General features: G+C 42.3%; 1 protein-coding gene and 1 pseudogene across 1 annotated transcript; one reads left to right on the forward strand and one right to left on the reverse strand.

Moving 5' to 3' along the window:
* Nucleotides 1-8,521: 8,521 nt before the first annotated feature.
* LOC148024960 (uncharacterized protein At4g14100-like) lies at nt 8,522-48,629 on the reverse strand. Its single transcript, XM_087694643.1, has 2 exons — nt 48,013-48,629; nt 8,522-9,040 (listed from the first exon to the last, which is right to left on the reverse strand). Exons 1-2 carry the CDS (start codon nt 48,491-48,493, stop codon nt 8,835-8,837), a joined length of 687 nt encoding a protein of 228 aa, XP_087550769.1. The 5' UTR covers nt 48,494-48,629; the 3' UTR covers nt 8,522-8,834.
* LOC148024961 (tubulin alpha chain pseudogene) lies at nt 37,462-38,308 on the forward strand (annotated as a pseudogene).
* Nucleotides 48,630-72,089: the final 23,460 nt, after the last annotated feature.

Below are 72,089 nucleotides of genomic sequence, written 5' to 3' on the forward strand. Positions count from 1 at the left end.
CCGTAGAACCTCCAAAGCCTAGATCAGCCGGCGGGCCCAAATCAATTTATTACCCAAAACCACTGCAAAATGCTGACAAACCACCCATCTCTAGCACCGATGGTGCCCCTCGGATCTCAGAAACATCTCGTGGCATGTCAACCAACCACAGCTACACCCATCAAACATGAGGCCGAGCTACACCCTCAGGAGCAACCCAAACAACGACCAATAGCTACTGAATTCTTTATTACCGTCAAGCCTCAACCACCTGTTGGCCTTAAACCCTCTTATAAGCGATGCTCAAATCTAACCTTGGCTGCGGACCTAGCTCAAAATATGTGTGACAACTTGGTTACTTGCCTAAGATGCTTGGACGCTACCTTCATGACACTGGCTAAAAACTATGATAGACTAGACCTAGATCTCTTGGCCGAGCCTATAGCAACGGAAGTACGCATGCTCCCTTGCTCCTGGGAAGAGTCAAAACTTGTATTCGTAAAGGCTTCTAAAGCAGCTGAGGAGTTAATTGCAACTGAGATATCCAAAGAATAGGCAACCACACAGTGACTCATCACATCGTATCACAAAGCCGCCATCATCGCCACAAACCAAGAAATCGCATAGTTGCAACAGCCTGTCGCACTGAAAGCGGGACTACAGATGCTGCCACAACCTAGTGGAGTTGGCCCAAGCCTGGAAGAGCAATGCCATTATCTCCTATTGGCATGCCTAACCTCGCAGGAAGTGGACATACTTGGGTTCATCGAAGAAGAGCAGCATGAGCCAAGCCAAGAGAGGGAGGTGGATGTAAACTTTGGAATGGGACCACACGAAGAAGAGCTTGTCCCACTGCCTCCTTCCTCACGGCCTGAAGAGCAACAACATGCAGACACCTCCACAGAAAGAAAGGCAGCGCTGCAGAAAAGAAGAAAACAAATGGTGGAGGAGACAATGAGAAAATGGAATGCCAAGGGAGTGAGGGCACCCCATGCACCTATCCCACCATGCGAGGATGATGCCCCAACGAGCTTCCACGCCGACCTTGTAATCTAGGAGAGGCAAGAAACATCTAGGAGCCCCTTCAACTTTAACTTCCAGTTTCCCACCATCTTGCATAGGGTCTCACCCATCAAGGTGGTGGAGGAGATGATTAACATCGGAAGCATGCTAGACAAAAATGGCTGGAGGAGAGAGAGAGTAGAATCCCACCTTATGGGCCACTGAAGATGCCAAGTTTTGGTAGAATAAGGCTTTTGAAGTGCCATGATCTGTGCCTAGCTACAAATGTCAACCTAAATGGACACCAACCTAGATACTTGGATGGCCTTTTGCAACACTCAACCCTTCAAGCGGAATGACCCAACCTTTATGCCCTACCCTCGAAGGGTGGGAGTGTATTTTGACTCCAGTGTCCACAACCGCTACGGCTTCCCTATAATCTATAATCCTCATTGTACTACATATGAAGATGCCCTTGTCTTCACATCAAAGAACTTGTATGATACCCTAATCCAATTCACTGATCAATTCTCTTCATGCCCTGACCCCGCCTTTATTATTACTTGTAATTACCTTAGATTTCTTAGGATATTCCTTAGGCAAGACCCCACCCTGTAGGAGCGCGGTCTCCCAGTACTCCATTTTGATCCTAATGCTATAGATAGTTGTGTGATTGCTCGACTAATTATGCGAGCCGCTCTATTACCTTCATTTTGCTTAGCTCTTCTAGAGGATATGAATGATAGCCGCTTCACCTGCTCCAATCATCCATTCCTCTCCACCACCACCCTTCAGGTCCGCCTAAACCTCAAGGGGTACCTCCAAAGACGTCGATTCCTTAACAAATCTATTAGGTCCCCTTCCCCACCCCACTCCGATAACGAAGACTAACATCTGTCACAACCGTGTAACTTGGACAATGTCATGATCATGTAATTTGGACCCAAAAAAAAAAAAAGAGGTACAAAGCAAAAAAGGCAATCACAGAACATGGAAATGAAAAGAGATATCACATATAGACACAGCACGATGCACAAGGGTCACAGTCACTGCACCTAGGAGTTCTCAAGTTAGGTGCGTCCGATGCCTTGGTTGGCCAGCTCCGTTTCTAACCCCCTAGCTCTTTTTAATCCCCCCACGACACATGCTTAGGGCACATCAAGGGCAGGACATACCTAGGAAGGTAATTCTTGCCTATGGTTAGACTTGTCACCCTAAGCCCCATGCACCGCACCTCCCTTGTGCACAAACTGGGTCCTCAAGTGTGGGGCACCACCACAGGCTTTCCCAAGGTTAGACCCATCTCCCAGTTCCACAAGCATGGGCACCACACACTCCACGGTAAGACAGAAACACCCTTAAGTAGTGCACCTTCTTTTCTTTCTAGGTACAAAAACATACCCCGACCACCAGCTCCAGAGGCCCCATTATCCATGCAATGCACTCCCCATCTTATGTGAGATGTCACCATGTATGCACAACAAAGCAAGGGGCGAACGCAACAACCCCAGTCGAAAAGTGAATGAAGAAGCTCATTTGGAACAATGCAAGAAAAGGCAATCATGGAGGGCCAACAGAGAGATCCCTGTCCAACCCAATGTTCCATTCCAGAACCATAAATCCCTCCAACACACCTTCCACTAGGGCTCGTATACAAACTCAAAAAGCCTTTCAAAGGCATAAATCCCTCCAACACACGTTCCACCAGGGCTCACATAAAAACTCAAAAAGCCACCTAGCTACCTCAACAACACCATCCGACTCACCACCCAGCAGTGCCATGGGACTGGCACTCAACTAGGAGGGGGGTAATATTTATTGCAAAGCGAAGAAAGCGGAAAACAAGGCATCAAGAGGAAAAGCGCAAAGCGGAAAAAAGGAAAAGGCACCCTACAAGAGTATGGGCTCGGAATAAATCTAAAAGCATGGAAACAACCACCAAGAGTACAAGACGCAACCATGAAAGCTGCAAGAAGGCGCAACCAAAACCTCTATGAAAGAGCGTCGGGCTCCCTCCTGTGCAATTTGTAACTACAAACAGGCAGCAGGACTAAGCTAGGAAGAAAGAAGGACAATGGGAAAAAGGGTCGGCCATGTAAAAAAGGGGATAAGGGGATGACCACCCAAAAGGTATTTAGGGTTTTGTATATAAAGTTCAAAAAGTGAATGAGAGCTCATTCTTTTGGTGTGCAGCAAAGTGGACTCTTATTCTTCTCTTCTCTTGCTTGCTTGTGAGTGCTTGAGGGAGGGAGTGTAAGTGAGTGAGGGAGTAAGTGTGTGAGGGTGAGGGATCTTGGAGGTGAAGCCCTCCACCATCTCCTCTCTTCTTCTTCTTCTTCTTCTTCTTATTCTTCTTCTTCTTCTCACACATGGCTATGAAGGATGGAGCTTGAAGGAAGAGGCTTGAGGATGCTTGAGTGTGCATCATGAATCATGGAACTATCAAAGGGCTTGAGAGAGGAAGTAACTTAATCGAGCATTAAGGTAAGCTCACAATACTCATAGAGAAGGATAGTGTGTCGGCTATGTGAGAGGTAGCCATTAGTGCTTGCTTTAAACACTTGAACAATAAGCGGTCCATAGGTCTCGGCGGTTGAGCGTGAGCTCGCCTCTACACCCTCCCTAATTGACCTATTGACAAAGAAAACTTTAGAAAGTGAACCATCAATGTATACTTTAGCTACAGCATTGCTAAGTAAGGTTTTTGCCATGCCAACAAAACCCTTCCCAAAACCAAGGACTTCCATTTTGGTGATGATAAAATCCTAGCTTATTCAGTCATGCCCTTTATCAAAATCCATATTGGCCAAGATATTACCTTGTCCACTACATAGTGCCAACTCCATGGCCATCACCAAATTCAATATGGGATCCTAAATTTTCCTCTCGCACACAAAACCCATATTGTTGAGGATGATGAGTTCAAGGGAGCAAATATTTAATTCTCAAATACCATATTTTGGCCATTAAATTGTAAGAGAGTCAACATAGTTAATGGGCACCATTGAGACATCTTCAGACTATCAACATATTTAGGGATCGACTATGCAATCCAGATTGTTTCTGAAGGGATATAATTCCCATTCAAGTCTAGCTATTCTTGGAGATTTACCATCCTTCATCTTCATTAAAGAAAAATGCACTTCATGCTTTGAGGAGTGCTCAAGCAATAAGGTAACTTCAAATTGGATTTCCATTTCATAACCTTGGAAGAAGCTTTGTATTTGGCTTCATAATCACTTGCATTACCAAACTCTGAACCCCAACTATAGCAACAAGATCAGCTTCACCCCCTTGGCATCTTCAATGCAACTGATTGTTTCCCTTTTTTTATTAGTTTTTAGTGCAATAAAGTAGAAAGAAAATGGTGCATTTCCATCATCTTCCATTGAACTTAAGTCGTTTGAACTCTAACTAAATGTCTTAATCTTTAAGATGAGCTTTAGTTTCTTGCACGAGTCCACATGGAATCAAATCATTTGTAGAAATGCTAAGTATAGAAAGCAAAGAACCTCAAGCTCATGCACTGAGATCCACAAGCTCTTCCTTTCACGAGCACAAGATCTACCACATTATTTTACCACCTCAATCACAACACTATTGCAAGGTCTGTAGTGTAAGAATCCACCTTTTTGCAATGTCTATAGAGAAGTTTTCAACCTACTTCCACATGTGCTTAATTTTTTCCTTAGATCTGATGAAAATGAAGTATTTAAACATGATGGCAACAGTCCTTCCTTCAATTTTGCACTAGTAAGCAATCCAAAACTACATTGAACAATGATCAAGTGGCACTACCTCTATAATAATTTTCATCATATAGTCAACTATCAACTACCAAGCACTATTATTAGCATATGTCCTATCCAAACGAGCAACTCTACATGTCTCCCTAATGATGGTTATGCCACATGAAGATTGGTTACTAGCACTCACTAAATAGAAGACCTAGATCATATAATTACTAGCGAACCTATACACTACTTTGTTTTCTTCATTTATCATGCCATTATGGCCATGTGATTTGTCCCCTTCTTCTACAATCACACTTCAATCCTCTACTAATAGGGAAGACTTACTATCCAATCTTTCACTAAGCAAAGACCAATGTGCAACACTCTTAAGAGACACATTGGATGCATGTATGGAGACTATCACCGTTTGTTCTCCACTCACTAATGCACGACCTACTAAGATGGAGCCTTCTTCATCAAAACAAGCACCACTAAGATGCAAAAGGACTCTTAATCACCAACATCATGTTATCTCTTCCACCAACGCATCCGCTAAAATGTAGGAATATTCACTCAACATTGCTAGACTCCCTTACAAGCAATTCTCTCTCTCTCTCTCTCTCTCTCTCTCTCTCTCTCTCTCTCTCTCTCTCTCTCTCTCTCTCTCTCTCTCTCTCTCTCTCTCTCTCAAAATATTCCGCATGTAACTCCCCAAACAATCCAACACGGTCCGCAAACAACTCACCACAATCCTCTCTCCTACATTTTCTATATTCTAGATGTCGCCTCTCCTGCTTCTCCTCCCCCCCCCCCCTTTCTTTCCCCTTCTTATCTAAAGAGTTGTTCATCCATACAAATTTCAAGTTTGAGCCATTTCTAATCTCCCTAACCATCTCCCCCTACGATGTAAGAGCAACACCTAAGGGTAAGACTTAGACTTGAGCTCTTGTAGCTAACAGCAAGATGTACCCAAAGAGACTCTCCATAGTCTTGGCATCACCACCCCAAACCAAATTAAGATTCAAATCCGTGGAGAAAATGCTTGTACCAACGAGGTTCCACCAATTTGGAAGTAAAGAATGTGGTTTTGAAATACTAACTTGCTAAAGTGCTTAAACACTTGGCAGAGTTAAAGGAAAAGTTGGCAACAAGAATGGCTACAACCTATAGAAATATTGAAGATGAAATCAAGCAAATAACAACCAAAGTGCAAAAACAACAAAAGGAAATCAAATGAAGATACATCAACAAGATATGAGAGCTGCTATATTTTCAACGGCAATTAATGAAGCTACTTTGCAAGAGAAGATTGCATTCCATGCTCACTTAAGAGACCTCCCTAATAGATGACATGAAGAAACACAAAAGAACTAGTTGATTAACCACCAAGGATGTTTGGAGGCATACAAATGCTAGAGACTAAAATAAGGTCAATTCTAAAAGAAAAAGGATCCAAGTGGATGACACCACGAAAAATCAAGGAAAAAATCAAGCAACTTTGGAGTTTGGAAGCATGGAAGTTAAACTTGAAATTTTACAACTATCAAAATGTTTCAAGCAAATTGCAAATCACAAATGAGCCTACAAAAGCACAACCAGGTGAAATTACCAAGATGATGACAACTAGAAAAGAGAGCAAATAGGCAATCAAGGTCGCAAAATCATCATACAAGAGTTCAAAAAGCCGAGGCACTTTTTGGGTCATGATGTATTTAGCAACTTCTATAGTTTTAGTGGTTTGTCTCTTCTTTTTTTTGTACTGATGGCACCCTAACATGGGTCTCTTTTTGTGCCAATAGCAACCCAAAGTGGATTGTGGCTAAAACCTTGATGTGTGTCACTTTGTCCATCTAAGTAGACATTAATACAACTCTCTTTTTTCGTAAAAGGTAATTGTATTAATTACGAAAAAAAGATACAAGTTTACATGATTACATGATTACAAAATACACAAGGGCCCTAGGCCAACATGTGGAAAATCCCAGTACTAATCCACAAAAAAGGTTACACAAATCATGGCAAGGACCCAGAGGCAATTGCCATATGCCAGGGAAGCAAGTCCTCCCGAGGGAGCAAGTCCGAGTGCCGAATGAGATCTATCTGCCAATGCAAGAGACCTTTAAGCCGGGCAATGTGTCTCGGTACATTAGAGGCCGAAACAAAGATAAAGGCATTCCGCGTGGTCCAAATGTGCCAGCATCCCCAGTATCTGAAAAAGTGGAATAATATCTTCATATGTAACTGTGGCGGTGTGGGGTACTTTAGGCGCACAAAAACCCAATCGAAAGGAGTTAGTGAGGACCCCACCACTGCGCGCCAGACTTGTGACAAGAGTGGCTAGATATTCTTGGCAAGCGGACAAGAAAGAAATCGATGTCGGACCGATTCCACAGTAGTGGTACAAAAGAAACAATTGCCATTCCAGATTCTACGCTTGGAAAGGGCTGAGGCAAGAGGAAGACCACCAATCATTACCCGCCAAAGAAAGACTTTGCATTTGAAAGGTGTCTTATTCAACCAACCCTCCATCACAGTTGCCTTCCACCATGACTGCGATTTCCGCAATCCCCATACAGTATTAGCTTTCAGCCATTGATGATCTTGAATGAGAAGATGATACACTTGATTAGCAGAGGCCTTTTCTAGACTCACGCGGCCTACAAGGTCCCAATACTGCCAAGGACGATCCACAACCACGGCAAGAAAGGATTTCCTACCCTAAAGCACCGACAAAAGCTATTCCCATAAATCACGGTATCCACGTGGGATCCTAAAAAGTCTCCTAGCAGTACGAAACGATGCGAGGACATTGCGAGTGGCAAGGGTAGCATCCGCAACCGAAGTCACACCCAAACGGGCCATGCGGTTAAATCTCGGTCTGAGCTAATGTTTGTCTTCTCATGAAAGTAATCTCGAGACTGCCAACAATTCTAGTTGAAAGGAGTTAGTATGCAAGCAGTCCCCCACTGGATGCCAACGGGCCTTTTGGAGCACCACTTTCCAAGAGCCGACCAAATGTAGTAACAGAGAGGAAGGACTGGAAAATCGAGAGTCTGCATTAAGGACATGCCACCAAGAGGCACGTCCTTAATGCAGACTCTGTCCTTAATGCAGACTCTCTTTTTTTCTTTTTTTTCTTTTTTTTTGTAAAGGGTAATTGTATTAATTACGAAAAAAAAGTACAAGTTTACTTGAATACAAGATATATGATGGCACTAAGCCATCATGTGAAACGGTTCTAGTTCTAAGAGTTACAAGGTCATGGCAAAGATATAGAGGAAATTGCCATATGCAGACTCTCTCTCTCTCTCTCTCTCTCTCTCTCTCTCTCTCTCAACAATATAATATGGTCCTTGTTTGATTTTAATGTGTTTTAAACTCCTTTCGGCATATGAGAACAGCCTGATCTATCACGAGCTGGGAATCGAACACACACACACATGCTCACAGCCATGAGCTTTAACCAGCCAAGTTAATTGCAAGAGTTAATGAGTAAAATGAATGGAAAGATTCACCATCTTTTCAAGTCTTGATTACATTTTTCAAAAGGGACATCAACCCATCTCAACGAGTGGCATATGGAATGTCTCTAACAAAGGGTTTCTATTCAAAGGATGCAGAGGCATCCTCGATAAAGATGTGAGGTCATATTGCAACACTAGGTCAACATGACACCAATTAACATGTTGAATGTAGCCAAGGTCACCCAAGGATCCATTGAGATTTGGACAGATTGGAGGTGGTATGATCTTGACACAAGGCTCCATTCATTGCACATGTAATCTTTCTTATTCCAAGTGCAAACATGATTATAACTTTCACTAAATATTGGCACCCAAATATACCAAGCAGATGCATGCATGAGAATAAACCCCACAAAGACAATGTCAGGATTGCCATTCTCTGAAACGTTGCAAGGTCGATACGTCTCATAGCTGAGACGCTGAGCACACTTATCACGTATAAGTCATGGATTTTTCCTCTTCCAGTAACTTGTCATTATATAAGTACAACAAACATCATCACTGGTTAAGCACATGAGAGCTCACACCAACATAACCCTCCAAAGCATGAAATCATCTTGTTAAGGGATCTCCTGCTTCAACCCTGTAAACATCATCACTGGTTAAGCACATCAGAGCTCACACCAACATAACCCTCCAAAGCATGAAACCATCTTGTTAAGGGATCTCCTGCTTCAACCCTGTCCAGGAGCTTTCCTGCCTGATTTTGGTTCTCCTCACTGAAACAGTACACAGGAGCTTGCCACTCACAGTCCTCAAGAACAGCTCCCACTTCAAATGTCATGACATGAACAGACAAGCCTGCACATTAGCCCAAATATTTCTCAGTGATCACAAACTTAATTAAATTCCAAACACGGCACATCAACCAAAAACCCTAGAGTGCTCCATGTTCTCATCGATACAAAAGGGGATCTGCAGTAAATGTGGTTAGAGAGACCTACCAGTAACCGTGTATAATGATTCATGCCTTCATATTTTATGCAACTGAGATTAAAGTCTAAATTGCGATACAAATGCATAAATATTTACAAAAGAGAAACTGTCGCACACTGGCTTTTCTCTCCTGAATAGTTCAGCTCGTGAGTTCAACTCATTACCCATGAATGAACCCTGTCATAGACAAATCTGACCAGCACATCAAGCATTACTGAAGCAGAAGTCAAGGTGCCTCTGTTGCAGAATTTACAGAAGAGGATCTGTCAGACTGGCTAATTTCTTACAGAACAGGATAGACGAATGGAATTAACTTCACAAAAGACCCCACTACGATATCGGGATTCTGAAGCAATATCATTAGAGCCACATTGAACAAGCAAGTGATTTGTAAGACTTAATTAGTGAAAGGATTAGGTTTGTGACTGTTCGCATGAGTAGATAGTGATGGAACCAGAGTATCAAAAGTGGACAGCAGAGTAAAAAGAATGGACTGGATAAGAGTAAGGTGAAAGACCAAAAGTAGAAACTATGCACTGAGCAGTTGTATAGACCGGAGCCTATGAGAAGGCCCAAAAGAGGGACCTGACCCTCAAGCTGCTGCACATATAAGCCTCCTCCTGAACCATCCCATTCAGAAAGGCACTCTTGTTGTGCATCTGATACATGGGCCATCAATGATTGGACACAAGGGGGGAGGCACTCTTGTTGTCCATCTCATAAATGGGCCACTGATGGAGTGACACTAGTCAAGTCTATCTGATGGTAGTCATGCAAGCCATAGGAATAATATCTCAGTGTAGTTGATGTACTCCCACTGAACATATCATTGGGCAACTAATCATGCCTTGTACTTGTCCAAGGTACCATCAGAGCCGAACTCTATCTTGAAGATCCGCTCCATGTGAACAACCTGCCAATGAAAGGGTCTATCTACCAAGTACCAAGTGTGACCTTGCACAATGGAAGTAAGTGTCCTACTTCATGCTTATACCCAAGTAAGCACAAAAGAGCCTTTGAAACTAGAAAGGGCTTGGAAGCCTTGTAGAAGTAATCCCATCCACAAGTTCATCTATTACAATCTCCATGACCCCATATGCACTTATTTGAGGCCAAATGGCATCATCATTAATGGAGGATCTCCCTATATGTTACTTGTTACTGCCATGCCATTGTTGTTGCAACAGTCTCTTTGCTGCTGGCATCCCCAACCATGATCTATTGATGACACAAGGGATCCTTTCTTCTTTGTCCCTACCAAGTTCTATGGACTCTACAACCCAAAGAAACCTCCCCTTGGACCCTTGACAGCTCCTTCTATCTCATCATCGAACATTTCCCCATCTCCTCAAGTTGCTTCTAGGGGATTAAGCCATCAAAGAGGGAGCCTTCTTCATCAAATGAGGATTTGCCTTCCCTTAGTGAGGAGTGTTAAAGAGTGTGCTGCAGCAAGAGAAGTGTGCAGGTGAGTGAGAGTGACAGAAAGAGAGTACGATATGATTTGGGTGTACCAACAATGTGTTAGTACACAAAGAATAAAATGTATTTATACTCGGGGCACGTAAGGGTGCATTCACATGTACAACATAATAATATATGTGTACAATACACAGAGGTGAATAAAGGGCCTTTACATCCCAACAACCTCCCACGAAGTGAACCTTTAACCAACTCCCACTAGTCGTATGCAATGCTCATGCTGAGCCTTGCTTAAACTTTTAGCGAGAACATTTGCAAGGTTGTCCTGTGTTTTAATCTTGATCAATGTGATTAGATCATTTTCTAGAATCTGTTTGATAAAGTGATATCACACATCTATATGTTTAGTGTGAATGATACATGGCATTCTTAGCCAAATACACAACACTCTGGCTATCACATCCCAACACTAGAGTACTCATAGACATGTTGAGATCCTCTACAAGTCTACTCAACCATATAGCTTCCTTAGAAGCTTCAATAGCTGATATGTATTTAGCTTCAATAGTACTTAGTGCTACAATGTTCTGCAACCTGGAGCACCAAGAAATGGCCCCGCGAGTAACTGTAAAGACATACCCACTAGTGGACCTGCGAGAGTCGAAGCCACCTCCCATGTCTACATCACAATAACCCTGCAGACTAAGTGCACCCTACCCATAGCAAATACACTTTCTTTGTGTACCTGACAGCCTCCCAATGTGGTTTACCAAGATTTGACATAAACCTGCTGACAACTCCCACTGTATGAGCAATGTCTGGACGAGTAGCGACCATAGCATACATAAAAGAGCCACAAGCTGACACATTAGGGACTCCCTTCGTAGCATTGGCTTGCATGTCATCTTTTGGGCTATTGGCTTTACTAAGCTTAAGATATGGAGGTAAGGGCACCCCAAGAGGCTTAGCTTCAGCCATGTTAAATCTGTCAAGTATCTTTTCAATGTACTTCTCTTGAGATAAGAACAGCAATTTCTGTGTTCTATCCCTGCGAATTCTCATGCCCAATATATGCTTTGCATTCCCCAAATCTTTCATGGAGAAAGCTGATTTCAGCTGATCTTTGAGAGCATCCAAGCTAGTCTTTCTTTTCCCAGCTAGCAACATATCATCTACATACAAAACAAGTATAATGGGGTTGCCATCTATATCCTTTTTCATGTCCAAACAATGATCTGCATGGCTGCGTGCAAACCCATGAGAGAGCATCAAAGTGTCAAACTTTTTGTACCATTGTTGTGGTGCTTGCTTCAACACATACAAGCTGCGTTTTAGTTTACACACCACCTACTCTTTTCCAAGAACTACAAACCCCTCGGGATGTTTCATGTAGATCTCCTCATCAATGTCACCATGCACAAAAGCTGTCTTCACATCCATTTGGTACAACTCTAAATCCAATACAGCAGTGAGAGCAAAAAGCACACGTAGAGTGGTCATTTCCACAATAGGTGAGAAGACCTCTTGGAAGTCAATCCCTTCCTTCTGTGCATACCCGTTGACAACCAGTCTTGCCTTGTACTTGGGTTTCCCATCAACTGTCTTTACTTTGTAAACCCATTTGTTTGGAAGAGGCTTTCTTCCTTTGGGCAACGACACAAGATCCCAAGTATTATTAGCATACAAAGATTTAATATCTTCCTGCATAGCTAACTCCCACTTACTGCTGAATTTGCATGACTTGGCCTTTTTATATGTAAGAAGCTTACCCTCATCTGTAAGCATCACATAGTGCAAAGAGGACTCATACCTGTGTGGCTGTCTTCTTAAGCATGTAGACCTACGTACCCAACCTACGTACCCAATGATCTACATTCTCAAGAATCGGGTCATTAGGAGGTATGTTATTTTCAACATTATTGGCTGTTGTATGCCATTTTCAGCATGTTGTTCATGCTATACAGCACCTTCATTTTCATTTCCAGACCTGCATTTTCATAATCAGCAAGTCTATCTTGCTGTCCATGACCTCTTTGTGCTTCTATTTGCTGTCCATCATCATCTGGCTCAAAAATAACCGGCTGACCATCAGTTTCAGCCTGTGGTACAGCATCATGAGGCTCATCATTTGAAGTAATAGGTGGCTGCAAATTCTGAAATTTGACCTTTTTCATGTCTTCATCAGAGGCTAAAGTACTTTTCAGCAGCTTTGCCTTATTAAACACAACATTATGGCTGTGAACAATTTTCTTGGACTGTGGTAACCACACTCTATAGCCAAATTCACCCTCATCACCATAGCCCATGAAAATGCCTTTGGTCGATTTCGGGTCAAGTTTACTCCTCAACTCATCTCTAACATGCACAAAAGCATCACAACCGAATATCCGTAAATGGTCATATGAGGCCGATTTGCCAAACCAAACCTCCTCAGGGATGCCATTATTTAAGGACCTATTTGGAGAGTAGTTGCAAATGTGAACCGTGGTTTTAAGTGCCTCTCCCCAAAATTCATGAGGGACGTTAGCATTGGACAACGTGCACCACACTCTTTCACATAAATTCCTATTGTATCTTTCAGCCACACCATTTGAAGAAGGGTTGTAAGGAGCTGTAAGCTCCCTCTTGATTCCATCCAAGTCACAAAAAGACTTAAACTCAATAGATGTGAACTCACCCCCATTATCAATTCTCAAGCATTTCAGCTTTCTACTTGTCTGAGTGGTCACAAATGCGTGAAAAGTTTTAAAAACAGCAAACACTTCACTTTTCTTTTTCAACAGATAAACCCAAATCTTCCTGAAACAATCATCAATAAAAGAGATAAAATATGCAGCACCACCCAACGATTTCACGCGCATACTACATACATTAGAATGCACTAAGTCCAAGATATTCGACTTACAGGAGACACCAAAGTAAAAGAAATTTTTCATTTGCTTTCCAAACTGACAGTCATTATAAAAATCAAGTTTAGAGCCTTTTCCATCAACCCTCTTCAAAGAGGTAAGGACATCGAGTCCTTTCTGGCTCATATGGCCTAATCTCTTGTGCCACTCCAAATGACAATCAATTTCAGCAACTGCAAGAAACTTGCCATTCAAAGCTTTACAATGCAGACAATACAAAGCGCCCTTCTTGGTTCCTTTTGCAATTAGCATGGAACCCTTTTCAATTTCCACAAACCACCACCAAGCAGTGTAGTGTAACCATGCAAGTCAAGCTGACCAACAGATAGTAAACTCTTCTTGATGCCAGGCACATATCTGACATCTTTTAACACAAGCTCTTGCCCATTATCCAAAGACAAGTGTACATTGCCTATCCCATCTGTCACGAGGACGTGAAAATTTGATGCTTTGCTTATGTTTAATTAACATTTGATTAAAGGATTAATCAAATGTGCAATTAAAAGATGCACATGTGTTGCACATGTGAGGTGCAAGCTACTTTCTCACAGTTGAAGACTGAAGGACCCTGTGAAAAAGATGGGTGTCAAAGGCAAAAGTTGTAACAAGTTACACTTGTTAGATTCTAGGTGAATTTTGGTGTCAGTTTGCTCCTAGGACCATTAATTGGCCATTAAGTGTCAGTGGTGACACTAGGGACTAGGCATTAATTAATGGATTATTGCTTGTCCAAGGGTCAATTAATGCATGGGACCACTTTGGGTTGCAAATGGCCTAGCCAATTAATTTTTGGATAGGCAAGGTCAATTTTCTGGGCATGGATTAAGGGCTGAATTAATTTTCAGAATTAATTAATTCTGAAAACTAATTAAATGGCTGAAAATTGCTGAAAATGGATTAAGAAAGCTGCCACTTGACAAAACTTTCCCACGCGAGTGGGGGAAAGGCTAAATAGGGCTGAAGGGAGAGGGAAATCTCGTTTTTTCATTTTTGGAGCTGTTGGAAAGAGGTGTTGGATTGTTGCTGCTAACTTTCGGGGCCAATTCCCAGCCATTGGAGACCATTTTGGTGATGGAGATTGCATATTCTTGACCTTGGGAAGCTGACAATTGCTGCTGATGCACTTTCTCCTGAAGATCACAGTCTCTGATGCTCCTATTGTTATTGGTGCATCCGTTTGGGGCTGGTACAACAGGGCAGCAACTGATTTTGATCAGTTCTTTGCGACAAATCTCAAAATTTTCTCTCTCTACAACATTCTCTCATCTCCTTCAGCCTATGCTCAGCCATTCTCAGCAATTCTCAGCCATCCGGAGGAGATCTCAGCCATTTTTGGTGGGCTGATCTGTAATTTCTGCAGTAAACCCTAATTCACAGCAGAAATTAGGATTTAGCAGCCACCTTGGGATCCGTGCCAGGGATTGAAGGCTCAAGGGACTGAAATCAGCAGCTGATAATTGAAGATTATCAAGGGATTTCAGGAGCCAGCCCATCCCGAATTGATTTGGGGCAGCATTTGGCCAGCCAAGGGTCAAATTGGAGAAGAAGTCCTGGGTGAAACAAAGGGCAAATTACCCAAAAGGCTTGCTAGACATTTATGACAGCAAGAGCAATTGGTTAGCAGGAGGAGATTGAAGAATCTCAAGCTGTACTCCTTCCAATTGAATGAAAGCTAAAGAAATACCGCAAGGGGCGCCAATTTTGGGGCCAACAGGGTGTCTACTGTCCAAGAATGTTATGGTAAAGTGTGTATTTCATTTTATGTGCATTTATTTATTGCTGTAATTAACTCTTAAATCAGGTTATCACCACCCATTCACTTCCCCCATGGCTTCCATCTCATCCTCTTTGATGCCTAGATGGGCTGCCATGTCAGTAGAGATGAAGTTGGCTCGTGCATCATTATCAAAGAAGATCAATGCATGTTGATCCCTAATTTTGCCCCGTGCTCTGCACAACTAAGTAGCATCATCATTGGGTTGATCACTAACAACATCGGGCACCAATCCCACTGATGTTTTGGGCCTTTTACCCTTAGGATCTCCCTGATTTTCTAATTTTGCAGCTTGCTACCTATTGGGACAGTTCTTTGCAATATGACGTTTTCAGGCTGGTTTTCAGATATGCCCCTTTTCTCAGCCTTAAACAACTAGATGACAATTGTTGCTAATGCACTTTCTCCTGAAGATCACAGTCTCTGATGCTCCTACTGTTGTTGGTGCATCCGTTTGGGGCTGGTACAGCAGGGCAGCAACTGATTTTGATCAATTCTTCAGGACAAATCTCAAAATTTTCTCTCTCTACAGCATTCTCTCATCTCCATCAGCCCAGCTCATCTCCTTTCAGTTCTCCAGTGCTTTTGGTGCAGAAAAAGGATGGTTCATGGCGTATGTGCATTGACTACCGCAGCTCTGAGACTATACTTATGCATGAGTTTTTGGACCAATTTGGCATGAGTTTTTGGACGAGTTTGGCATGAGTTTTTACCTCAATTTTGAGATCAATTTCTGATTAGTGTCAGCTCAGTTTTTTATCAATTTGAGAACCATTTATGATCACTTTGGGATCAGCTTTTGCATCAGTTTCTGATCAGTTTTTTTTACCATCAACTTGTGATCAGTTTGGAGTCACATTTGCAGCCATTTGTGATCAATTCTCATATCAGTCCATGATCAGTTTATGATCAGGTTATGCTCAATTTTTAATAGTTTACAGCCAATTCCATGGACAGCCGCATGTAAGCGAATGTCATTGACAATTCAGCCATAGTTTCGGCTCGGTTTATGCTTTACTATGGTTGTGTAGTCAGCACTATTGAGAAACAAGAGTTTGAGATGCATCCGATGAGTTTCTGGCAACAATTCTGGACTATTGTTGAGCTTTATGCTATGTTTATGCTGGCTGGAAATTTTCAGCAAATGGTGGGTATATGAGATAGTTAGCCAGCAATGGCCAATGTTGCGTTGACTATGATGCCTTGTGAAAATTCCAGTGCGGTATTGTTTGCTTTGACACATTACAGTGCAATCGAGGACGATTGCAAGGATTTCAAGGGGGTGGTCTGTCATGAGGACGTGAAAATTTGATGCTTTGCTTATGTTTAATTGATATTTGATTAAAGGATTAATCAAATGTGCAATTAAAAGATGCACGTGTTGCACATGTGAGGTGCAAGTTACTTTCTCACAGTTGAAGACCGAAGGACCCTGTGAAAAGAATGGGTGTCAAAGGCAAAAGTTGTAACAAGTTACACTTGTTAGATTCTAGGTGAATTTTGGTGTCAGTTTGCTCCTAGGACCATTAATTGGCCATTAAGTGTCAGTGGTGACACTAGGGACTAGGCATTAATTAATGGATTATTGCTTGTCCAAGGGTCAATTAATGCACGGGACCACTTTGGGTTGCAAATGGCCTAGCCAATTAATTATTGGATAGGCAAGGTCAATTTTCTGGGCATGGATTAAGGGCTGAATTAATTTTCAGAATTAATTAATTCTGAAAACTAATTAAATGGCTGAAAATTGCTGAAAATGGATTAAGAAAGCTGCCACTTGACAAAACTTTCCCATGCGAGTGGGGGAAAGGCTAAATAGGGCTGAAGGGAGAGGGAAATCTCGTTTTTTTCATTTTTGGAGCTGTTGGAAAGAGGTGTTGGATTGTTGCTGCCAACTTTTGGGGCCAATTCCCAGCCATTGGAGACCATTTTGGTGATGGAGATTACATATTCTTGACCTTGGGAAGCTGACAATTGCTGCTGATGCACTTTCTCCTGAAGATCACAGTCTCTGATGCTCCTATTGTTATTGGTGCATCCGTTTGGGGCTGGTACAACAGGGCAGCAACTGATTTTGATCAGTTCTTCGCGACAAATCTCAAAATTTTCTCTCTCTACAACATTCTCTCATCTCCTTCAGCCTATGCTCAGCCATTCTCAGCAATTCTCAGCCATCCGGAGGAGATCTCAGCCATTTTTGGTGGGCTGATCTGTAATTTCTGCAGTAAACCCTAATTCACAGCAGAAATTAGGATTTAGCAGCCACCTTGGGATCCGTGCCAGAGATTGAAAGCTCAAGGGACTGAAATCAGCAGCTGATAATTGAAGATTATCAAGGGATTTCAGGAGCCAGCCCATCCCGAATTGATTTGGGGCAGCATTTGGCCAGCCAAGGGTCAAATTGGAGAAGAAGTCCTGGGGGAAACAAGGGGCAAATTACCCAAAAGGCTTGCTAGACATTTATGACAGCAAGAGCAATTGGTTAGCAGGAGGAGATTGAAGAATCTCAAGTTGTACTCCTTCCAATTGAATGAAAGCTAAAGAAATACCGCAAGGGGCGCCAATTTTGGGGCCAACAGGGTGTCTACTATCCAAGAATATTATGGTAAAGTGTGTATTTCATTTTATGTGCATTTATTTATTGCTGTAATTAACTCTTAAATCAGGTTATCACCACCCGAACCAAGAAGGAAGGCTGGTTTTACCATGAATGTTGCAAGCATGGTTATTTCCAAGGTATACTTTTCCATAACTGCCTGCATTGAACATAGCAAAACACTCCAAGCAAAGAGTTACATGGAAAGAGGCACCAGAGTCTACAATCCAAGTTTGAGTGACACCATCATCAATTGACAGAAGTGCATCAATCATATCAACCTTGGTAATCTGCATATCTTACATGTGACATACAAGGGCATCATAATCTACTGCACATAGTACATCAACCTCTGCATCCGAGAGCTACTCTATAACTACACTAGAGGCCACATTGGCATTTTCCTTGCCTTTGGCTGCCTTAGATACATCTGCCTTATCCTCTTTCTTCTTTTTGTCTCTTGCATTCTTCTTTCTCTCTTGTTCCTTCTTGTAGTACCTGCAATCAGGCTTCTTGTGGCCCTTTCAATCACACTGATAGCAAGATATCACTCTTTTCCTTTCCTTTGCTCTTGCTTCTGCTTCTCTCTCCAGCATTTGCATTTTTCTTTTCAGCCCTGTCTCTAACATTGTAAGCTGAGTTGCTGCCTTCTCCACTAGACTTATATCTAATTTCTTCATTCAGGATTGAACCCTTCACACCATCATATGAGAGATTGGGGTTATTACTAAGGGAAACTACCAAGGTCTCCCAGGAATCGGGCAATGTCATGATCAGAAAGATTGCCCTCAACTTATCATCAAAATCCAAATTAGCATTCTTGAGCTGATTTAAAATACCAGTAAATGCACTCAAGTGCTCAACTGCAAGCTTGGACTCATCCAGCCGCATATTCACCAACTTGCGCATTAAATGCACCTGATTAACAAGTGTGGTGATCTCATAGGTAGTTTTCAATTTCTCCCATATTGCATGACCAGTATCTAAGCCCTTAATGTCTATCAAAATGTCATGAGTGACACCCATCTTTATATAAGCCACAGCCTTTTTGTTGACTCTGGCCCAATCTGCATCAGACATTTGTGCAGGTTTATCTTCTTGCAAAGCATCCTCACAATCCTTTAAGAACAATATGCCCTACATACGGTCTTTCCAAAGGTCAAAGCCCTAACCATCAAACCATTTGATTTCCATCAAACTCTTAATGTCAAAACTAGAAGAAGTTGCAGCCATTTTTATCACAAACACGAGTAAATGCACTGAACTGCAAGAGCATAAGCTGAACCAACAAATACACTGTTGTTCTTGCCCAACCAGCAATAAACCTCTGCTGTTTTCACATAAACCAGCCACCACACGGGCAAATACTGCAGAAATTTACCAAAATCTGCACAAAATCCCAAATTTCCAAGTCCAACAGTGCGTAAATGTCAGCCAATCTAACCAAGCTAAGCAAAATCTCATCAATACATGAAAAGCCCCAATTTTTCCAGGTTCAATGTCAAGAAGTTTTACTCAGATAAGCAAAATTCCAACAAACTAGGCAAAATCCCCAACTTAACTAAGGTCAACATGCACAATGTCTGCAATTTCTGACACAAATGTCACTATCAAGTCCTGCAATCAGCATGTCATCCACATGTAAGACCAACACAATAAGGCTTCCATCATTAGCCTTTTTAGTGTATAAGCAATGATTTGCATGACTGCGTTCAAATCCATGGTTGAGTATGAAGGTATCAAACTTTTTGTACAACTGTCAAGGGCCTTGTTTCAGCCCATATAAGCTACATTTCAGCTTACAAACCAAATTTTCTTTCCCTGGAATAGCAATGCCTTATGGTTGTTTCATGTACAACTCTATCCAGGTCACCATGAAAAAAAGAAATCTTCGCATCCATCCAACTCTAAATCCAAGGATGCAGTGAGAGCAAACAAAACTCAGAGCGTAGTCATCTTCACCACTAGTGAGAAGACCTCCTGGAAGTCTATGCCTTCCTTCCGTGTATAGCCCTTAGCAACCAACCGTGCCTTGTACTAGCACTTCCCATCAATATATTTCACTTTGTAAACCCATTTATTAGGGATAGCTTTCCTATCCTTGGGCAAAGATACAAGCTCCCATGTGTTATTTGCATATAGAGACTTCATCTCTTCCTGCATAGCAAGTCCCCTACTTTCTCTTGTTTTCACATGACTGTGGCTCTTTAAATGTCAGAGGCTCACCCTCATCAGCCGACAAAATGCAATCCAAAGATGGCTGAAACCTCTGTGGCTACCTTCTGACATGTGTAAACCTTCTTACCCAATGATCTGTATTGTCAAGCAATGGGCCTACATCTTTAGGTATGTGCACACCATCATCAGGTGGCTAATTTTCAGCATTTCCTTGCTGCTCCAACCTGTTTTCAGCGTGTTCTTCTAGCTGTCCTATTCCGTCCTATGCATCTATTTGTTGTCCATTATCTTCTAGCTGTAGCACAATAGCTTGCTACTCATTTTTAGCATCAAAAGGAACAGAATTTTCAGCTAATGGCTACTGAATGGCTGGCTGTTCATGCTGAAATTTGACCTTTGTGTCAAGGTCACCCTATGCAGCATTTTTCAGTAACTTTGCCTCATTACATACGACATCCCAGTTGCGTACTATCTTCCTACACCCTAAGGAAGCCAAACTCTATAACCCATCTCTCCCTCATCTCCATATCCCATGAAGATGCCCTTGATGGATTTCATGTCTAGTTTAGTCCTCTGATCTACAGGAACATGCACAAAGGCATCACAACCAAATACACACAAATGGTCATATGAAGCAGGTTTGCTAGACCAAACCTCTTTAGGAATGCCATTTTCCGATACATGATTGGGAGAGCGATTGCATACATGAACTGCAGTTTTAAGAGTCTCTCTCCAGAACTATTACAGGAGATTAGTTATGGACAGCATGCATCTGACTCTCTCACAAAGTGTGCGATTATACCTTTCAACCACGTCATTTGATGCAAGATTGTAAGGGGCTATCAACTCCCTCTTAATGCCATGCATCTCACAAAACTTTTTGAACTCATTAGAGACATACTCGCCCCCATTATCCATTCTTATAGCTTTTAACTTAGCCCTTTCTGTGTGGTAACAAAAGCATGAAACCTTTTAAAACCATCCAACACTTCCTTTTTACTATTTAACACATACACCCATGACTTTCTACTGAAATCATCAATAAAAGTGGCAAAGTACCGTACATCCCCTTGTGAATTAACAAGCATAGTGCACACATCATAGTGTACTAAATCAAGAGCATTGAACTTCTTAACGACACCAAAGTAATAAGGAAACTTCACGTGTTTTTCATATATGCAATCATTACAAAAGTTGAGACCAAAGCCTTTTGCATCAAATCTCCCTAAACAGGAGAGAACCCGAAGGCCTTTCTGGCTCATATGGCCAAGTCTTTTATGCCAAAGTTCCATCTGTGAATGAACTTCAGCCACAGTCAAGAACTCGCAAGGTAATGCTTTACAATGCAAATAGTACAAAGTCTCCTTTTTGCTACCCTTAACAATCAGCATAGAGCCCTTGTGGACCTTCCAAGATCCACCACCACAGGTAGTAAAATATCCTCTTGCAGCACTGCCCAACTCACAATAGACTTTTCTTTATGCTAGGTACATATCTGACATCTTATAAAATCAGCTCTTGGCCGTTTTCAACGGCCAAGTGAATGATACCTACACCCTCTATCTCACATACATAGGTGTTGCCCAAGTAAACCTTGCCTAGGCAACATGCAGTGTATTCTAAAAATGACTCCAAAGAGAGAGTAATATGAAAAGAGGCACCGCTATTCACTATCCATGATTGGGACAACCCATCATGAGCTAAAAGTAAAGCATCGATTACCTGCTTTTTGGTGATGTGTATATCACCTACTACTGCCATAACATCTACATCATTGCATGAGGCTGCAACAAGTATCTCTCCAATGTCAGAGAGCTCTTTTGTAAAGTATCCACCTGTTGTCTTCAGGACACGTCTTAGCAGTCCATCGGAAAGGATGTCTAGAAAGCTCCGCCCGGCACTCCCATGGAATGTTACGGAGTTTGAGATCTAGAACTTTCCGCGTCTGCCACGTAGCGGAAGTATTCTGGCTGCTCCCACTTAGGACCGACCTGAATCAGGGTTTTCCCTATTGGTCATTTCCTAAACAGCAACTAGCGTCGAACCCGAGCGAACTACTTTACGTAAAACCGCCATGTCCGAAGCGGATTCACGCTGCACTTGGTTCAAGGAGAATGGGAAACGAGAGGGATGCAAGGCTCGACCTCTCTACCATAAGGCATAGTCCCATTCCGTTCCCCTAAAACAGCGTAAATCGGGATTATTATAACTTAGATTCTAGGTCAGCGCCCTTGCTGTTCGTGTCCTTTGAACGATCTTCTTGCTGTCCATCATGATTGAGAAAAGTTCCCGGCCAACCGGGACCACCCATCCGTAGGACGGACCTATGGCCACATCCTCCGCACTTTCCTCGGGTTGTTTTAGTTATTTAATTACCTAACACATTTAGTTTGATATGTATCAATCAGCTTCCTTAATTAGCCCATTAGGTACTGGTTCCTTCACGTAATCATAGCACTTGACATAGAAAAGTAATGTCAAACAAGTTTCTTTTCAACAGGTTATCATATTTATCTTTGAAATACATAAAGTTCAGCCCGTAGACTTATCCATAATCCGCTCAAAGGCTATCCAGCAATCCACAGGGATTGCTAATCCAAGATTCCGCCCATAGACTAGTATGCGAGTCTCGAGATCCAATCCCGTATCACGTTGGCCTCTTATGCAAGGCCCGGAAGGCGAGGGATTTACGGCCAGAGCCCCCTCTGGCTGTTGCATTGAATTAACCCTTCCTAAACGAATCCCTCGCGGTTTTTAGGTGTTTAGGTTTAAACCAATTTAACTTGTCTATTCTTGAAGATAATTACGCTACCATTTCCGTAACCACATGATTCATTGCCTATGTATAAGTTGATTTACAAGCCCTAACTTTTCGGGTTAAGATCAAAGTATAGGTTAAGTTATAGCATAATTTCAATTGATCATCCTATAACATGCAAACAAGATTCATGCTACTAAGTTTTATGATTTTTTGTTTAAACATGCAGCCTTTTTCTACTTTCATTTCCGAATGAATTAGTCGTATGCTGAACTTACACAACCTTTCGTTAATTTAAGTTTTTAGGTCACTTGCCTAGAGTTAAATCTTCTTCATGTAGCCCTAGCAATTTCCTACGGTTGCTAGCAAATTTCTTTAAGAATCATTTCGAAGAAAATATGTTCAATAATGCGATATGCGGTTTATTCCTTCCATGCTTAATCGAAGTGTACTATCATAATTCCGTTTTGTAAAGATGGGCATTAATTAATCTAATTTCATTACTTTGCAATGCATAAAAACCACTTGCTAGAAATGAATAGAAAACTTATGCTCACTTTATTTTGTTCGTTTTATTGAAAAATACTAATGACCGAATCCCTCAATTGTGAGCTATTAGCCAAAGTATTTTCAATCGAAAAAACACGCATCCTCATTCCTCAAATGATCCATGGATAATTGAAATATTACGACGTTAATCAAATTTAGGAAGAAGAACCTGGACTTGTGGTGAAATGTCCACATGGATGTTAGGAGACGATCCTCTTGTGGTTGCGCCTTGTGCTTTCTTAGGAGCTATCGCGAATGCGGCCTTTTCGTCTTGGATGCAAATTTATGATCTTGGCCGATCTTCTTCGAACGCGAAACTCCCTTTGTGATTCGGCCTCCTTGATTAATTTCTCCGTCTTTTTGGAACCAGCTTTAGAAGGCTTTATAGGTTTCCTCCTTAAACTCAGCTAATGGGAACTTGTGGGGAACCCAAAGGGGAAAAGGGGTTATTTCTTGGAGTAAATGGGCTTTTAAACCCACTAGAGAGGGTAATAACAAAGGCCCACGGGAAGGGTTTTAGAACTTGGGCTAGTGGAAACTTGTGGGGAACCCAAAGGGAAAAAGGGTTATTTCTTGGAGTAAATGGGCTTTTAAACCCACTAGAGAGGGTAATAACAAAGGCCCACGGGAAGGGTTTTAGAACTTGGGCTAGTGGAAACTTGTGGGGAACCCAAAGGGGGAAAAAAGACCTTAACTCCCGGGTTAAATGAGCTTTTAAAGGGCCTTGGATGAAATGGAAAAGGGGGGAAAAGGGTGTCTTGTGAAGGCCAATAGAAAGGGGGTTCTAAGGTACCCCGAGGTTAAAATGAACCTTTGAGTAAGAACGCAAGGGGGGGAAAAAAAGGCTTAATGGGCTTTTTAAAAACTTGGATGGGATCCACAGGAAAGGGGGTTTTTGGATTCCAGGGGGTGGGGTTATTAAACCCACATGAAAATGGGTTATGAGGAAGCCCACAAGAAAGTTTTGTGGGCTTGCAATATGAAAGGGGGCTTAAAGGACCCCCCCTTAGAAGCTTCAAGAAGCTTCTTGAAGCTTCTGGAAGGTACATGGTACACCCACATGGAGGACGAGGACGGCGTGTTGGCAGCCAGATGGCGACGTATTGGCGGGTTCCTACTGGTGGCGAGTTGGTGGCGTCCTACGGCAGCTTCGCGAGCTCCTCTCCTCCACGGCAGCGACCGGCTGAAGCAGAAGCTCTTCCTTCTCCCACACGGCCAGCCTTACGCCCTCCCTCACAGCCCTCAACTATTGTGTGATCCCTCTCAATCCCTTCCTTCCTTAGCCTGGGCAGCGTTACGCTCAGCTCCCTTCCTCCCTTCTCATAGCCCTGGCTTTTATAGCCAGAGGGAGAGGTACCTCCCTCCCTCCACGCAGCCATACGCATGGCTATAGCCCTTCTGCAAGCTCCAGCAAGGAGCTTAATCACCCTTGCTATTCCCCTCTCCTCCAGCATGACAGTCGGCTGGGGGAGAGAGGGATAATTTAAAAAATTTTGCCATTATCCCCCCTAAATTATCCTTTTGGCCTCCTAAGGGGAGATTCGTATGAAGAATGCGGTTTTAGGAATCGGAATTATTACATCTTCAATGACCACACTAGATGCAACATTTTCCTTTGCAACTTCTTTTGAGGGAGAGCTATATGTTGGGTATAAAGTCCCTATATCTCCGTGTAAATAGTCTTACGAGTGTGAACACACCCTTATTGTACCCTAACATATAAATACATTCTTTTATTCTTTGTGTACAATTACGATCTGGTACACCTATCTCTGCGTTTACTCTCTCTAACTCTTAGCTCTACAGCTCGCATCTTGCCCTTGGACTCCATTGCACACTCTCTTCCCTTCAAACTAGTATCAGAGCGCGGCAGTCCAACTTGGCAGACGTGACAAGCAACACTTGTAGTTGATAGGCACAGCCAGCACTCAACAATCAACAAGTGCAGGCAATAGCCAGTACTCACAGCCAATAGGTGTATGCGATAGCTGCAGCTACAGGAGAGAGGAAGCAGTTGTAGGTGAGGGAAAGCAATCGCAGGTGACAGACAACTACTTCACAATAAGGCGTCAAATGGGAGACGTAGGCAATCGACTGACTAACGACAAGTCGACTGCCAACGACGGGCAGCTGCCAACAACCAGCTACGGGCGATGACCAGCAGCAAGCGACAGCTGCAGGGAGTCGTGACGGGCCGCCGGACGGGCATAACCTGCATGACGGGCCGACGGACGGCAACAAGTCGTGACAGTGGGTCAATCACCCCCCCCCCCCATTTAAAACAAAAAACAGAAATTTTGGGTTATTTTATTTCCACTCTTCTGGGTGTTTGCACACGCAAGCACAGTGCGCAAATTTGTGCAGATTTAGGCCCAAAAAATTGGGGCTTTTCACATTGAGTGCTGTTCATACATAATTGAGGCATCCATGTCCAGAAATTGTAGACATTGTGCACGTTTGAATTGGGGATTTCGCAAAATTCACTGAATTTTTGCTCATTTTAATGAAATTTCTCAACATTGGACCCATAAAATTTGGGGCTTTTGCTGTATTGGTGAAATTATGTTCAACTGAGTTAAATTGGCTGACATTGGTGCACATTTGGACTTGAGAAATTTGGGGCTTTTGCAAAATTTTGTGAAATTTTGCTAATTTCGCCTATTTTATGCTTTCGAGAACATGTATTAATGCAATCGGGGCAGATCAGTCAGTGAAATTTTGGGGCTTTTACTGAAATCTGTGGATTTTGGCAAAGTTGATGTACGACATGCATTTTGGGAATATTGTTGAAGCAATCTCATTGCCATAAGCAAAGTGATTTTAGCATTTTTTTATCTCCCGCTTGTGCAATTTTGGAGAAATTGCAGAGATTTCTTGGTGTTTTGTGTATCAAAAGTTGATATGAGCACATATGTATACAGTACACATGTTGAACAGCTCCCATTGAGTTGATGTATTGCTGATTATTCATGTTGCAACAATCTTAGTGATCATTTGCAGATCTAGGATTGTTGCAGATGTATTTTTGGTGATATTGCTTAAGTGGGAGTTACCTGGCAGTGATGTATGCATTTAATGTATGCTGAAATTGCAGTCATACTGCTGAAAGTCAATCCGTTCTACTGTTGTACATGTACTTGGACTGAATCTTGCTATTATTTGCTGAAAATTTGGGCCGAAATCGGCTGAATATTCAGCTCATTTTTTCTATCATAAATTGCAGCATTGAATTTCTGGTGTATTGCTGAAAAATGGCTGCAAATGCTTCTAGCAGCAGTGACACTAAATCCCTCTTTGAAATCAAGAGGTTTGATGGTACTGGCTTTGACTTGCAGAAGGATAGGATGCAAGGCATTTTGTTTCTCAAGGACTGTGAAGATGCTCTCTTGGAGATTAAGCCTGCAGCTATGATAGATGTGGATTGGGCTAGACTTAACAAGGAAGCCAGTGCATACATTAAGATGGCAGTGTCTGGTAATGTACTTAACAGACATCAAGCGTCTTGATACAGGTTATGCTATATGGAAAAAGCTTAAGGACACTTATGAAAATACAACTCCCATGAATCAAGTGCATCTTATACGTAAACTTGTAAACATGGGGTTGGATGAGTCTAAGCCAGCATCTGAGCATTTGAGTGCTTTCACGGTTTCGAGTCAGTTGCAGGACTTTGCTTTGGCGGCTTTCAATGATAAATTGAAAGCTATTTTCTTATTAATGACTTTGCCTGACAGCTAGGAATCTTTGGTTGTGTCACTTAGCAACAACCCCGCTTTGACTTTTGATGGTGTTAGAGGTTCAATCCTTAATGAAGAAATCAGAAGAAAGTCTAGTGGTGAAAGCAGTGGCTCAGCTTACCATGTGAGAGGCAGGTCTGAAAAGAGGGATAATGTAGCCAATAAAGGGAAAAGCAAAAGCAAGGGTAAACAACAGGATGTCACATGCTATCAATGTGGGCGTAAAGGGCATAAAAAGCCCGATTGTCGATACTTCAAGAAAGAGCAAGAAAGAAAGAAACAGCAAGGGAAGAAAAATAAGGATGATAAGAAAGATGATGACAACTCTTCCTCAAAAGAAGTTGCAAAGGCAAATGTTGCATCTCGTGCGGTCATTGAAGAGCTTCCTGACACTGAAGAGATACTTGTCATGGCCTCATGTAATGATGCACATATTATGGCAGCAACAGGTGATATGCACATCACCAAAAAGGAGGTAATTGATGCCTTACTTTCAGCTCATGATGGGCTGTCATAATCATGGATAGTGAACAGCGGTGCCTCTTTTCATGTTACCCTCTCTTTGGAGTCATTTTCTAAACATACACTGCAAGTTGCCTAAGCAAGGTTTACTTGGGTAATAACTATGCATGTGAGATAGAGGGTGTTGCCATCATTCATTTGGCCCTTGAAAATAGCCAAGAGCTGATTTTGAAGGATGTCAAATTTGTACCTGGCATAAAGAAAAGTCTACTATCAGTTGGGTAGCTTGATGCTAAAGGGTATTTTACTACTTTTGGTGGTGGATCTTGGAAGGTCCATAAGGGCTCTATGCTGATTGTTAAAGGCAACAAAAAGGGGACTTTATATTACTTACATTGTAAAGCATTACCTGGCAAGTTCTTGGCTGTGGCTGAAGTACATTCACAAATGGAGCTTTGGCACAAAATACTTGGTCATATGAGCCAAAAAGGCCTTCAGGTTCTCTCCTCTTCAGGGAGATTTGATGTAAAAGGCTCTGGTCTTGAATTTTGTAATGATTGCTTATATGGAAAACAAGTGAAGTCTCCTTATTACTCTGGTGTCGTTAAGAAGTCTAATGCTCTTCACTTAGTACACAGATGTGTGCACTATGCCTGTTAATTTGTATGGGGGTGCACGGTACTTTGTTATTTTCATTGATGATTTCAGTAGAAAATCATGGGTGTATGTACTTAAGAGCAAAAAGGAAGTGTTGGATGCTTTAAAAAAGTTTCATGCTTTTGTTACTACACAGAAAGAACTTAAGTTGAAAGCCATAAGAACAAATAATGGAGGTGAGTATGCCTCAAATGAATTCGACAAGTTTTGTGAGATGCATGCCATTAAGAGGGAGTTGACAACCCCTTATAATCCTGCATCAAATGGCGTGGCTGAAAGATTTAATCGCACACTTTGTGAGAGAGTCAGATGCATGTTGTCCACAACTAATCTCCTACAACAGTTAATGTATACAATCGCTCTCCCAATCGTGCATTGGAAAACTGCAATTCATGTATACAATTGCTCTCCCAATCGTGCATTGAAAAATGGCATTCTTGAAGAGGTTTGGTCTGGCAAACCTGCTTCATATGACCGTTTGTGTGTCTTCGGCTGTGATGCCTTTGTGCATATACCTATAGAACAGAGGACCAAACTAGACATGAAATCCATCAAGGGCATCTTCATGGGATATGGAGATGAGGGAGAGATGGGTTATAGAGTTTGGCTTCCTCAGGGCAGGAAGATAGTACGCAACCGAGACGTAGTATTTAATGAGGCAAAGTTGCTGAAAAATGCTACACATGGTGATCTTGACAAAAGGAAGGTCAAATTTCAGCATGAACAGCCAGCTGAATCTATCCTTGGGCAAAGGTACAAGTTCCCATGTGTTATTTACATATAGAGACTTCATCTCTTCCTGCATGCAATCCAAAGATGGCTGAAACCTCTGTGGCTGCCTTTTGACACGTGTAGACCTTCTTACCCAATGATCTATATTATCAGGCAGTGGGCCTACATCCTGAGGAATGTGCACACCATCACCAGGTGGCTGATTTTCAGCATTTTCTTGCTGCTGTAATCTGTTTTCAGCATATTCTTCTTGCTGTCCTATTTCATCCTGTGTATCTACGTGCTGTCCATGATCTTTTGGCTGTAGCACAATAGGTTGCTGCTCATTTTCAGCATCAAAAGGGATAGAACTTTCAGCTAATGGCTGCTGATAGAAAAAGAAATTCCTAATAAATGGGTTTACAAAGTGAAATGTATTTATGGGAAGGCCAAGTACAAGGCAGGGCTGGTTACTAAGGGCTATATACAGAAGGAAGGCATAGAATACCAGGAGGTCTTTTCACCAGTCGTGAAGATGACTACGCTCCGTGTTTTGTTTGCTCTCACTGCATCCTTGGATTTAGAGTTGGATTAGATGGATGTGAAGACTGCTTTTCTTCATGGTGACTTGGATGAAGAGCTATACATGAAGCAGCCACAAGGATTTGCTATTCCAAGAAAAGAGCATTTGGTTTGTAAGCTGAAACGCAGCTTATATGGGCTGAAACAAGCCCCTAGACAATGGTACAAAAAATTTGATACCTTTTCGCTCAACCATGGATTTAAACGCAATCATGCAGATCACTGCTTATACACTAAAAAGGCTAATGATAGAAGCCTTATTGTGCTGATTTTATATGTCAATGACATGTTGATTGCAGGACAGCATAACTTTGAATGCTCTTAAAAGGCAGCTGAGCTCAGCCTTCTCTATGAAAGATTTAGGGGCAGCTGAACACATTTTGGGCATGCGCATTAAAAGAGACAGAGGGCAGCGTTTGTGGTTTCTCTCACAGGACAAGTACATCAGCAAAGTACTTGACAGGTTTAATATGGCTGATGCTAAGCCTCTTGGTGTGCCTTTACCGCCACATACAAAGCTTAGCAAAGCTAATTGCCCTAAGGATGATGCAGCTGCTAGTGCCATGAAGGGTATACTATGCATCCACTTGTGGATCTTTGATGTATGCCATGGTTGCAACTCGCCCTGACATTGCTCATGCAGTGGGAGTTGTTAGTAGATTCATGTCTAACCCTAGCAAGCCACATTGGGAAGCAGTGAAATGCATCTTCAGATACTTGAAAGGTACACAAGAAAAGTGTATATGCTATGGAAAGGATACACTAGAGTTGCACGGATTTTGTGATTCGGACATGGCAGGCGACAATCGGGCTTTTTATGCCCTTTACGCCCATAGTGTAGCTTTGGAGACTTTGAAGGAGTCGCACAGCCCTTGCTGAAAGCGGTGACTATACGCACATTGCCTATGGCAAGGTGAATGCACTGGGACTCATAGTCAACATTACAATGAGCTTGCTTTTTAAACGTGCATCCTAACAGCGATTCCGTACATGCATCTTTGGTGTTTGGCAACACATAAAAGATCATCAATATACTCCCAGACTCGATAAAGATTGCTACTTTGCACTTTTCCAAGAGTGCATATGATCAGTTCCCCAAATGGGCTAAGTTTGGCATTAGTGGACTATAACTGCAGTTTGTCAATTTGGGTCCAATGCTTGTGAGTTAGAACATTAAAGTCAGCTCCCTCATCGATCAATGCATTGAGGGTGGTCGTGTGCTTAGCAGTAAAACCGTTATGCTTAGGTAAGTTGGTTCTACTATTTCCTCATCCTCATCTTCAATCTCAGTAATTGTGGCCACTCGTATGTTGGCAGGGGACTCTAGCATTGGAGGTTTATGTAATGGGTGCATGGGAGGGTAACTTCTTTATGCAACTGCCATTGAAGAAGCCTATGCCCTCTCCCTCTAGGGTTTTGAGTTCCACATTACCGATTCTACTAATGGCGCAAACTCTGAAAGACCCTAGCCCTCTAAACTTCATCTTTTATTTATGACCCTTGTCTAAGTACAAGAGTACTAAGTCTCCCCGTTTGAAATCTCGCCGCTTGACATACTTATCAAACCAGCTTTTGCATCTTGCCTTCTCACATATCAATGCATGGGTGGCTAGGAGTTGAGTTTCTAATAGGCGCTTTGTCCATGCCTCATTTCCATCCCATCTCTCTTGAAGAGCAATTCTCATGCTAGGAACAAAAAACTCTACAGGTAAAATTGCTTCAGTCCCATAGGTCAACTTAAAGGGAGTCTGTCCTACAGCTGTTTTAGTCTGTCCTACAGCTGTTTTATAGGCTGTGCGGTAGACCCATAAAGCTGCCATCAATTTGTTATCCGAGTCGCTACACAAAGCCGAGTCTACTTTGGTCAAGACATTCACTAAGATTTTATTAGTAGACTCACATTGGCCATTCGCTTAGGGATAGTAAGGTGAAGACTTTCGATGGATGATTAGATAGGTAGACAATAGGTGAGCGATCACTTCATTAATGAAGTGCGTACCTATGTCACTAACCAATTCAATGAGACAACCGAATCATGAGATCACATGCTCCCATAAAAACTTGGTAGTGGTCCTAGCGTCGTTCTTTCGAGTTGCTTGTGCTTCAGCTCACTTCATGAGATAATCCATGGCAATGATGATGTATTTGCCTTGTGAATACTGAGCCGCAAGACTAATCGGCCCAATGAAGCCAATTCCCCATTTTTCGAAGGGTTGCCTTGCAATGATAAGGGTTAGCTCCATTTGATCCTTGCGAATCGGGACTTTGGTCCATTGGTACTTGTCGCAGTGTTTTACGAATCGTGCTGCATCTCAAAAGAGAGTAAGCCACCATAGTTGAGACTGCAACAACTTGCGACCTGTTGTGTCTCCGTTGAAGCATCCTCCTGCAATCTCGTTGTGTGCCTCTGCCAGTATGTCATGCATTTCATGCTCGCACACACATCTACGTAGCAATCCATCTTGCCCCAATCTATAAAGTTGGCCTGCTATCAACTGATAGGGTTGGATTTTAAGGATGAGTCGCCTAAGCCGAGCCTTCTCAATGGGTCAATCAAGGAGTCCGTGCTCAAGCACTCGGACTATGTCATCTACCCAATATGGCATCAAATCAGCCCTAAATAAATCTCATGCGCTAGACAAGTGGAACAGATGCGCATCTGCAATTCGTCCGGGATGCCCTGTCCAGCAGTTTCTCCTATGGGTATGCAAGATATATAGTCAACCATGTAGTGCTGCTTCCCCTTGCGTACTACCATAGAGAAGTCGAATTCTAAAAGCAAAAGTAACCATCGAGCAATGCGTCCCATAGCGCAAGGTTTATTAACAAGATAAAGCAATGCCTGATGGTCAACAAAGAAGATAAAAGGCGTGGCCAAAAGATAATGCCGAATTTTCTTTACAACAAATACCATGGCTAAGCCCTCTCTTTCCGTTGTGTAATTCATTTCTGTATCCATGAGTTATCTGCTAGCAAAGCTCGCTGGATAGTCTAGGTTATGTTCACCAGGTTGGCACAACACAGCTCCCACAGTGAATTTCGAAGCGTCGATGTGGACGTGGAAGGTGATTGTCTAGTCTGGGGCTCTTAGAATTGGTGCAGTGGTTAGAGCCTTTTTCAATTCCTCATATGCACATTGGCATTCCTCAATCCACTCGAATATAATCAAAAACTTGTATAGAGGTCTAATAATCAATGCATAGTTCAACACAAATCGCCGATAGTATCCCGTGTGGCCTAGGAAGCATTGAACTCCCTTGTAATCGGATGGTAGTGGAAGATCGATAATAACCCTGACTTTCAAGAAGTCCATGGCAATGCCGTTCTTTGACACCACGTGCCCTAGAATGCATCCGTGCTTTACTCGGAACTGGCACTTCAAGGGGTTCAACAAGAGATGATATAACCGACATCGTTCCAAGACCGCTCAGAGCTTATCGAAGTGTTCCTTCCATGTAGAGTGAACACACAAATCATCTACGAAAACCCTTTATCTCCTTTCTAAGCATGTCTTTGAAGATGACACACATAAGCCTCTGGAAGATAGCTGGTGCATTGGTCGACCCAAAGGGCATGACTATGTAGGCAAAGACACCCCACTCAGTGGCGAATGTGGTCTTATGCCTATTGTCAAGATGCACTTGCACCTGATTGTATCCCGAGAAGCCGTCCATGAAATTGTAGGCTTCTTTACCAACCTTCTCTCGGGTATATGCTCAGTGTATGGCAATGGATAATTCTCTCTCTTCGTAGCAGCATTTACTTTCTTGTAGTTGACCCACACTCTGACCTTTTCGTTCTTCAGCACAATCACTATGGGTGAGACCCAGTCCGTGTGCTCAATCTCGTAAATGAATCCTACTCTCAACAGCTTATCAATCTCTTCTTTCACTGCATGAGCGTGTTTGAGATTCATTGGATATGGTCGTTGTTTGACCGGCGTTACATTGGGTGTCATGAGTATGTTGTGAGTCACTAGAGCTATCTTCATTTGACTACTCGTCATCTCCCAAATCTTAATATGGCTCCTTCTTTTCATCAGTGACTAGGACCCAATTGTTCATCAAGTTTAAATCGTACACTTTGGTCCATCGCCACTTAGATTTATCCAAGAGATCTTGGAGAGATTTAAGGTTGGCGGTCGAGTTGCCTGCTAGCTTGTTTGTCAAATGCTCTAGGATCTCAAGGAGTTCTCGCTTGTTGCTAGGGATATGAAATTTGACAGGGTTTGGCCATTCATTTGAGCTCTTAGCCAACATACAGACTGGCACCAAAGGTTCGCCTCTGGGCTTACCGACTGCCCTAGCAGCTTGCTTGTACTCCTCACCATCTGAGAATGGCAGATTGATAGTGGCTAGCACGTGCATCCAATCTCGCTCATCTTCTGGACAAGGGATATGCTTAGTCAAAGACCTGTAAGATTTTCTAATCTAGGCGTCACCTTTCAGCATGGCTAAGATGGCATATAGGTCGACTGGTGTTGTCTTCCAAGTGTCCATCTCTACCCTCACTACTTCTCTTCTATTACCTAAGAAGATTAGACCATTACCCCAGTCCTCTATGACCCGTGCATTGCGCATCTAGGGCAAGCCTAACAGGATGTCATAGTCCACTCCCTTCATGACTATAAAGGCAACAAAGAATTGGACTCCTGCGATCTTCAAGGGCCAGTTCTTTAGTACTCCCAATGGCCTCACCTTCATTCCGTTAGCTAGTGTGACATTAAACTTAGCATTCTCAACAGGTGGGTTACTCCAAGTCTGGAGTATTGCATAGCTAAGCAAACTAATTCCTACCCCCGTGTCTACAATTCCCATTCTTGTGGTATCTCTGAGAGCTAAGACCGGCAAGAAAACATGCATTTTTATGCCTTCCCAAAAAGCATTGACGTGCAAGGATTTAGGCATTGAGTGCAGCATCAAACTCGATATTTGTGTCTCTGCATCATGTTCGTGCAAGTCAATGACAGCTTGCTCCATCGAACCTTCAACCCACTGTTTCAGCTCTTGCCACAACGTCGGATGCTACCTAAGCAGGTCTCCTAGGCTTAGCATCATAGAGGTCATCACGAGTGTGGTGAGGAGATTGCTAGCTGCTTGCTTTTCTCCAAATCCTGCATTCCCACGCCAATGGCCTTGACTGATTCGCTTGCCCGTAGCATTCAAGCTCTATCTAAGCAGGGCACTGCTTGTGGTGCAGTCGCGTCTCTCAAATTTGGTCGTGGTGGTGAGACTGGCGTGCTTATGCTTGACTGATTTGCTAGCCCGTATCATTCAAGCTCTATCTAAGCAAGGCACTGCTTATGGTGCAGTCGCATCTCTCGATTTTGGTCATGGTGGTGAGACTGGAGTGCTTATGCTTGAGCGATCATCGATCTCATCTTCCAATATGGGCTCAGCGTCTTTTAGGTATTCTTGGGCCTCTTTCACCCACTCCTTCACTTTCTCGATGGCTTCGAGTTGGCACTTTGGGTTGGGGTATTCCCCTACCTTTGCACTTACCTTCTCAACCATCTTAGAAGCTAACGTTTCTGCCTTTGCGTCTGACACATTTTTTCCAACAGGCAGCATTGTGGCACTCTCCATTTTAGCATAACCTTTGCGTCCGATTTCTTTTTCCTTCGCTTGCGACTCTTTTTTCCAATTGAGGTTGCGTCTAAGTTACTAGGCCCTGGCAATGATATGCCGCCCTGCTTTGTCTGCGCGCGGGTCATGACATGCAACGAAATGGGTGTGGCCTCCCTGTCGAGTGTCTCGACATCAAATAACCCCAATGGGACTCATGGCACGATTGCCCAACTAGAGGATGATTTCCGTTTAGGGCAATCAACAAAGAGATAAGTGATTCCACACTCCACACATCTAAGATCTGCCTTGTCGCAGTTGACTTGCTCCCTCTCGGAGCAACACGAGGAGATATGTCCTAGGTGATTGCAAGTCCAACATGAGATCCGCTTTTGGGTTTGCCCTCCTACGCCTCTACCTCTACCTCTACCTAATGCTATCACTAATATTGGCCTGTAATCCATAAGGATCGGATTACCCTCTTCATCATACGAGACGTAAGGATTCATGTAAGGTTTTTCATCATTCGGCTCCTCCACATAGTGGACTAGAGCGTCGCCTGGTGGATGGGTTACGTAGGGTCCAGGTGGTCTGGGTATTCCTCTGGGGTGGTTTATCTCCATCCTAGGAATGGTTGGTTTAGCGTCGTTGGGTGCCGAGAGACCCAATGGGGCTCCCCTTCCGAAGAAGTTTGGCGGCCTATTCGCTAGGTAAGGCTGATCGTAAGGTTGCGAATACGGAAGTCTCCTTGGCAGTCTGCAATGCATAGCATCGTGGCCGAACCTACAACAATTTGCATGACCAAATGGCACACAAATTTTTCCCAAACAGCAAAAGCCCCAAATTCCGGGCCAAGATTGCACAAATCAGCATTGTGTGTTATGCACACGAACCCCAGTTAGAGGGAGGAGTTTCAAAAAAAAAAATTTGAAGAAAATAATGTATTGGATGATGAGTCCGTTGACCTGTCAAGACTCACAACGCCCGTTCGCGCCGCACGGGTCCAGTTAGCTGCCGCGTTCGTCGTCAACTGCCCCGCTGGTCGTCGCTAGCTGGTCCCACCGTCAGCACGCCGTCTCATCCAGTCACCCGTCATGCTGAAGCCCTCTGGTCCCGTCACGCAACAGTCGCCTCCACCCCGTTGGACAGCTGTCCAGCAATCCGCGTCACAACCTGGTCGCCTGCAACACTTACCCTGTTGCCCTCAACTGACCTATCATCTGCAGCCCGTCAAATGCTGGTCACGCCACCTAGCCTTCGTCCAGCTGACCACCGTCTACTGACGCCTACCTGACGCTAGTCACCTCACGCCCGTAACCTGCTCTGCTACCAATTTGTTGAGCACAAAGGTGGCGTGAGGATCGAGAGACACAATGCTTTCACTCAGTAGAGAGACGGAGAGAGAGAGAGAGAGAGAGAGAGAGAGCAGAGTAGAGAGGAGAGTGAGCACGATTTGTGGGTACAATGATGAGTGTACCTCTTTAGGTTTTTAGATAGATATATATATGAAAGTACAAGTGTACTAAAGGTGTGTTCACACCCGAGCACAGCTATTTTTAATAATAAAAGGTTGTAAATCCTTTTCCCTCATGCCCATCATTTCAATTGGTGAAGAGATAGATTTCTCTTTAACTGTGAAGTTTCTAGGCTATTTTGTAATGTAAAAGTTTTCAGAATGTGAGATTGAAGTCAAGAAAACAATGCTAGATAGGATTTAGAGGGGTTCCTCTATTGTTTCAAGGTCAAATCAATGGTTTCTTATTTATTATGTTTATAAGATTTGCTGGTTGATCTAATAGTGGAGCTAATTGTACCAAATATAGTATTTGGGTCAATAGTCTCCAAAGGATTGTCATTTAGAATAGTAATTGATTATAAATCAACAATTTGCACGAGGGCCCTTTATTCCCAACAGAAAACACTGCAATGACTGATGCAAAGCACAGTGAAGAGCATTTTGAACAAAATCTAGAGAAATTACCATGTCCAAAAATTTATGCAGAAACAAAAGATGAAGCAAAAGCGAATGCTGCTGCAAATTAAGGCAATAAGCTACTCAAGGAAGGATGAAGAAGGCTGAATACAGTGCAGCCACTGCACAAGGTTGTACTACAAGTGACTGTTGCAGGTGATCTGAAAGCTGGTGCTATTCTGGAAGTGCTGCAGTTTGACCAGCCGTGGGAGCCTGAGTTGCATTCGAATGGGAAAGACAGGATGATCTAACAAGGTTGCACTCTAGGAGTTCTAGCCTATCTGAGCAATTGCTTCATTGGATACTTCCCTTAGATCATCTTCTTCTTCTCTTCCTCCGTTGTCTCTAGAGAGCTCCGTGAAGGCATCTTTGCACACGCCTTCTCAAAGCCTTTTTCCTATTCCTTCTGTAGCTCACCATGAAAGAGTGCATCTCCATCCACATTGGTTAGGCCAGCATCCAGGTCGGAAACGCCTGCTAGGAGCTCTATTGTCTGGAGCACAGCATCCAACCTGATGGCCAAATGCCAAGTAACAAGACAGTTGGAGGTGGTGATGATGCATTTAATACCTTCTTCAGTGAGACTGGAGCAGTGTTTGTAGATCTGCAGCCCACTGTTATTGTTGAAAATCGCATTGGCACCTACAGGTAGCTGATCCATTCAAAGCAATTGATCAGTGGCAAGGAAGATGCTGCCAACAACTTTGCCTGTGGCCATTACACAATTGGCAAGGAGATTGTGGACCTCAGCCTTGGTCGGATCCGCAAGCTGGCAGACAATTGCACTGGTCTTCAAGGCTTCTTGGCCTTTAATGCTGTTGGAGGGACAGGCTCAGGCCTTGGCTCCCTTTTGTTGGAGCGTCTATCAGTGGATTATGGGAAAAAGTCTAGACTTGGCTTACTGTGTATCCGTCTCCACAAGTCACAACCCCTGTTGTTGAGCCTTATAATAGTGTACTGTCTACTCTACTGGAGCACACAGATGTTGCAGTACTGCTTGACAATGAGGCGATTTATGATATTTGCCGACGCTCTCTTGACATTGATCGCCCTACCTACACCAATCTCAACAGGCTCGTGTCTCAGTAAAATCAGCAGAGAAGGCATACCACGAGCAGCTATCTGTTGCAGAGATCACGAACGGTGCCTTTGAGCCATCCTCTATGACGGAGAAGTGTGACTCACGCCATGGCAAATACATGGCATGCTGTCTCTCGTACAGAGGTGATATGGCCGCCCAATTGACAATTTTCATTGATGATTAGGCAGTGTGATGATGAAAGATGGCTGCCGGCTGGTGTTTGAAACATGAAGTTGTGGTGTAGATCACGGGCACAGGATGACGACGTAGCTGGGCAGCAATAATGGTGGTTTGAAGACGACGACGGCACGACGACATAATCTCTGATGTCAATCAGAGACGAAATATAGAATGCTTTTTATAAAGCTTTTCGTTTTTTACTGATGGCGCCTCAAACAGAGGTGGAGAAGGATACTATTGATGAACGCCTTCAACGTCATCATTGATGTTACAAACGATGCTTTTTTTTTCAAGCTTTTCTAAAGCTTTAAGAGGTGGCGGATGATTATAAAAGCAACAATGAGGCTGCTGAAAAGGAATGGGCAAGCTCAGCAGAACAGGAATACAACTGCTGCTTCGTATTGGAGGACGTTTCACTGATTGATGCATCACCTTCTCCAACAGTGCCTGGAGTGACAACAAGGGTAATCTTCCTATCTACTTACCTGCCAGCCTAGAATTCTGAAGAGGTAAAGACGATGCAGAAGGTGGCAAAGGAGGATGACAACTTCTCAGACACAAAGCGCCTAATCAGACTTGCCGAGAAGAACTAGAGGCACCGAAGTGCTTACGGGAAGGATTTGATGTTGAAGTGGATGATTTGGAGGTAATCGACATCTCATGCAGGTATACGATTATGGAAGAACCTAGAAAGAAGATTAGCTTTTGCAGGATTAATGCAGGAATTTGTCCTCGTTTTCTCTTCCTTGCTCGCTGGTTTATCTCAAAATCCTCAAGACTCCTCAAAAAAATCATATTCCTGTGCAACATCAGAAACTCATACATGGCAACTATCCGACGAGACATGAAGGTGCAATTGATGACGAGCATTCTGTCTAGTCATGGTGTATGGGAAAGGGGAGACAAACCTGCTGCAACAATCAAACCTTTAAATGGTTTGGGTGATGGAACCTTATTACTTGGAAGTGCCCTATCTACACTATCAAAAACACTTTCAACTCACTTCTCTTTTCATGCACATTCACAACAAATTATGCTCTCTTGTGATCAAATTTTGAAGATCTCTTGTGAATTGATTCATTGAACTTCTTCTATTCTATCCCTTGTGTGTATCAATCAAGAAATCTATGTATGAGAACATATCGAGAAGATTGAAATCTTTGTATTCCCACTTCTCCTTATCATGCTGACATATGAAATCGTTCGAATGAGAATCCTAACCATTCTTTCACTCCATGTATTTATCTTGACTTAAGTACTCTTCTTAATCTTTTTGCTCCCATCTTGCTAAGCGCCCTACGGCGAGCGACTTCCACAAACCCCCACAAGAACCTCGTGCGACATCGCGCCAAAAAGGTGTTTTAAGCGTCTGTATGGCCTTCGGGGGTTCGCACGGCAATGGTTTGGGTCAGTCAGGGTCTTCAAGTTAAAATTTTGAAAAAATCCAAATTCGGCCCAGCAGCTCCAAATTGCAGAGGCCGAATGTCCGATTCGGCCCATCTGAACGATTGAGGGCTGAATGAGAAAGGGCCAAATGCAACCGGTCCAAATGTCAAATTCGAACCTTCCGTATATGGTTGTGTGAGGGCCGAATGGCGGCCGAGTCAAGTGGGCCGAATGTGAGCTTGTCCACCAAGTGGGGTTGGCCGAGTGGTGAACGTCCGAATGGTAATGGGCCAAATGGCCGAGGGCCGATTCTGGGGTTCGGTCCACAATCACAGTCACTCGAACGAGCCGAACGCGGCACAATTTTGACAGATGTAATGACAAATCGATTCAATCGCACGATTTCGATAACTAGACGTAGCATGCACATCTAGATCAAAGCTATAGATAGAGGAGAAGAGTTGTGTGTACCTGCAATGCGCGAAAAACACCTGGGTGAAGCGATCAATCCAACGCGAGCAATCTCTCTCTCTCTCTCTCTCTCTCTCTCTCTCTCTCTCTCTCTCTCATGCTATAGTTGCAAATGAGCTCTTCCTTGGCTTCTTGGGTTATAAACCCTTCCCCGTCGGCTAAGGCTTGACCTCTTCAATCACTCTCTTAGCAACACAAATCCATTCAAGCACTCTTTTTTTCCCTTTTTTCCTTGGTTTGTGCCCTGTTTGGGCCTATTTTACAACAACCACCCCAAAGCTTTCCGCTTAGATTTCTCGATCCTACCTACTCTAAATGCAACAAAAATCAAAAGCAAAGTACTGAATTGATTTCTCCTACTTGCCTAATCATCAAAAGCACAAAATACTTACTTGCTTCAAAGATTAAACTCTCAAATCTCCTACCTACAAAGAGCACCGATTCGGGGATGAACCCTACTTCGACGCTCGATTTGAAGCGCGGAAGTGCTCAAGCTTGAATCCGTTTGTCCCTGCAACGAAACCAAAATGTAGAGGCGTACTCACGCTCAACCGCCAAGACCCACGAACCGCTTATTGTTCAAGCATTTAAAGCAAGCACCTATGGCTATCTCTCACCTAGCCGACATGCCTTCAATCCTACCGGGATGTAGTGAGCTTACCTCGATGCCCAAATGAGTTGCCTCCTCCCTCAAGCACACCAGTAGCTCCACGATTCCTGATGCAAGCTCAAGCATCCTCAAGTCTCCACCTCCAAGCTCCATCCTCCATAGCCGCGCGCAAGACGAGAGGAGAAGAAAAGAAAAGAAGAAGAGAGAGGATGATGGAAAGCTTCACCTCCAAGATCCCTCACCCTCACACACTCACTCCCTCACGCTCCCTCTCTCAAGTACACACAAGCAAGCAAAAAGAAGAGAAGAAGAGAAGAAGAGAAGAAGAGTCCACTTTTGCCACACACCAAAGAATGAGCTTCTCTATTCACTTTTTGGTTTTTATACATAACCCTAAATCCCTTTCGTGCGGTCTGGCGCTGTTTTGTAATAGTTTTAGGGGCGCCTTGCATTTAAAAATGCGCTTTTGCCTTTGGCTTGATTTTTTAGGCCGCCCTTGCACTTTCGGTAGTTTCCCTTCTTGCTTCTTCCGTTGCATCCGCAGTCTTGACTTCTTTTTTCTTCCGTCTCGAACTGGGATTAGCAATCATCAATGTCCACACGTGTTGAGCTTGTCAACTCGACAAACGTGATCTGCGATTCACTGCCGCTTCTGCAGCTTGCTTGCTGTCCCATGATCTCCACACCAAGCCATCACCTACTTATGCCTAACCTATCAGTGTCGCCTGCTTACACGTCTGACTCACGCTTGACCTGTCACAGCTCACGCCTAATCCGCCTGGTCAAAAAATGAACTATCGACTGCCTCCACTGGTCAGCCTGGTCAAAAACAACCTTATCGCCTACCTCGCTTGGTCACAACTGACCTATTGCCTGCCTTGAGAAGTGTGCACTCCTTTGCTGCAGCTCTGATACCAGTTTGTTAAGGTGAGTGCGAAATCAATGCGAGACGGAAATGAAATACGAGCAGTGTTGAGAGTGAGAGTGAATCCCAAGATGAGTGTACCCAAAAGTCACAGTATACAAAGAATAAAATGTATTTATATGTTAGGGTACAAATAAGGGTATGCTCACACCCATATAAGTTTATACACAGATTAAGGGGCTTTACACCTAAAGGGACTTTACACCCAACACATTTGATATGAAAAATAACTATCTAACTACTCATACACATACAATATGACTCATGTGACATAGCTAACATTGATGGATGATTATTCATGATTCTAAACTATACAAATGAGCATTTCAAATAACATCACTATCCAAATGCATCAAGTCCATTACTCATCACCAATAGTACTTTAAATTAGAAAAAGCATAGATGGATAAAAACTCAAACCAAATCCTTGCAATCTGTAACGTGCCCGCTCCTCAAATCGCGGGACACGTCTTAGCAGTCCATCGAGAGATATATCTAGAAGACGCCACCTGGCACTCCTAAGGAATGACACAGGGTTTGCCAACTAGGGTCTCTCAAGTCTGCCTCGCAACGGAACTTATCCAGCCGTTCCCACTAAGATCGACCTAAAGACCAAGTTCCTGGCAGTCGGGTTCTCCTAACAGCCTTCTAGCGTCGGTCGGCAGCCGCTCCACTTTGCATGGATACAACTGGACCAAAGCAGACTCATACCGTACTTGGTTCAAAGAGAATGGGAAACGAGAGGGATACATCACTCGACCTCTCTACCCGTAGGGCATAGTCCCATTCTGGTCCCCTAAAACGGTATGAATCGGGATTCTAACCAACATTATCTAAGGTCATCGTCCGATCTTTCTTAACATTTCTCGTTAACATTTCCTTTGAGGAAAGCTCTTGGCTAACCGAGACCACCCTACCGTAGAATGGACCCGACGGTCACATCCACCACGCTTCCCTCGGGGGTTGTTTTAGTTATCTAATTACCTACCACATTATGTTTGACACATGAAAGCAGCTTCCTTAATTAACCCGTTAATCACAGGTTCCTTTACGTAATTTAGGGCACAGACACGAAGACAAGATAACAAAATCAAATACTTCCTTAACTTATCTTCAGATTAATGTTTGTCTCCTGCCCATACATGAGAATTAAGTGTCCCTTTCTGCCTCCGCAGAAATAATCCTTCCGTATCCCGGAATACATCAAGTATCATGCCCGAAGGCTATCCCAACAATCTACAGGATTGCTACTCCAAGTTCCGCCCGTAGACTAGTACACGGGCCTCGAGATTCCATCTCGAGTCACGTCGGCCTCTTGTGCGGGATCTGGAGGCAAGGGATTTACAGCCAGAGCCTCCCCTAGCACCCAAGCATCGTCCCGCTCCAAGCAACGCCCACAAAGAGACCTCTCGCGGCTGGTTAGGTCCATAAACCCGGCGCGGCTAACAACCCCCTTGGATAGGGCCAGGCAGATTGTCACAAGACTATGACAACTATTACCTTTTTGTTGATTTCTTTATTACATATTTTATTTGGTTTTTCTTTTTGGAAGGATCCCTCTTGAAATCTAAACGCCTGAGTTGCATGTCCAGTTTGTGAAACGGACAGGAATGTCTAGTGAGTCAAGACTGGACAGTTAAGGTCCAGTATAAGTCTGGAAGAGACTGATAGCACTGTAGATTGACAAGCCTAGAAGAGACTTGTAAAAGTATATATGGACAAGTGTGTTGAAGAACTAGCCTGGAAGAAACTAGTTCAAAGTGAAGATGGACAAATCTTCAAGAGATTAGTCCATGTGGGGTCATCAGTGGAAATTCACTTTCAGTTGAGCTACATTACAGATTTGGATGTAGCCATAGTCTGCAAAGATGGTCAAAAGACTAGTGGGGATGCAATAGAAGCAGCTCCTAAAATTTAGGAAGTTACTATTTTTTGACCCCAGAATCCGTTCGCGTCATTATCTTCGTTTTTGTACGAGGATTAATCCTCTGGTCTGTGCCGAGGTCAAATTTTGAACCAAAGATGGAAAATTTTAGACCGAAAGGTTTAAACAGGAGAATTGTTACATGTATGCTATGAGTCACAATTTGGCCATAAATTCCCAAAAGAGAGAGAGAGAGAGAGAGAGAGTAGGAGGCAAGCTCAACCCTCTGTGCATCATAGACAAGGTAGACCAGCTCTTAAGAGCTCTCCATCTGCAGCAATCCATCTCCCTTTCACAAATATGAGCCCCTCATACATTGAAACTTGTTTTTGTGTGACACAGATAGTCAGAGGTAACTGATCCTGCCTCTCCCTCCAACTTTTAACCTGAAGCATTAAGTGTTTTTCCTTGAATTAGTTCCTTGAGCAAAGGAGTTCAAACAATGTACCTAAGTGTACAGTCACGATCATTTCGAAGGCTGTTTGTACGACCAATTGCTAAGGTGTGATTCCCTTTCCCCGAATACTTCCAGCATTCGATCCTAGGACATTTGCGACTTGGCAAGATCCCAAAGGTTCAGCAAACTAGGTTGCTTGTTTACCTTTTTCCTTGGGTTAGGGTTTATATCCCGTTGACCCCAAATGATCACTACCTTAGGTTTCCCTATACTATAGTCAAATAGTTCCTGGACAATCCCGTCGTCCTAAACTTGGTTGGTCAATTTGCTTTCTTGGCAATTCACAACTGCCCTAAATCCATAGGTCTAATGGACTGTATCTTGGACTCAATCTAAGGTCCCTTTGTCTTGCGCGGGCCTCGACGGTTGCGACTTACTTGACAATTTGTCTAGTTTATTGAGTTTCACAACCATAGAGCCTTTGATGGACAACCCTTTGTTGGAAAAGAAACGACTAAGTCCTTGGAGTTGGATTCTTAGGTTTTCAAGGTATAGCAATAAACCCTCCTTGTTGGTCATCAGTTGGACATCAACTTTAAGTAAAAAAACATCTTCTAACCTTCAATCTTTAAGTGTGATACTATGCAAAATTTTTACTCTATATCTTTTTCTTTCCTTCCGCCTAAGCCATGAATGCAATATACATTCGTACGCAGTGTATGTTAATCAAAGGCCTATGATTCATTTAACTCTCAATGAAATATAAATTATGATTGCCTTATATCTTCCTAATGCAATTGTGATACATTTCTTCTCTGTCACTACAACCCCTAGTGCACCCTTATCTTTCCATTCCCAATGTATGCAATGTAACTTGAATATCCTCCCCCCCATCACCTAACTTATAATTTCCCAAGAAATAATATGGCTTCGTCAGTTCATGCAGTTCTGGGCAATAGCATCGCATGCAAAATTTCAACATAAAATCTATCATCTTTTGTTTAAAGAAAGCTATCATTTCATTCAAGTCTATATGTCCTTTTCCTTTTCTATGTACTTTTATCATGCAGATCTTCCTTTCCTCTTGACTACATGATATGGGATTATTTTCAATTTCAAAGATCTATTTACATGTGCTACTATATGATCGAGAGCAAGGAACCTGAGCCTGAGCGGTCGGGGGGGGACATGTTATTTGCGTTCCCGCCGGTGTTTCTAACCGCATTTCCGTCGACTCATGATGGTCCTGCAGCTCTAGTCGTTTCCACGTCTCTCAAGCTCCTTCTCTTCATCTCCTCTCTCTCTCTTCTTCTTTTTCTCTTCTCCTCTTCTTCTCCTTCTCTCTCTTCCACTTCTCCTTCTTCTTCTTCTCCTCTCCCTCCCTCTTCTTCCCCTTCTTCTCCTCCCTCTTCTTCTCTCCTCTCTCTCTTCTCCCTCTTCTCCTTCTCTCTCTCCCTCTTCTTCTCCTTCTCTCTTCTCCCTCTTCTTCTCTCTCTTCTCTTTCCCTCTTCTTCTCCTTCTCTCTTCTCCCTCTTCTTCTCTCTCTCCTTCTCTCTCTTCCTCTTCTCATTCTCCTCTCCCTCCCTCTTCTTCTCCTTCTTCTTCTCTCTTCTCCCTCTTCTTCTCTCTTCTCCTTCTTCTCCTCTCTCTTCCTCTTCTCCTTCTTATTCTCCTCTCCCTCCCTCTTCTTCTCCTTCTCTCTTCTCCCTCTTCTTCTCTCTTCTCCCTTTTCTCTCTCTTCTCTCTCTCTCCTCTTCCTCTTCTCCTTTTTTCTCTCCCTTCCTCTTCTTCTCCTCTTTTCTCTCCCTTCCTCTTCTTCTCCTCCTTTCTCCTTCTCTCTCTCCTCCCTCTCCCTCCTCTTTTCCTTCTTCTCCTTCTCTCTCACTCCTCCTCTTCTTCCTGACAATGGTGCGGGGGTGCAAGGATGATCATCGCGGCATACCCAAGCAAGTGTTGGTAAATGCCCTGCACGTGGATGAGGATACCTTTGACGAGCTGGAGGGGGGCACACTATCGCACGGAGGGGGAGGGAAAGGGTGACAAGCACGAGGGGGCCTACTGCTGCCGCCGACGCAGAGGGGGGGGGGGGGGGGGTGGGGGAGATGTTACACAATCAAACCAACAAGGTTGGAGCCTAGTGGTTTAAGTGTGGGTTGAGAATTGTGGGTGCATAAGTATCCCCAATGGCACAAATCATTTCAAATTAAAAATCCTTGTAATCAATATCAATAATTAATAATAAGCCATAACAATGTATTAAATGAATCAATTACATTTTTTTAGCAAACATGTTATTCCATGTCTTGTTTTGTTTACATCTCCTGCTTGTGAGCCTCAATCTAAGTCAAACGAGGACTTAAAGGGAGCTCTATCATTGTCTTAGTTTGTCACTGCCTATTCACACTGTGCACTATAGATAAGTGCATGCATTTGCGACGTATGCCATGTGCCAGTAGGGGCACCTCATTTACATCCTATAGCTAGCCAAATCAGCTCATCAAACATCATGATGACCAAGTCGGCTAGTTTATTGCTGGTCATCCCCTATTTATGGCTGCCCTACTCTATGCCTCCCATATCACACATCATCATTCCAACCATCATCATTCTCACTCATCTTCTTGAGTTAGTTCTTCTACCACAATCTAGCACCCTCCCTCACGCACCTCCGCCACATGCAAGGGCTGATTGTGTGTAGCCTTGTATCAGTGTTTTCATATCAATGTTCCTCTTTGCATTTCATCTCTATTCTTTCTCTTCTAGTTCTCTCCATGTTCCTCTTCTCTTGTGCACTCTCACACAATGGTCATTGCATACATACATTGGGATAGTGTCGATTGCTAATATGGGACACAAACTCTTGGGATACGACCTAATACACTGCTGACCCTAGGCTCAAGGGTGAGTTCATTTGGCTCTATCATTGGGAGGTGAGTCTAATGCCCCACCCTTTTGTGGTTATTACATCGCGGGTACGACTTATGTTCCATCTTGTGTGCAAGTTGAATCCTAGTGGAACGCTTCAATATCCTACTCTCAAGAAGCTCTTTTGCCACTTGATTTTGGACCTACATGAAGCTAGATAATCATTGATACGTGAGGGTGCCAATCATGGCATGCATCCAGCTAGATACAAAGAGATAGTGACCAAGTTACAACCTTAATTATTTGAGATTGACTTGAGAGGGGATCTTGATGGAGTATGTGACCTGCCTAAAAAATGATGGCATCATGTTTGTCATGGACACATTGATGAAGTAGGTGTTGCTTATATGATGCAAGTAAGTAAAGATGTTGCAAAGTTTGCATAGTACAGACCTCTAGAGAACATGGGCTGCCAAAAGAGGCTCATCTTTGGCAAAACTCAAAGTTCACCTACACTATAGGCTTCATACAAATTTATCCTTTGGGACACCTCATTGGGCCACAAGAAAATTGGTACACATTGTAGTCCAACAAGAATATGCAACTATGCTTCAAAGCTACTGCAAGGATCATCTAGCTCAAGCGACGAGGGGTCATTCAGCATTGTAAGGAATCAAGATTAGTAATGTAATGTATTAATTATAGTTACCCCTGAATGGAAGAGGCATACTAACTTTAATGTTAGCAACCTTCAGAGCATCACGGACAGATTCCTACTTCTACTCCAAATCAAGAGGAGCCAAAGCTTGTTGACTTAGATGGATCACAAAAGTTCAGAGCAGGTCTTGCTGCATAGGTACAAAACAGAAAAGAAGGAATTACAGTTCTTATTAAGGTTCAAGCTTTACTCTAAATAGAAGGCACAAAGACCTGATGAGTCACAACTGGCTGAGGATTTCCCTATGCCTATCATGACTGTTCCTGAGCTAGCAAGATTTTGGCCATCCACCCCTAAATAGATTGCTGTGGCCCCCACTACAGGAGGCCTCATATAGAGACCCAAATGCATATATAAAAACTAGGAAGATGGCATCTACAATGAACCAAAATTGCTCAACTTTGAAGCCTACCAGAGAAGAAAACCCAATGCACAGGCCGACTGGTCTCCACATCTTCATAGTAAGTGATAAAATCCTCCTTACTCCAGACATTGCAGGTGAATCCATCAATGCTCTGTTGGCCGAGGTAGGTGGCATTGTCCATCCAATCCGGCCGGAGGATGCCCACATTGAAGGTGATGGTGAAGCAGGTGGCGGCGTCGAGGTCGTAGTAGAAGGAGGTGCCATTGGTCCACTCCACGTCGTGCAGCACATTCTTGAGCTGGTGCTGCATTATGTTAAGGTTGCGGCCATTGGGCCAGTCGTACCAGAGGTCTGTGGCCTGCAGAGCGCCCGAGCTTGAGTTGATAAACAGCAGGGAATGGAACTGCAGAGGCCAGGGCGATGGTGTGGGGCTGTCTGGGGACGCAGCAGAGGAAGCTTGCACATCTTTGTGTTTAGGGTAGCCACAAATGATGATAAGGAAGAAGACGAGACGAAGCAGCCCAGCCATTAGCTCTTGCACCTGCCGACCACCAGGAAAAGGAAATGGAAGGTTTGTAGCAACAGTTCCTGATCATGTCCTGTGAACATATTGACGAGCCATCTGATCTTCATTTTGTTTTTGTAATGCGGTTGTATTATATTAAGTAAAGGGAAGTTGCACCTTACATCGAGGATTCAGGCATAAGCCAAAGGTAAGCTACAAGTTGCTTCTTATACAAAACCTTTCATACATGCACTTACGCCCCCCCCTTTTCTTAATCAAAGCTTAGGTATCACTTTTCAACCTCTGTGAATCAACTCAATGCGATCAAGCAATCTTCTACTAGGAAACACCCCTGCATTCCTGTGATTCCAAATAAACTTAATCACTAGTGCCCTCAGTAAAAGAATTACTTTGATGAACTCCTCGTCGAAGTTACCATGGTCACCAAACATGACAACTTGGGCAATTAGGGAGCTGCTCCAAATCTTGACCTACTTCTAGACTAGCTGGGACTTGAAGCATTCCCAAAATAGATGATACATTGATTCTTCCTTTCTGCCACACATAGGGCATAGAGGCGAGATCAAGAGTCTTCCAACTAACTTACCTCAAGTAGGTAGTTTGCAAGTTAGCACTCTCCACCACATCATAAAGTTGAGACTAGTGGATTTAGTGTACTTCCACATCCATTTTAGTCTCTTTTCCATGTTTTCAAATAGGTAAGACGAAATCTCTTCCTCCATGTCTCAGCTACTTGCAACACAATATGTGAGTCTACTTTACTTCCAATTTTAATTCCTTTGCTATCTCCAAGGAAGGCTATCAAAGGTTTATCAGTAAACACCCTTTGCCTAACAGCCATTCGCCTCCCTCCCCCCCTCCCCCATAACTTATTGAATACATTAGTGAGGTGCTAACAAGTTCAAAAAGATACTCAACTTTGGCCAACCCTTTTTGTTGAGTTTTTATATAATCTTTTCTATATATTATTTAAAGGTTTGGCTCAGGGATCCCGAACTAACCAAAAGCCTCCCAAGCCTATGTGGTACAAGGAGGAGAAGTTTGGTATTCAAGAAATAAATAGGGCTCTTTCTTGAAGGGTGAGTATGGGTTATATTCTCTCTCTCTCTCTCTCTCTCTCTCTCTCTCTCTCTCTCTCTCTCTCTCTCTCTCTCTCTCTCTCTCTCTCTCTCTCTCTCTCTCTCTCTCTCTCTCTCTCTCTCTCTCTCTCTCTCTGTGAAAGATAAGTTTCTTTGTTAATCAAACACGTGAGATGATATGATATTTTATTATTAAATATGTGCATGCAATGTGTACATACTCTTAAAACACCCACAAATGCACATATACTATAAAAAAAGAGTTGGATTTTTTTAAAGTCAATGCGTAAGATGAGATAACAATTTTCATGGATACAAATATTCATGCATTGTATACATACTCTAAAACCATGCAACACAAAGGCAATAAAAACACATGAACAACATACATATACACACCAATGTACATGTGCACATGTGCAAACACATATGCACATGAATGCATATACATACACATGTATATCTATACATACTCGTATACATATAAACCTGTTATCAAAATTACAAGAAGAAATATGGGTATATAAGATGATGATTTAATTTTTTAATGGATTTTCAATATTGTTTGATCGTCGCATGATTGTAGTTTGTCGTGTGTAAGCGTGCGTGTATGACCATAGTTGCTCATGCTTGATAGTTAAATGGCAGGGACTAATGTGATTTGTTATTGGTGCAGCAGATTATTAAATGAAAATATTATATTTCAAAGAGTGATTATGGTGTGCAAGGGATATTTATTGGGCACTCAAGTAGCGCGGAATTGTTATATTCTAGATGCATGTTTATTAGCATAATGGTTCTATCTACACATGCACTAGTGGATTATTTGAGGGAATTATCTATCTGACAAGGTGTTGCTATGGTGGAATATACTCCACCAAAGTGCCCATAATCCTATTACACGGGATGCATTCCAAAGCTATTTAAATGATTCTTTCTTACCTTCTCAAATTCATCTCAATGCTCAAAGAAACTAGGCAAATCTTTTATGGCAAGAAGGTGACAGTGTAGTTACCTACACTATGCAGTTTTGGCAATTTCTATTGTTGTGTATGCTAGAGGAAGTACCAGAAGACATGCTCCAATGAAAATATGAAGATAGACTCAACAAGCTAAGCTTCATTCTCTTAACCCTTCCTCTTTACAAGCTACCATATCCCATACATATGATGCTGAAAATAATTTCAAGATATTGTGTATGTCCTATTACTCAACAATCCACTCAAAATTGTTTTCATGACAACAATCAGAATCCATGAAAGCCTTTCATTTCCAACCGTTTAAATGCTATTTCATCTTCTCGTCTACCCAATTTCACATTAAGGGGCGAAACAAATCAACAAATGGGAGCACCCAATGTAAACTTCCAAAATAAAAATATCAATGTTCAATGTAAGAAGTTTAAACTGGCATGTTACCCTTGTCATAATCTTGGCTATCTATGAGTAAACTACCTTTCAAATTGTCAAACAACAACAATAGAATCACCAACAACATCAATACTCAATTGCATAATATCAAAATATAGTACTTGATTGGACCATCGACTCTCTACAATAAGAGGCAACAACTGAAGATAAACAAGGTACATGTCTCTGTTCATGCTTTATTAAAGATGCAACGCATTGTGCAAGATTCATATGTAGTTATTTTGCATGATGACAACGGCTACATGATTTCATTTATAAGAAATTGATTAGAAGATTGCATTTGGAAACCACTTCAACATTATACAAGGTAAAATATGATTTATAAGGAATAAGATATAATGAAACTTGTGAAGTTAGAGGTCTAGAAATCACTATGGATTCTTATAAAGAAAAAGATAATTTTCTTATGGCTCCTTTATAGTCTTCCAATATCATACTAGTTATGCCTTTTTGTGACTAGTATAACATTGACATTGACTATCACATTCATTTGATATCTTTTGATTTCTAGGGAGAGCATATTACCTTGCATGACAATACAATTTTAGAGTTATTTCATTTGATCTCGCATACCTACGCCAAGTGTGCTCTTAGAAAGCAAAGCAAAGCTTGCATGATTTATGTCACCCAGGTTGAGAATCTTGAGGTTGCACTTCGTATGCCATCACAAAAGCACTTTCTAGCTACCTATAACAACTTTTTCATCGATGACTATCCACCTCAATTGCCACCATCTACAAGAGAGTTAGACCATAAGATTGAACTATTTCTTAGAGTTTCTCGTTCATTGAAGGCACCTTATAGGCATGGCTCACTTCACCAACATAAAATTTCATGGAAAGCCATTGAACTTTTAAATAAAGGCCTTATGCGTCCTAGTTCGTCACCTTTTGGATCACATGTATTTCTTGTTGAGAAGAAAAATAAAACATAATGCATGTGCATTAACTATAAGACACTTAACAAAGTCACTATCAAAAATTGATATCATATACCTTATATTGATGATCTACTATATAAATTAAAGGGAGCTTTAATTTTTAGTAAAATTGATTTAAAGTTAGGATACCATCAAATGAGAATGGACGCTATTGATATTATTAAAATTACTTTCCGTACACAATTTAGTCATTATGAATTTATTGTTATACCTTTTGGTTTAATAAATACACATTCCACTTTTGCTAGGCTTATAAACAAAACTTTTATTCATTACCAACATTTAATCATTATATTTTTTAATGATACTTTGATTTTTAGTAAATAAAAAAGTGAACCTCGATTTTAACCAACCTTTCTTTTCAATTGTCATTCACTGATGCTAGTGGATCACAAATAGGTGCTATACTAATGCAGAATGACTAACCCATTGCCTATGAAAGACACAAATTGAAACCATCACAACAAAAATGTAGCACTTATGATAAAGAGTTATTAGTTGTTGTTCATGTTCTAGATATCTAAAAACATTACCTTATGGGTTCAAAAGTTTTTAAAAAAATTGATCAATAAGCCATAAAGCACATTTTATCTATGTCATTAATTTTTAATAGGCATATTAAATGGGCTTCCTTTATTTAGAACTTCCATCCCCTTAGCCATTGTTCCCATGGTCATGTTTCTACTCATCATATTTTTGGTTATGACAAGATAAAAAATTATTTATTTAAATCATATTTTTTCAATAGCAATTTAATCTTTTGATTCTTTGATTTCTACTTATCCTTCTAGCCTTGATTTTTGTGGTGTACGGCATCATATGCATGATTCTAATATTACCATTTTTATGCTTACACTTTGTTAATGGGTTTTTGTATTTCCAATAAAAGTCGAGTGTATCTCTACAATTTAGAGTCACTACTATGCATAAAATGCATATACCACCCTATATGGGCCATATCTATATTCAATCTACTTTAATTGCTTGCAAACAATTTTTCTATTGGCCTAATTTAAAACATGATGTAGCTCAATTTGTATTTGAATGTCTTAATTGTCAAAGGGTTAAATGCCATGATAGTAAAACATTTGGTTTCCTCATGTATTTATTCGTCTCTACTCGTATGTGAGAACAGATTTCTATGGATTAAAATCTATTAATAGACCTCCAAATATCAAATTGGCTACTCGCTATTATGGCCCATTTCGTGTTATACACAAGATTAATGATAATGTTTTTCGATTGGGTATACCACCACACTAGCAAATTCGTAACTCCTTTTCCCCTCCTTTTACATTAATTTATTGAAACCCTTTGTGGGAGCTTTTGCTCAACCACCAAGATCCACAAACCACTTATTGCTCAAGCATTTCAAGCCGAATGCTAATGGCTACCTCTTACATAGCCATATGCGCTCTCAAGCCTACAAGTGTAGTGAGCTTACCTCAATGCCCGTTTGAGTACCCTCCTCTCTCAAGCACACCGATAGCTCCACGATCTGTGATGTGAGCTCAAGCAAGCTCATCAATCTGATGTCAAGAGGCATATTCCACGGTGGATTCCATGATTATATTTATTTGCCGGGGCTCGTACACAAGGTGGATTCCTTGTGTGAGAAGTTGACGGGGACGCCTGTCCTTTTCAGGCATTAGATTAATTGAATGTGCACATGGGTGATTCCGTAAAATACATGCTAAATTAATAGACGTTTACAAGTTTAGATATAACATCCCCCCCTTGGTGACCCCCGAGCCTTTCCCCCATGGAAACTCCCCCCCTTTAGAGTTTTTTTTAAATTTAATTTTTTTGAAAAAATTTTACCCCCCTCTCTCTCCCCCTGCCGTGAGCATGGCAGGGAGAGAGAGAGAGAGAGAGGGAGTGAGCTGGAGATGGGGGGCATACAGCCCCCAGATGGCGAGGAGCTCCCCCCTCCCCTTGCTGCAGCACGGCCCCCCCCCTCCACTTTCTGGCAGCGCGCCCCCCCCTTCCGACGACGTGAACATGTGGCTGCCAAATGGCGCATGGGTCACACGATGGACCCCCTAAAAAAACTATATATAAGGGCTCAGCCTTTATGCAGGGGGGTAGAAAGAAAAAATGAATGATTGGGCCGTCATGCTGAGAAGAAGGAGAAGAGAGTGGGAGAGAGAAAAGAAGGAGAGGGAGAGAAGAAGAAGGAGAGGGAGAGAGGAGAGAAGAAGAGGGAGAGAAGGAGAAAAGGGAAAGAAGGAGGAGAGGAAGAAGAGGGAGGGAGTAGAGGAAGAGAAGAAGAGAAAATAAGAAGAAGAGAAGTAGTGAGAGAGAAGGAGAGGAGGAAGAGAAGAAGAAGAAGAAGAGGAGGAGAGGGAGAGAAGAAGAGAAGGGAGTAGAGGAAGGATAAAAGAAGTGGGAGAGGGAGAGAAGAAGAGAAGGAGAGAGAGAGAGAGAGTAGGAGAATAAGAAAAAAGAAGAAGAAGAGAAAGAGGAGAGGAAGAGAAGAAGGAGAAGAGGAGAAAAATAGGTAGACGGGGAAGAGAAGAGGGAGAGGAAAAGGGAAGGAGAGAGAGAAGGGAAGAGGAGAGGGAGAGAAGAAGAGAAGGAGAGAGAGAAGAAGAAGAGAAGAAGGAGAAGAAGAGAGAAAGAAGTAGAAAAGGAAGAGAGAGAGAGAGAGAGAGAGAAAGGAAGAGAGGGAGTGAGAGCTGGTGAGTAACTTCAAGGAGCCACACCCAAACCACCCCTCGGTGAAGGACCCCCATCTAGCGATCTTTCCTATGCGAAACTATCGTCCTGAAAACCGTCAAGGTCCGGATTGTCCAATCTCTGCGAAGCGAATGGCTCCCAAGAAGAAAATCGCGGGAAGCGTAGGTGCCAAAGCTACCATTGGTACCGGTAATGCAAGAGAAGCGAGCGAAGTGGCCAACGCAATAAAGACCCCTATGAACACGAATCAAATCCAGGTTCTTTAAGCTTTGTAATTAATTACATTTTATTTCTCGTGAAAGAAATGAAGGGGTTAGCTATGTGCATGGAACACGAACGAGTCTTAGGCGCTAGGTTGCATGCACGAAATGATAGAGTATGGAGTTTGCATAGCTTTTACACACATAAAATGATAGGATTTTTGCATTATTTCACATAAAATAATAGCTTTTGAATCAGTTCAGTGCAGGAATAGTCATTTAGAATTCATGCTTCGCGATCATGACTAAAAGGAAACACATGAAATGATAGTTTCCGCTCATAGGATGCAATTGCACTGATGGATAGAAACCTAGACCTTCATGAGATCCGATGCATTAGGAATAAATATAATTGCTTGCGAATTGTTTTATCTATCATGCTGTGGACTATTGCAAATGGATCCGTTCCTAGCTTAATTGAAGCTAGTGACTTAACCCTAAATGGATTGTTGACCCAAGTTATTCTTGGTTGTTTGAAAAGGTTGTAAATCCCTTGAGCAAGTGTTTTGATACATCCAAGTTAAATTCTGATATTGTGCATGCAATCGGATTGCGATGCCTTGAAGCAAGAGGTTGTGCATTCAATTGTTTGTTAATGTGGTTTTGGATGTTAACCCAAGTGGGGTGTGTTTGATGATTGCATGGCCGGGTCTAAGATGACTGATAGCCATGGAAACAAAAGGGATGTTTTCCCTAGTGATTGTTATTAAGCTGGTTGCTTCAGCTATGGATTGATTTTCTAAAGGGATAATTAAGGAAGGATGGCGCTAGCTACCCCCCGCGAACTGCCAAACCCTAACCAAGGGGGTTGTGAGTTCGCGCCGGGAATGTGGACCGAACCTGCCATGAGAGGTCTCTCCGTGGAAATTACTTGGCGTAGGAGGACGCTTGGGTGCCAGTGGGGGCTCTGGCCGTAAATCCCAATACCTTCGGGCCCTACACAAGTGTTTTACGTGACTTGAGATGGGATCTCGAGGCCTTGATACTAGTTACAAGGTGGAATCTTGGAAGGATAAACCTTCAGGTTTTATTATCGGAAGACGGAAGGATTTTTCTGCGGAGGCAGAAAGGAACACTTAATTCTCCTGTATGGGCAGGAGACACACATTAATCCGAAGATAAGTTAAAGAAGTGTTTGATCTTGCTTTAACTTGTCTTCATGTCTGTGGCCTAAATTATGTAAAGAAACCTGTGATTAACAGGTTAATTAAGGAAGCTGCCTTTATATGTCAAACATAATGTGGTAGGTAATTAGATAACTAAAACAACCCTCGAGGGAAGCGTGGTGGATGTGACCAATGGGTCTATCCTACGGAAGGGTGGTCTCGGTTAGCCGAGAGCTTTCCTTAAAGGAAATGTTAACGAGAAGTGTTAGGAAAAAGTCGGCGGTCTATGACCTTAGACAATGTTGGCCGGATAAGTTTGTTGCGGGGCAGGCTCGAGAGACTCTAGTTGGCAAACCCCGTGTCATTCCTTGGGAGTGCCGGGCGACATCTTCTAGAAATATCTCTCGATGGACTGCTAAAACGTTCCCGCGATTTGAGGAGCGGGCACGTTACATTAGAGTTCACACTCGAATTAAATTAAGGTTAGGACAGAGTTCCAACCTATTTAATTATTTTGTGGTCAAAGATTGTTAGGTATTCACTTTTGTTGGGTTTTATTTAATTATTTTCTAACAATTATGAATGCTTCAGTTGATGTGTAGAGCAAGTGGTGGTGGCATTGGGTAGCACCAGGCAATGATGCGAATCCAAATGCCTAGAAGAGTTACAATTTTTGATGGGTGCACACCTTATCACAAAATGCGTGGTGCTAATATTTATTGAAGCGTACTTATTTATTAAAGTGCTTGACAAAATATTTATTATTTTGTATGTGCATAGGCACTCGGTTCAATATTTCATTATTTAACATTTGTATTTGGGCACAACCCGCGACTTTTGGATGCCCAAACGCCTTACTCTATAATTGGGCAAAAGAAAATGCAAAAGCAAAAGCATGTTATCTGTAAAGTGGGCTATTTTTTAGCTTGAAGATAAATAAATCTATAAATACATGCTTTGTGAAGTGCTCCACAAGGCATGGGGGGAGATTGCACCCAATTTGTCTTTTTGTCTTATGTCGTGCAAATTCCCTTTTGGCTTTTATGAAGGTTGGTAGAGTTCTTTGTTCTTGGGGACCTTCCTACATTTGCTACGCACACATATAGCATTCGATCTGCACACTAGTGGTATCAGAGCGAAGTTGAGATCAAGAGCTTCCAATCGCTTACCATCTCATGCGAAGGCGAAGCTCTTGAAACGAACGGGCTCTACAGGATATGTTGTGACGAACTTACAATACATGCATGTTCTTGGCAGTGAAGAACCCTTTGTTGTACCCTTTGATCACAAAGGACCTCTCCCAGGAGGCAGATGACCACTCAAGAAGTCCCTTTGTCAAGACGTTTTTTCTCACAGAGAGCTTAAAGAGAGCTTCAATTCTAATGCCTCACATCAGTAATTCGGCATGAACTCGTCATCGTCAATATCGTTCAAAACGTGCTGTCGTCCTACATCGAATTCCTTAAATTCATTAAGGTTTTTAAAAGCTTAAAGTTATTAAGCTTAACTAAAGCTTAAAGTTTCAATTATCCATCTCCTCCATAGTAGGTATTCACACTGTGGTATTCCTGAACCAGTTTTGAAGTTCCAGCAAGCCCTTGTTCCCACCTGCAACTTGGAAGAGTGGATTTACAGCAAGAAGGTTGTCACGCATTGTCTATGGGAAAGACTATTTTGCTTGGAAGAAGACCGTTATCAATTGCCATACCCAAGAAAAGTAAGATCATAAAAGCAAAGGCATCCTAATAACCAAAGAAAGTTCGTGGTGAGCTTCTTCACACGTGATTAGAAGATGAGCGATGGATCTTCAATCAAATCCAGGATGTCAGATCATAACATGGACGGTTTTATGGGTGAAGGTGATTTACCAGAGTCGACTATGGAGTAGAAATTGGATCTAATCATGATGTAGCTTCAAGAAAAGTGAAGGGCATGCCAAAACTTACAAGCATAATTAGCTACACTTCAACAATCCACTGTCGATCAAGATGGAGTCCAACCTGAAGATATTGTTCAATGTACTATTGATGTAATACTCAATGCACATGCTCTTAGGAAAGAGGCCACGATAAGTAAAAGAAATTTTAAAATTTGCACTTTTAATGGGCAATGTGATGGAAAATTTGTTCTTGCTTTCATTAGTCAATTTGACAATTATTTTCATGAAGAGCAATATGTTGAAAAAGATAAACTTAAATGCGTCACTAACCATCTAGCAAACAGAGCATCATTATGGTGGACTATTGCCCGCAAGAGCGTTGATTATCCCTCTACTTGGGAAGCCTTTCAAAAGAAATTTTTGCAGAATTTCCTTCCACCTTAATTCCATGAGAAAGCTATCAAACAGCGGGATCAAGATCTCTTGCAACAAAGAGATCGTGAATCCATCCCGCAATACATTGAGCGTTTCTGGAGTGTTTAACTTCAACTTCGAATGCTTGAAGATGTTCCTGAGGCGACCCACAAGCACAAGAATATGTCCAGTTTGCTTGGTCACTTCTATGCAGAGGTGAATATGTTCAAGCCAAAGACTTTCGAGGATGCTATTTCTTTAGCGCATGATGCAGAGGATAAAATTCGTGAACGAGAAAAGCGACCACAATAATTTTCGGTCAATGGTAACTTTGGTACAAAGTAATTCAATTCTAACTTCTGAAGATTCAATCAAAATTGCTTTACTCCTTCTTTTCGTAAACCGTGGACTCGACCTCCTGCCTTACCATCAAATACCAATTCAAACCTAAGCCTTCCCTCTAGCCAAATCCCAATATACCCAAACTTCTAGCCCTTACCAACAATGTCTCCAAAGCAAAGCCTATGGTTTGCTACAAGTGTCATCAACTTGGACACTTAGCAGCAAACTGTCAGTCCAAGAAACAAGCTGTTCAAATCAATCACTTGGGAGCAACTGATGATGAGGACCATGAAGGTATTCCAGACTTCACTGAAGATGATGATGATATCGGCGATGCTTCAGATATTAAACCAGGTATGCCAAATCCTCATTCATTATTAACAATGAAATGTTTTGTGCATGGTCAAGAAAAGATTGGTTTACATGATGATGGAAGCACACATAATTTTATTTCCACAAAGTTGGTAAAAGAATTGAATTTATCTATTGTTCCAACTCATTATCATGTAAAGGCTGCATTCTTAGGCATTAAATAGAATGGTACATAAGAAGTTCATGATTTAGAGATTAAAATCGGTGATTATGTTGAGCGCAAAAATTTCTTGGTTGTGCCTTTCCAAGCTAGTGATATTATTTTAGGAATGCCTTGGCGTCACAAATATAATTATGACATAGATTATTCCACACATTCCATGAAAATTCATCTTAACGGAAACCAAATCACATTACATGGATTACATACCTTTGATAAATTTCCACTACTTAGTTTCACACATGCTAAACGTGCATTGAGAAAATGTAGTAAATATATTTAGTATGGGTGAATGAAATTGAAGCTAAGAAAAATCAGATGCATCCTAAGCATGCACATAATTTAAAGATTGTTTTATTTTGCTGATTTATTGCCTGGTTTACCACCTACAGGTCCTGAAGACCATAAAATAGACTTAATCCCAGGTTCTCAACCACCATGTAAAGCACCTTATAGACACAATCAGATTGAACAAAAAGAAATCCAAGCACAAGTTGTTGAACCAAGAACTCATTAGCCCCAGTAGTTCTCCTATTGGTGCAACTGTCCTATTAGTTAAGAAGAAAAATAATAACTATAGGATGTGCATTGACTATCGCACCCTAAACAAAATCACTGTTAAGAATAGATATCCGATCCCTAGGGTAGACAACCTCATGGATAAACTACAAGGGGCCACTGTTTTTAGCAAGATAGATCTTAAATCTGGATATCATCAAGTATGCTTGGATACTCTTAACATTTTTAAGACTACATTCAGAACTCAGTTTGGTCATTATGAATTTCTTCTTATGCCTTTCAATTTGACCAATGCACCAGCTACATTCAGTCGTATGATGAATCGCATATTTTTGAAGTATTAGAATTGTGTGATTGTTTTCTTTGATGATATTTTGGTTTTGAGTAAGGATGAGAATGTGCGTTGTGAACATCTATCTTTAGTTTTCAAATTGTTGAAAGAGAATCAATTGTATGCTAACTTTAACAAGAGTGAATTTTTCCAAACCCAGATTAAATACTTAGGTCACATTGTTTCTTCTGATGGTATTCTCGTTGATGCTAAAAAGATAGAGGCAATTTTGAATTGGCCAATCCCTAAAAATGTGCATGAGTTACGTTCTTTCGTAGGCCTTGCCAGCTTTTATAGAAAATTTGTGAGAAATTTTTCATTTCTTGCATTGCCTTTGACAAAATTGAAGAAAGGTGTTATGTATCAATGGTTTGACAACCAACAAAAGTCTTTTGATTTGTTGAAACATACTTTAACACATGCACCTATCTTGCAATTACCTGATTTTAATCGACCATTCTTCCTAGTAGTCACTGATGCTAGTGGATCAGGAATAGGAGCTGTCCTTATGCAACATTCACATCCAATTGCCTATTCTAGTTGCAAATTTAAACCTTATGAGTTGAAGTATTCCACATATGATAAAGAATTGTTAGCTGTAGTTTAAGCCTTACGTCAATGGAAACACTATCTGATGGGATCCAAATTTATGATTAAAACGAAGTAGCAAAGTATTAAACATCTCCTTAGTTAGCCACAAATTTTTGACCGTCATATTAAATGGGTTGGTTTCATTCAAAGTTTTTATCCACTTATCCAATATCAGTTAGGAAGAGAAAATGTTGTTGTCGATGCCTTGAGTAGAAGACCAAGTATCCATAATATTTCCGTTCTATCTTTTGATTTCCTTACTCCTATGAATGATACCTACGACCATGACCCCAGTTTTCAAGTTGATTAGAACAAATTAGTTACTAACAACTAGATTCCAATTGATTCTTTATCTTATTCTGATGGATTTATGCTTTATGAGAAAATATTGTGTGCCATTGTTCAATTTAGATCATTTGTGTTGCGCGAAACTCATTGTCCTCCATATCAAGGACATAGAGGTATTGTTTCCACTTTAAGAACATTGGTTGAAGATTTTTACTAGCTACAAATGGAACTTGATGTTTCTAACTTTGTTTTTGAGTGTTTAATTTGCCAAAGAGTCAAGCGACACCATGGTAAGCAATATGGTTTATTAATGCCTTTACCAATTCCTAAACGTCCATGGAAATATATTTCGATGAATTTTATAATTGGTTTACCTAATACACAAGCTAATCATGATATGATTTGGACTATAGTAGATCAATTTAGTAAACAAACATATTTTCTACCATGCAAGAAAACATTAATTGCATCTCAAGCTGCATAATTGTACTTGAAGACTGTTTTCACTAATCATGGTTTGCCAAAAGTTATTATTTCTGATCACAATTCTAGGTTTTGTAATAATTTTTTGACTACTTTGTTTGCTAATTTGGATACTAAGATTGATTTCTCATATGCATTCCATCCTGAAACCAATGGGCAAACAAAAGCTACTATAGTACAATTCTAGATCTTTTATATGCATACACAATTTCAAACCACAAACATGGGATACACATTTACATCTACTTCAATTTACATACAATAATACACCACACATAGCTACGCATAAAGCACCTTTTGAAATCATTTATTGACATAGATTGCATGCATCTATTGCATCATTGTTGAATAAAGTTAAAGCTGCTAATGATATTGCCAATATGCATGCTACTATTTTTGCTCAAGTTAAAGATATGATTGTGAAAGTCCAACAATCATACAAACAATAAGCTAATAAGAAAACAAAAGCCATGAGTTTCAATGTTGGTGATTATGTATGGTTACGCATTAAAAATAGAAGATTGCAAAGTGTTGAGAAACATCCTGTTGTTAAATTAGCACCTAGGTTTTATGGACCTTTCAAAATAATTCACAAGATCAATAACAATGCATTTAAATTAGAACTACGTAAACATTGGAAGATCCATAATACTTTTCATATTAGTTTGCTACGACCTTTTAGAGGCCAATTACGTGTCCACCCTATCTATGAAAATCCTCCTTTGTTAGAAGAAGAAACTGAAATCCTTGAACTTGAAACTATTCTAGACAATGGCTTTATGACCATTAGAATTGGCTATAGATATTCTAGATATTTGGTTAAGTTTAAAAATCATCCTGTTGAAGAGACCCAATGGAAGCACACATGCGACTTAAGTGCTTACCCCTCACTGCTCGCTCCACATTGAGCTAATAGCAATTGAGGACAATTGCTATCCCACCCGGGGGGTATGATGTTAGGAGGCGTATTCTACGGTGGATTCCGTGATTATATTTATTTGACAGGGCTCGTACACAAGGTGGATTCCTTGTGTGAGAAGTTGAGGGGGACACCTGTCCTTTCATGCATCATATTAATTGAATGTGCATGTGAGTGATTCTGTAAAATATATGTTAAATTAATAAACATTACGAGTTTAGAGTACGCACTCGAATTAAATTAAGATCAGGATAGAGTTCCAACCTATTTAATTATTTTGTAGCTTAAGACTGTTAGCTATTCACTTTTGTTGGATTTTATTTAATTATTTTCTAACAATTGTGAATGCTTCAATTAATGTGTAGAGTTGGCTACGGTGATGTTGGGTAGCACTGGGTGATGACGTGAATCCAAATGCCTAGAAGAACTACTATTTTTTATGGATGTACATCTTATCACTAAAGGCATGGCACCAATATTTATTTAAGCGCGCTTATTTATTAAAGCAATTTACAAAATATTTACTATTTTGTATACACATATGCACTCCGTTAAATATTTCATTATTTGACATTTGTATTTGGGCATATCCCGCGACTTTTGGATGCCTAAATGCCTTACTCTATAATTGGGCAAAAGCAAACGCAAAAGCATGCTATTTGTAAAGTGGGCTATTTTTGAGCTTGAAGATAAATAAATTTATAAATACATGCTTTGTGAAGCGCTTACGCAAGGCATGGGACGAGATTGCACCCAATTTGTCTTTTTGTCTTATGTTGTGCAAATTCCCTTTTGGCTTTTATGAATATTTGTAGAGTTCTTTGTTCTTGGGGACCTTCCCGCATTTGCTACGCACGCATACAACATCCGATCTGTGCACCACAATCCTTCACCTTGAAGCTCCATGCTCCATAGCTGCGCACACGAGACAACATAAGAGAAGAGAAGAGAAGAAGAAGAGAGGAGAAGATGGAGAGCTCCTCCACCATGGTCCCTCACCTTCACACACTCACTCCCTCACACCCTCACACTCCCTCTCTCAAACACAAGTACAAGTAAGCAAGAAAAAGAGGAAGAGCCACTTTTGCCACACACCAAGAATGAGCTTCTCTATTCACTTTTTGGCTTTTATGCATGTCCTCATCCCTTTGGACACCCATCCCCTTTTTTACATGACCGGTCATCTTGCCAAGGTTCTCTTTTCCTATTCCCTTCTATTTACATATTATGCCTTCACCTATGCCTGAAGTCTACTTTTTATAACTTGCAGAGTAGGGAGCTTGGTGCTCTTTTACAAAAATTTGGGGGTGCCTTTACCTATGCCCGAAGTCTACTTTTTACAACTTGCATAGTAGGGAGCATGGTGCTCTTTTACAAAAATTTGGGGGTGCCTTTACATTTTTAAATGCACATGTGCCTTTGCCTTGACTTTTAAGGTTGCCCTTGTGCTTTTGGCCTTATCTTCTCTTATCCTTCTGTTGGGCCACCTTTTTTCACTTTGCTCCATATTTTTGAATTTTCTTTTGCTTCCTTTTTCTCCATCTTGCACTAGGTTAACATTACCCGCCTCCTAGTCAAGTGCCAGTCCCATGGCACTTGTGGGCTCTATTGATGAGGACTAGGATAATTGAAGGGTGGTTATGTGAGTTAATGATGGGGCCTTTGTGGCGATTTGACATGGGAGAGAAGCATGCCGAAATGGTTGAGGTTGTGGATATCGAGGGTATATTGAGTGGGTGATGGGGGCCTTCGAAGTCAGTGGTTAGGTGCAGGTTGTCAAATTCACCTTTAAAGAAAAGAGAATGCACTACCTAGGGGTGTGTCTACCTTGTCATGACATGCATCGTGTCCGTGTGAGTGGACCTAGGAGCTAGGTTGATAGGGTGTTGTCCTACACTTGAGGACCCAGTTCGTGTATGGGGAAAGTACAGTGAGTGTAGCTTAGGGAGACATGTCTAACCATAGGCAAGTGTGACCTTGCTAGGTGTGTCCTACCCTTGATGTGTCCTAAGTGTGAAGTGGGGGCAAAAGGGCTAGAGGGTTAGGAATGAAGCTGGTCAACCAAGGCCACCAGACGTGCCTAACTTGAGGACCCCTAGGTGTAGTGATTGTGGCATTCAACAAGTGAAGTGTGTTTTCTTGATTTTTATTTGATTTTATTTTCTTTCCTTACTCTTGTATTTTTTTTTTGGGAATGTACACGAGGAATTAGTTCTTGGATTCAGGGTCGTGAGAGGAGGAGGCTGGGGGCTTAAGTGATTTACTAAGGAAGTTCCTACCTTGCATATAGTCCTTTTGATTCATGCGTACATTCAGAGAAGTTGTTGACAAAAATGAATGACTATACCTAGTGAATTGGTTGTCATTCATGTCCTCTAGCAAGGCCACACAAAAGGATGGGAGGAGGGTGGCTCTCATCATGAGCCTGCTGGCCATAGTGCAGTTATCTATGTCAACATTCAAATCAAAAAATAGGGGTGGTAGGTGGTATTCATGAGAGGTAGGTGGTTGCTTAAGCAAAACTCTAAGTAGCCTAAGGTAGTTACATGTTATGATAAAAGCAGGATCGGGGCAGGAAGAGAATTCGCTAAGGAAATGGATGGGAGATGGTGGGTCCTATGTCATTTTTGAAGAATATAAAGGCTTCCTTTGGCTTAGTAGCATTTACATTGTAGATTTTAGAAAAATCATAACAACCATGGATGTCAGGGTTAAAGTCCACCCCTACCCTTCTTGGATATGGCATGTGTGTTGGGTCATTTCTCTTGTAGGGTAGGGTGCTGCAAAATGAAATCTATGTATCCATGTTCCCATTCCAAATTCTCCATCTCCACTTTTGGTTGTGATTGGTATACTTTGATGGTCTTGTTGGACACCTCCATGACCTTGTCTTCCCAGTAGTCATGTGCTTCTGTCCCCCACAGTATTGGATTTTTCTCTTTTTTTTCACTCCACTGATCCCCAAGCCTTTTACACATGCCTATCACTTCCTCTACCCACTTTAAGAAATAATACTCGTCTTAGTGTGGATGGGTATCGGAAGGTAAATTCGAAGGGCTTGCACTTGTTTTCCCATTGTTCCCACACTGCGACTTCCAGGTTCCAGTTGATTGGAAATCATTCTCTCTTTTTGTGGGATGGGAGCTTCCTAGGTTGCTAGGGATTGCGTCCTTAGTCGTCTTCATGCTTGCTCTAGCATCTTCTTCCTTCTTTTCATGACCCTTCCTGCTAAGCTTCTAGTCTCGGAGAGAGTGGTTGGGGAACTTGTCTCTCTTTCTATTGTCTCACTTTAGAATCATACCCCTCTTCAGGTAGCAGTACATAATACTCTTCTTCTCCCATTGGCTCTTGTGGTCCTTGATCCTTCACATACCCTTGCCATTCCATATCTTGGATTGTTAGCCCTGCCCTTAGTAGGTACTCCCTTTGCTCTTGTGGGCTTAGGTTTGGTTCTGCTTCGTGAGCTTGAATACATAGGCCTTCTCTTATGGCCATGCGGGTAATCTCCAGCTTCTTCTTCAAGGTTTCAATGGTCTCCTTCTCTCCTAGATGCGTGATATCTAAGATGGCGCTGAGAAAGGCACATTGCTAGGCTTTCATGATCATCTTCATGGCCTCTGCCCTTGCTTTCTGCCAACACTATGTTCCCTTCGACATGGGGGCTAGATGGCCTGCTAGTTCTCTCACTCTCCCCTCGCTTTTGGTGACCTATTCTTCTATTCTTTGCTTCATTTCCTCCATATTTTCATTCTGTCTTCATACTAATGCTGCCATCCTTGGTTCCAGCTCTCTCCACCTCTAGGTTGCCTATTCCTTCTCCTCCATGTGCTTAATCTCCCTTTCTAGCCTTCCCTACTCTTCCAACTTTGCTAGTAACCTATACTCCATTTTTTCCATGTCTCTTTGAAGTTATTCCTGTTGCTGGGCTTTTTCTATGTCTGCTACCTCAAGTTCCTTTGTTGCCTTCTTTATCCTCTTCAACTACTCTTCAACTACTCTCTCAACTCTTCATGTTACGAGGATGAGCTTGTACTCCCTTTGCAACTTATTAACCCTCAGACGAACAAGATGGAAAACCAAAAAAATCTAAAGCAAAAGACAAGGCCAAGGAAAAAGTGAAATGGAAGACGAAGGTTGCGCTAAGAAAAATCTGGAAACACAAAAAGTGCAAAAAAGTCCTAAATCAAGGAGAGAGGTGCACAAGAAAAAGCGCAAGTCAATACTTTTGTAAAAGAGCGCAAGGCACACCATGATTTATTTTAAGAGCATCGAGCTCTCACCCGTGCAAATTGTAAAGGTAGATGAGCAGTAGGAAGGAAGCTAAGAAGATAGGAGGACAATGGGAAAAAGGGCCGGCCGGCCATATAAAAAAGGGGGATAAGGGGATGACCACCCAAAAGGGATTTAGTGTTGTGTATATAAAGTTGAAAAGTGAATGAGAAGCTCATTCTTGTGTGTGGCCAAAAGTAGCTCTCTTCTTCTTCTTATTCTTGTTCTTGCTTTGCTTGAGCTTGCGGTTGAGAAAGGGAGCAAGTGTGTGAGGATGAGGGACCGTGGTAGAGAAGCTCTCCATCTTCAGTGTGAGAGTGTGAGGAAATGAGTGTGTGAGGGTAAGGAACCATGGTGGAGAAGCTCTCCATCTTTTCCTCTCTTCTTGTCTTGTCTTGTCTTGTCTTGTCTTCTTTTCTCTTGCTTAGACAATGGAGCTTGGACCGTGGAGCTTGAGGATCGAGCTTGCTTGAAGCTCACATTTGGATCTTGGAGCTACTGGAGTGCTCAGGAGAGGAAGCAACTCGATTGAGCATGGAGGTAAGCTCACTACATTCATAGAGATAGCGCGTTAGCTATGTGAGAGGTAGCCAATAATGCTCCCTTGAAACGCTTGAAACAATAAGCAATTCGTGGGTCTTGGTGGTTGATCTTTGCCTCTACATTTTGTTATGTTGTTGGGACCAACGAAGTCAAGCCTTGAGTGCTTTCACGCTCTGAATAGAGCATTGAAATAGGGTTTTCCTTGAACCGATGCTTGAGCTAGATAGATAGGTGTTAACCCTTTGGTGAACAAGGTGGAACATTGGAAAACTCTTAAGCAGAGAACAAGGCCAAGGAAAAAGTGAAACTCTAAAGCAAAGGACAAGGCCAAGAAAAAGCACAAGGCATACCATGATTTAATTTAAGAGTGTCGGGCTCCCACCCGTGCAAATTGTAAAGGTAGATGGGCAGTAGGAAGGAAGCTAGGAAGATATGAGGACAATGGAAAAAAGGGGCTATGAGACTGGCCATGTAAAAAGGGGATGATTGCTCAAATGGGATTGAAGGCTTTGTATATAAAGTTCAAAAGATGAATGAGAGCTCATTCTTGGGTGTATGACAAAAAGCTTTTTTTCTTCTTCTCTTCTCTTGTCTTCTTGTGAGCACTTGAGTGAGGGAGTGAGTGTGTGAGAGCGAGGGATCAAGGAGAAGAAGCTTCCCATCTCCTCTCTTCATCTTCTTCTCTTTGCTTCTCTTCTCTTGTCTTGCGCAGCTATGGAGGATGGAGCTTGATGGAGAGAGATTGAGGTTGCTTGAGCTTGCCTCAAGGATCTTGGAGCTACCGGTGTGCGAGAGAGAGAAAGGTACTTGATTGAGCATCAAGGTAAGCTCACTACACCCCATGGGTAGGGATAGCACGTCGGCTATGTGAGAGGTAGCCATGACCGCTCGGCTTGAAATGCTTGACCAATAAGCGGTCCGTAGGTCTCGAGGGTTGAGCTAGAGAGCTCCCTTCATTTTGGTTCCATTGATGGGATCGATAGATTCGAGCCTTGAGCACCGCACGCTTTGAATCGAGCATGAAAGTAGGGTTTCATCTTCTAACCAGTGCTTGAGGTATATAGGAGATTTACGTACTTTAATATGTGAAACAAGTAAGTATTTTGGGTTTTCGATGTGTAGATGAGTAGGTTGATGTAGCCCAAGCATTGTCTTGTGAATTTCATTTGCATTAAGGTAGGATAGGACTAAGAGATTGTGAGAAAACAGTGGGGTTTTGCTGCTGTAAACATGGCACAATCATGAAAAGAGCTGGGGAAAGATTGGCTTCCAAGCCTAATGACTAAGAAGGGCAAGTTGGGAGGTAAGGACTGAGTAAGGCGTCCCTAAAACCCCGAGGATAGGGGAAAAGAGCTCATTTCTGCACACTGTGAGAGAGAGAGAGAGAGAGAGAGAGAGAGAGAGAGAGAGAGAGAGAGAGAGAGAGAGAGAGAGAGAGAGAGAGAGAGAGAGAGAGAGAGAGAGAGAGAGAGAGAGAGAGAGAGAGAGAGAGAGAGAGAGAGAGAGAGAGATGCAGGTCGTCACAGAGAGATCATGCCCATTGATTCGGAGTTTTCTGGCCATATCAAGTAGATACAAACCTTCCTAGTTGTGTATTTACTTGATCTGGAAAGTCCTACAGGTGGCTGCAACCCTTGAGTGGAAAAATCCATCGAAATGCATATCCTTGCACCGTACAAGTCGGACCAACATGTCTTGGTCCGATTCCCAGAGTCGGGTAGTCGGACCATCCAACTAGAAGAATTAGACCATTCGATTGCTAGGAGTCGGACCACTAGACCATCCAATCAGACACACTTGGCAATCATACCAATCCCTTTTGTTTGATCAAACCAACCGTCGATCAGGCACCCAACCATCCAATTAGACAACCTTCTCTAATTGGACTGTTGTCCAATTGGACACCCCAATTGTCCCATCGAACTATTGTCCGATTGGACCCATGTCAATCGGACAAGCAAGGATCAGATGTGGTATAGCAGCTGGACCCAGTAGGAATTAGACCAAGTTGTCCGATCAGACCACCTTTAGTAGTCAGACCACCACAACCGGGACCGTCCGACTTTGAAAGCCGGTGACCGTCTGATTCTGGGAATCGGACCAATTGGGACACATTTTTGAACACCCCTAGAGACTCGACCTGGCTCGTTGAAGCCAGGAACCGGAGAAAGCTATAATTGAATAGTCTAGAAGTGGCCTTGGCAGTCTAGCCAAGGGACTGACTTGACTTAGAGCCAGAGATCGTTGACCTTTATGTGGTAACCCAGCCTTGATAGAGCGAAGAGGGAGCATCATAGACCCTAGGAGTGACCGAATACCAAGCTTAGAGCCATACTAGGTCGTAGACAAGCTAAGGGGGTAACCATACCTGTAAGATTGTTTTGTTTTGTTTTGTTTGCGCACCCCACAGTGATTTCTTTTACATAAGTGCACCAGAGAGATGGAAAGCTTGAATTTGCACCATGCACAATAGAGCACCCAACACTGAGTGTACACAAGTTGAGGGTTGTTTTCAATAACAAGGAACACACTCAGATGTAATAACTCGAAGAAACTCACTAGTAGGAGGAGACCCTGAAACATAATCGGGTACCTCAGAGCCCCATTAAAAGGACCCACGAAGATGGCAAGGGGACTGAAAGGACAACAAGATTGAGAGCAAAGCGGTACCAAAGCTACTTGGATTGATTGACAACCTCGTGGAGCAGGAAGCATGAATGATGTCAGGAGCAAATGTAGACCAAGAAGACGATCAGTTGGATATGGGTGAATTCCTAGTCACAGTCCAAGACATGGTCAATGAATACAACATGCTGACTGGAATAGTAATCCATGGTAGACCAATAGAGGAGGTAGTGGCAAGCCTAGAGGAAGAAAGGAAAGTAGTTAGGAAAGCGCTGCATGGCATAGCGACCTGCAACTGCGAGCAGAGAGCTAGGAAGATGCATCAGGACGTAGATGTGCACGAAGTTCGACGCATACTAGCTCTAGCCGATGAAAGCAAAGTGGGACCAAATGTGGAGAGAGAGAGCATGCTAGAGGCAGACCTCATGCTGAGTGAGCTTGTGACCAAGCGGCTCATGGACAACATGGCTACCAAACAAAGTGCAACAATACTAGCAACCTCTGTACTCTCAGACCTAGGAATTACTCAAGGGGCGAAGAGCCAATAAAAAATCCCTGCAGTAGCTAAGCAGCTAGACAAGTACCAGCCTAGTAGCGATGTGTACAGTTTCGTATAGTAGTTCGAGCAAGTTTGTGAGGCCAACATTCTCACGGACCTTGCATAACACTCTAAGGCATTTGGGCTCTGCTTAGGTGATAAAGGTAGGATGTGGTACACTAGTTTAGATGTGGTAGAGCGAGTGAACTTTGCCCAACTAAAAGATCTCTTCATTAAGAGATTCTCAAAAGCATGATACTCTGACAACCTCATAGTCCGACTGATGAACGTCAGAATCAAAAGGACAAGGAGGACATAAGAGACTACATCAGTCGTGTGCGCAACCTCTTCAAGAGAATCTCTACAAATGAGCGACCCAATGAAAGCGTGGTCTCCACCATGTTCATAAACGATATCTGCAGTGAGGAGTTGTTCAAGGCTTTAGCAAGTAACTCTAGCTTGCAACAAAATGTGTTAGCTAGGATCTTTGATGAAGTAATTAGTGTAGATGACTAGCTGAGAGAGAGAAGCTCTCGAAGTTCAAACCGCGACAACTCCAGTCAGAGGACCTCAAAGAGGACTACAACCTCTAGCGAGGGATCAACCCCTAGCACGCAGGACAGGGGGAAGAGTGTAGATCAAGGCTAGAGCTAGCCGAGGTGAGGATGAAGCTAGCACGACTGCAGGTATTGGTGAGGAGACCAGCATGACCACACGTCCAATGCATGCATTGCGGTGGCAACTACCTCCCGGTCGAGTGACAATATCCTAGATCTAGGCCTTTCCGCGAACTGTGGAAGATTTGGCCACAATGCCATGCATTGTAGGTTGCCTAGGAGATCCCCCTATGTCCAGCAGTACACCCCACCGTACCTGGGAATAGGCCACCAAATTTCTATGGAAGAGGATCCCAACTAGCACTTCCAACACCAGACGATGCAAAACCTGTCATCCTTAGGATGTGGAGATCAACCCGACGGGCATACTCGGCCCCACTAGGACCCTATGTGACCCATCCACCGAGTGATACTCTAGTCCATTACATGGAGGAGCCTAACGAAGACGAAGCCTACGTAAACCCTTACGTCTTGTATGACAAAGAGGGTGATCTAATTTTGATGGACTATCAACTAGTACCGATGATGGCATTAGGTAGAGGTAGGGAAAGAGGATTCGCGGGCTAACCCAATAGCCAATCTCCTATTGGACTTGCGGTCACTTGGGCCATATCTCATCATGCTATCCTCTAGAGAGAGAACAAGTGAATTAGAAAAAAGTCGACCTCAGATGTGTTGAGTGTGGCATCACTCATCTCTTTGCTGATTGCCCTAGATGGAAGGCATCCCCTAGCTTGGCAATCGTACCATCAGTTCCCTTGGGGTTGTTTGGAGTCAAGACATTCAATAGCGAGGACACACCCATCTCGCTGTAGGTCATGACCAAAGCACAGATGAAACAAGTAGGCATATCACTGCTAGGGCCCAACAATTTAGATGTAGCCTCAATAGGAAAGAAGAGTCAAAGAAGGAAGAAAAAGATTGATGCAAAGGTCACACTTAAGATTGAGGATGCTACAATGCTAGTGATTGGCAGGAAGGTCACGATGCAGATGCAAAGACCACTTCTCCAAAGACGGCAGAGAAAGGGAGTGCCAAGGTAGGGGAGTATTCCCACCCTAGGTGCCAACTCGAGACAATAGCCAAAGTCAAGGAGTGGGTAAAGGAAGCCTAGGAGCACCTCAAGGATGCTGAGCCTATCTTAGAGGATGAGATCGAGGACCTCTCTACTGTGACCATGCCAATCTCACTTGCACGACCAAGGTCAAGAGATGC

The sequence above is a fragment of the Lygodium microphyllum genome, chromosome 15 (assembly GCF_053477565.2).
Source record: "Lygodium microphyllum isolate KBCC chromosome 15, Lygodium_microphyllum_v1.1.10, whole genome shotgun sequence".
Classification (NCBI taxonomy): domain Eukaryota; kingdom Viridiplantae; phylum Streptophyta; class Polypodiopsida; order Schizaeales; family Lygodiaceae; genus Lygodium; species Lygodium microphyllum.

Bases quoted from the DNA above. Each gene is read 5' to 3' on its own strand.
- LOC148024960 (XM_087694643.1), bottom strand. From the start codon at position 48,493: ATGGCTGGGCTGCTTCGTCTCGTCTTCTTCCTTATCATCATTTGTGGC. The intron at 9,041-48,012 runs GTAGGCTTCAAA...GCTAATGTGCAG, and splicing joins GCATTGGGTTTTCTTCTCTG to GCTTGTCTGTTCATGTCATG.